The sequence below is a fragment of the Amborella trichopoda genome, chromosome 9 (assembly GCF_054954075.1).
Source record: "Amborella trichopoda isolate Santa Cruz 75 chromosome 9, AtrichopodaSantaCruz75HAP2 v2.0, whole genome shotgun sequence".
Taxonomy (NCBI): Eukaryota; Viridiplantae; Streptophyta; class Magnoliopsida; order Amborellales; family Amborellaceae; genus Amborella; species Amborella trichopoda.
The window spans coordinates 4,041,530-4,113,618 of record NC_142344.1 but is presented as its reverse complement, the minus strand read 5'-3'; the positions used below and the strand labels follow the sequence as shown (position 1 = coordinate 4,113,618).

Here is a 72,089-nt window from a genome sequence, read left to right as displayed (position 1 = left end):
TTATAGAAGTCTTTCAAATGTCTCTCTATATAGAAATAAGAAATAAATTTATGATCCCAAAATCAAAATATTTATGGTACAAATTAAAAAATGGGAAGAAGTTTGATTAGTAAACTAGAAGGTTTGGTAATTGCAATAGAAAATCTTGAATCATTGGAGGAGACTAAAGAGGTATCTTATTTCAATTGAGCTTTTACTAATCTCTTATGAGGATTATGTTGTGTGAAATTTTTTATTATGATTATGCTGTGTAATTTTTCATCGATTGCTAATTATTATTTTTATTATTTTTGTTTTTACACTAGAGCTTATGTCGGGCTACCACCCAAATTGGAGATAGAGGTATATATAATTTTTTTTTATGATGATTACAATAGAAAATTGTCCCTCATCAATTTCTACAACTATTCAAATCAATTTAGATTTCTCCTAACTTTCACTTACCAATTATTAATTTTTTTTTGTTTTTATATGAGAGTGAGATGAGGGCTACAACCCAAATTCGGGATAGAGGGATGTAGAAATTTTTTATTATGATTGCAGTAGAAAATTATTCTCCTACACTTGTTCAAATCAATTTAGATTCCCCTTCTCATATCCCCTACTTTCATTTTCTACTTACCTTAATAATTATACAATACAGCGTATACTTGAGAGAGAGAAATGTTTTTTTAAGCGAGATAGGGAAGAGATACGCACTCGAAATATTTACAAAGATTACCTGTCAACCTCGTAATAGATTTTTCACCCCTCATCGTGCGTAATGGATTTCTTAATTTTTAAGGAAATCTCGCGTAACGTTTTTCCATTTTCTTATTATTAAAGTGTATCCAAACATCTTAAATATCATATTTCCTTGTAATATATTGTCACGTTATGGCTCCAAAGATTACAGTTAGTGCCGCCCAATATCACATCCACTGCGAAGAGTGACGACCTCCTTGCACAAGAGTTTAAGGTCTTACTATATATATTTTTTTATAAAAAATTATCAAGTTATTTAAGACAAATATATTCTTTTATGATCCAATATCCTGAAGAAGTTTTAAAGAGAGAGGAACTCTTTGAGAAAATAATTGTGCCCCACACCAATCTTGTAGTGGTTCTTTCATTGTATGTATAAATGTAATACAATTGTGTAATATACACTTTTCTATCTTGTTTCATGTAATATCCATTTTCCTATCTTGTTACATTCTCTTCTCAAAAGGAAACAGTACGTCACTTTTCTATAATGTTTGAATTTTGTTTCTATTACTCCCCCACAAACTCTGCTGAGGAGGCATTTGAAGCATGAGTTTGAAGCAAAGATCTCCAAAAAACATCTCATGGCAAATGCTTGGTGAAGATATCCGTTACTTGATTGTGAGAGGAAACAAATCGAGTCATAAGTAATCTAAGAGCAACCTTTTTACGTACAAAATAATAGTTTAACTCAATGTGCTTTTTTCGAGCATGAAAAACATGATTAACTGTAGCACTAATAATGTCAAAAAATAGTGTTGGTGGCTGAGGAAGAGGCACCCCAATATCCCGAAAATAAAAGAAAACCATGTCAATTCTGCAACCGTGGATGCCATATATCGGTATTCTGCTTCAGCACTTGAACGAGCCACGTTGGATTCTTTCTTAATACTCCAAGATATGCAGTTGGAACCAATATAAGTGTAGAAACCAGTGGTTGAACGGCGAGTATTTGAACATCCAGACCAGTCTGCATCAGAAAAAACATATAACTCAAGGGAACTATCGTATGGGATTCTTATACCACAGGACTGTATACCACTGAGATAATGAAGAATCCGCTTCACAGCCTGAAATTTGTAAGTGTAGGGACATGCATAATTGACACATTGTATTAACACTATGAGAAAGGTTAGGCCGTGTTACGATAATATATTGGAGTGTACCAACAATGCTCTGATAAATGGATGGATCAAGAAACGAATTAAAATTCTCATGAATATTATTCTTCATTGCCATTGGTGTGGAAATAAGTTTGGCACATAACATTTGAGCACAATCTAGAAGATCCCGATCATATTGGCTTTGCGATAGAAAAATTCCACCTGAAAAATAAGGTACCTTTATGCCAAGAAACTTGTGAAGAGATCTAAGATCTTTCATTACAAATTCCCTTCTAAGTTGGGAAATAAACCATTATATAATATTTGAATTATCCCCAGTAACAATAATATCATCAACATAAAGGAGAAGGATAATAATGTATTGAGCAGTGCGAGAAACAAATAGAGATAAATCAGCTATGCTACACTAAAACCCCAATGATAATAAATAGGCACTAAATCGATCAAATCAGACCCGTTGTGCTTATTTGAGATCATATAAAACCCTTTTTAATTTGCAGACACGATTAGGATATTTTGAGCTCATAAATTCACGAGGTTGTTCCATTAGTACAGGTTCCTTAAGAAAGCTATGAAGGAAATAATTTTTCACATCAAGCTCTTTGATAGGACAATGGTGCATAGTAGCTATGGTGAACATAATGCGAATACTAGCAGGCTTAATAAGAGAACTGAACGTTTCAGATAAATCAAATATAGTAACCGGATTGTATCCTTTAGCAATTAATCTAGCTTTAAGTCTCTCTAGACTACCATCAGACTTTAATTTAGTCTTATAAACCCAACGACAACCAACAATATTCATACCTAGAAGATATGGAACTAGCTCCCAAGTTGAGTTAACATGTAAGGTTTTAATTTCCTCTTTCATTGCACGATGCCAACCCGAATGACCCAAGGCAAACTTAATAGATTTAGGTTCAGAAGGGATTCTTCAAAAGTAGGAGCACTTGAAACAACTGCCATGAATAGGAGAATCCAAGGTCTTCGAGTACCATCTTGAGATCTTGTGACCATGTGATGACAAGAATACCCAGAGTCAGGTAAAAAATTAGATTAATTGGTTTCTTGAATGACAACATTTTAAACACCATGATTATGTGTTGCACCATCCTAGATATCTTGGATTGGTAATACAATGGTGACATATTCTTCTATAAGAGAAGTTGGAGAGCTATCTTGGTGATGGGTAAAGCAAGACCTGGGGAATCAAATACATCACGAGAATCCCATATGAGCAGTTTATGTGAAGGTGATGAATCAGAAGAGGAAGGAGTTTGTGCGTCAGGTTCATAACACTCTGACCATTCTGCATAAGTAAACAACTCATCCTGAATCTGAGCATTATCAAACAAAGAATTGGGGTTAGAATAAGGATATATATTTTCATCAAATACAACATGTCTAGAGATATAGACTCGCATTGTGGGAAGATGCAGACATCTGTAACCCTTATGCTGGATACTGTACCCCAAAAATGCACATAAAAGAGTTCGAGGACCAAATTTATCTACAGCATAGTCTTAAAGGTACGAAAAATACCGACCAAAAACTTGGAGTGAAGAATAATCCGATTGGCAGCCAAACAATAAAGAATATGGTGAATCAATTTATAAATTACCCGAGAAAATCATGTTTATTACAAAGTAAGGAAAGCTTCAACCTAAAATCGTTTAGGAATTCTTGCATGAAACATCATTGTAAAACCCAATTCTACAATATTTTTATGCAAAACGATAAGTGCAAGATGGGTGCAAAAACGATGCATGCAAATAAGATGCAAAAAGAAAATCCGGCCATAGAGAGAGAAAAATTGAGATTGGGATTGATGTTTGGCTCTGATACCATGAAGAAATTTTAGAGAGAGAGAGGAACTCTTTGAGAAAATAATTCTGCCCCACACCATTCTTGTGGTGGTTCTTTCATTGTATAGATAAAGGTAATACAATAATGTAATATATACTCTTATCTTGTTACATGCAATATCTCATTTCCTATCTTGTTACATTCTTTTCTCAAAAGGAATAGTAAGTCACTTTCCTATCTTGTTTGAATTTTGTTTCTATTATATCCCCTTTTTATTTTGGAAGTTTTCAAAATGAAAGTATTTCCAAAGAAAAGCAAGGTTTAAGAAATTGGATTGGTGGATTCAAACCAACGACTCGTCCAATCGAACCGGCCAATAAAAAAATAAAAGAATTTGTGAACAAGGAAATTGAAAAAGCGAAAAGGGGGATTACTTTTGTTAGAGAACCAGCTGGTTCCTGGTGGGAACCAGCCGATTCCTGATATTTTACAGGAATCTGACTAGTTCAGCTGGTTCCCAATCTCGATTTGCCAATTCCGATCCGGATCACCATTTTTCTAAACGTGGGAGAGAAGTTTGAGTTATAAATTTAGAAAAGCATTACAAGCCATTGGAAAATTGTAAGAAACGTAGTAGTTTGTATAGGCTTTAAGCTTTTCGGACCAATGCAATAGATCTTTCACCTTTTCTATTTCTCTTTTTAATATGTTTTAAAAATTATTTTGTCCTCAAATTTATCCACATTTTTAGAAAAGAAAAGTTTATCGTGTGGAGTCCATCGTGATTTTCTCTATCGATTTATAATCTAAAATCCATCCTAAATTACTGGATTATCTAAAACCCATCATAAATTACTGGATTTATGCAGCACTGAAAAACAGACAATATCAGATGATCTGCAAAGAGCTTAAATGATCAGTCCAAAAAAACTTATTAGGGGGGGGGGGGCGGGGGGGGGTGGAATAAAAAGTGCAAATAAACCATATGCAACATGATAATACATTGAATACTCTTTCAGGTTTCCAATACATTATGTATATCATAAATATGGAGAACAATAGATGGTCAACAAATTCTTTGTACCTAGCCATTTTTGAATCCCATTGTATAAAATTTCCTGTGCATTACGAGGAGATGAATCACAAAAGAAGCGATCCACTCAGTGAACCTTCCAAACACAATGATATAGCCACTTGCACAACTAAAAAACACATAAAGAGAACCTTTCCAACGAGTTTAACAAAAGGGGGACAAATTGGTGGCTTTTTAGAGAGATCAATAACATGGTGAATAATATATAGGAAAAGTTTATATAAGGTTGTGACCTTACATTATAGAAGTAAGGCGCATCTCAAAAATCCAATAGCATTGCATTATGAAATTGGAAAACCTTCCACTTGATCATCTCGGGTTGATATCAAGAAAAGAGAATTTCAAGTCTTAAGAATTGTGCATTTTGTAACATGTTATTTAGACTGTTTAATCAAATATTTATAGATATGTTCAATCTGCACCATTTTTAAAGGGATTTTCTAAACTTCACAATCTTTCAAATTACAAAGGTTCAAAATAGAGAGAGTTATGAATGATGGATTTATTAATTTTGTTGTTTATTTATTAAAAAAAGTTACTTTTGTAAATATTAATACATGACAAAGGGTATTTTTGTCATCTTCATAAGAGGTAAAATTGAAATTTTAACTAAAGGACAATGACGCTCTACAAATAAAGTTCCAGAACACTAACTTCTAAAATACCATTATATTTTTGTGAAAATTTCAAATTTGTCATTGCTTAATGGTAAAGTTACCTATTTAAATAATTTTTGAATGAAAAATACTTTTTTAATGAAAAAATAATGATTGTTTTGATAAATACATCCATCACAACTCTTTTTAATTTGAACCTTTGTATTTTGAAGGATTGTTAACTCTAGACAAAACTTTTTTAAAATTTTAAATTTATTGAGCGTGTATTTTCAAGCCGTTTGACACTAAAATTACATCTTCTAATAAATTTAAAAGTATGTCTTACATGTAAAGTATTAAGATAGACATATTTTATAGACCTCACCCTAATTTGTATGTTACATTTTCCTTCATTCACACTAACCAAGATTATCGTTCACACTAACTATCATTAAGAATACAACAGATAGTGTAAAACTACTTAAGCTTTTGCCATTGGATTCGGTGTCATCAATAGAAAATAAATAAACAAACGACTTGTGTCAACTCAAAGGAGAAGATTATTCAATGTCCTTTTATCGCAAAAAAATAAATAATTAGTCAATGAATATTAGTAACCCGGTAAAGACAGTGACGTTAGTCAATAACAATGAATTCGTGATAAAGGTCGCAAGTGAGAATCGGGCGTCAAAGGTTCCTTTCATTTGACTTGACCGGTAAAACACGTGCGAAGAATGGTAACTCTCACAAGGAAATTGAATTATAAAGTTACGTTTCGTTGGTATGTTTGTTTGCTACGCGACAAATACATTTGAGTCAATGGTAAAATATTTTACCATGAATAGGCTGATTCATGTGAAAATATAACCGGATCTCAATGTAAAGTGTTGGCCTCATGCTAATCACACCTATTAAATAAAGGGAGCGGTTTTGGGCGAAAACTTTACCACAATGCGCAAAGGACAACCTCGAAATCGAGCTGGAAAATGTGCCAGAAACTCTTGTAATGACATTCTTTCGTTTATGGAATTTGAGGCCTCAAGCTGACACAAATTGAGCTGATATGTCAACTCTTGAAATTACGTCCAGATAATGTGTTACACGATACACTATTTTTTAAAGCTTAAAAAATCCACTTGACCAGTATATAACACGTGCGAAGCATGGTAGCTCTCACAAGATTGAATTATATAAGAGTACATTCAAGTTTGGTACGCAACAAATACACGATAAAATATCTTACCATCACACCTATAAAATAAAGAGAGTGGTTTTTGCTGTAATGACTTGAAAATCTATTTCTTCTTATTATGAAATTATTTTGAGGCCCCAATTGAATTATATAAGAGTACATTCAAGTTTGGTAGGCAACAAATACACGATAAAATATCTTACCATCACACCTATAAAATAAAGAGAGTGGTTTTTGCTGTAATGACTTGAAAATCTATTTCTTCTGATTATGAAATTATTTTGAGGCCCCAAGTTGGCACAAATTTCGCGGATATGTGAACTCTTGAAAATATATGTCTAGAGAATATGCTACAAGATACACCATTTTCTAAGGCTTAAAGAATCCTTTGACTGGACCAGTACGGAACACATGCGAAGCATAATAGCTCTCGCAAGGAAATTGAATCATATAAGGGTATGTTTGGCAGGTACGTAAGTTTTGTCTGCGACAAATACATGATAAAATATTTTACCATAAATTGGCAGATTCATGTGAAAATATAACTAGATCTCAATGTAAAGTTGTTGATAGTTAATAGTAGCCAAATATTGAGTTTATTTTCAGGATTACTCTTGTAATGAGATTTGTTTACTAAAAGATAAGAGTTGAAACTCTATAAATATCTGGTAAATCAGAGTAATCCTTATGAATGAGATATGGTTTACCCTCCGTAGATATAGGCCCCATTGTCGAACTATGTATATGTTTTGTTGATCTTTCTCTCTCTTTCATCACTATTTCTTTTATTGTAAATTTTACATGGTATTAGATCATGTTGATCTATCAGTAGCGATCCATCGTTCATTAATAGTTGCCTCATCTCTCTTGTTGATCCATGTGTTCGTCCATGTTAACAAGTTGAAGCCATTCTTCGTCTCTCTTGTTTGTCGTATTGCTTGGAAGGACCGCGACTTTGCAAACTCCATGTTCTCTCGAGTTTTGTACTGTTTGCAAGATCTTGACTTTGCAAGCTCTTTAGCAAACCTTTATTTTGCAAGTTCCTGGCTATTTTACAGTCCTTGCATGCTCCATGCCATTCAAGTTTTAACACCTAAAGGTTTGTTTCCTTAGCAAGCATGGCGCTCCTTCAGTTGTAATAGTCACGGCTGTGGAAAGCACGAGGAGAATCATCATCTTTTACACTTGAAAGGATTTGTTACCTTTTTTTCTCATCAAGTTCCCATTACAACCATGGCTTTTCTTATGTTGGACTTATAGCCTCTTGAAGTCGGTGATGCATTGGAGTAATAGCCTCTTGAAGCCGGTGATGCATAGTTGAGGTTGAATCTCGCCTTGATGTGCGCCTACTATTGTCTCACATTTTCAACGGTTTTTATAGCTAGAGGTTTGACAATAGTGGCCATCTTGGTGTAGCTGTTGCATGCAAATTATATACTTGGTTATCCCATAAGATGTCCATCCTTTCTTTTTGAAAGAAAGCTTGTTCTCATTTATTTTCTGGCCCTCTGCTTCAGTAGTATCGTTGGCACCTTTCCTCCAGTATCGGGGATAATTACCTTAGAGAGTTTCTTTTCACACTTCTTGCCACCATTGCTACTGATTAGGTCAGTTTTATTGTTCTTGTTATCTCTTATAATGGCAGATTTAGAAAATAACTCTAGTACGAAACATATTATTGTTCATTTGAATGGGTTTAATTATTTTGCTTGATCGAAAGCTGTTTCTCGTTCTCTTTTTCGAAAATTTAAACTTATACACATAGCTAGGAAGAATATCATGAATCTTAATTTCAGAACCTCTGAAGATAGTGTCGAGATATCTTTTTTGGTTGCTAATAATGAGAAAAATGTAACAAAAGTACTTCAAAATATTAGTAATAGGATAGCAGACAGATCTACCATTCAAACTGCAACCACTCAAACTCATCATTGCAACTGTGATCGTTATCAGCAATCAACCAAATAATAACAATGGTTCTTCCGCCACACATGATCCTTCTTCTATATTCTCAAACACAGGTAACTCATATACTCTCATGTCTTCCCATGACATTTTTCCTTAGATAATAGATTCAGGGGCCACATATCATATGATTGATAACTTGCATTGTCTATCTAACCTCAAAAACGATAAAAAAATGAACCATGTATCCATTGCAAATGGTTGATTCATTTCCATAGTGTTGGTAAGACCAATTTCTTCTCCAAGTCCCAAAACTCTGAATTTCTTTTTATGCCATCATTTTCCTCTACCTTGATGTCAGTTAATAAAATTATTCATAGCATGAATTGCAATGTTATTTTTTCCCTTAACTTTGTGACTTTCCAAGACCGGGCCATGGGGAGGAAGATTGGTGAAAGAAGGCTGTCTCAATGGTTATATTTATTCAATCAAGATAATAAGGCCTTGGTTGTCAGTCAAGATAATTCTGATATTAACATCTGTCGCATTGGATATTTACACACCCTTTAGACAAAGTTTTGTAAATCGTGCCATCTCTATCTTTAAATTCTCATTCTTGTGAAGTTTGCAAAATTTCAAAGCAGACAAGACTTCCTTTTCAGTCTTCTATGTATGTTTCAAAAGAACCATTTATTTGATACATTTTGATGTGTGGGAACCAGCCTCAGTTGATTCTTATGCTGGCTTTAAATATTTTGTTACTTTTATTGGTGATTGCTCTCGGCTATTTGAGTATATTTATTGAAATAAAAAACAGAGTTTTTTCTGTGTTTAAAGAGTTCGCCAAACTGATTTCCACTAAATATAATAGCAATATTAGAATTTTGCAAACGAATAATGGCACAGAGTATGTAAACAAAGTTTTTTCTGAAAATTTATTGAATCTTGGTATTATACACCAAACATCGTGTGTTGGAACACCTCAGCAGAATAGAGTTACTGAAAGAAAAAATATACACCTTTTGGAAGCTACAAGGTTTTTGATATTTCAGATACATGTTCCAAAAATTTATTGGTCTGAAGTTATTTTAACTGCTTGCTATTTGATTAACAGATTTTCAAATAAAATTCTTAAGGATAAATCCCCTCTTGAAATTTTGAAAAACAAAAAATTTTATTTGTCCCGTTTGCAAGTATTTGAATGCGTGTCTTATGTTCATGTTGTAGGGCACAACCGGGATAAACTTTATAAACGTTCCAATATATGTATCCTTCTTGGATACTCCTCTACTCAAAATGGATATAAATATTATGGTCCCACAACTAGAAAAATGCATATTTCCAGAGATGTTCAATTTATTGAAAAATAATCATATTTCCATAACACATTGGAGAGTTGTTTGGAAAATAAGACTCAGGGGGAGTGTTCAAGAGGTCATTTGCCTGTGCCTAATATCAGTACCAGTGATGTGTCCAACACACCCTGAACAAGTCAATGTGATTAAGACGAAGCCGAAAATACTTCTGAAACTCACCAAACTAGTTTAGAAGAAGAAGACTATGTGGTTGCCATTGCCCCTCCTGATCCGCCCTTGCTGAGGTCTTCTCGTATCTCTTAACATCCCTCTCGACTTTAATATTTTTATACTTACCATGTTGTTTCTAATCCTGTTCAAAATCATATTTCCTATGAAAATATCTCTCTTGACTATTTTATTTTTTTTAGCTCTATTTCTAATAATTATAGGCCAACCAATTTTCAAAATGCTATTTCTCAACCTGTGTGGATGAAGGCCTTGAAAGAGGAACTTCAAGCGCTTGATAAGAAACATACTTGGAATATTGTCAAACTACCTAGAGGAAACAAATTAATTGGATGTATATTGGTTTATAAAATCAAATACAATAGTGATGGGTCTATTGAAAGAAATAATGTCATGTTGGTGGCTAAAAGATTTACCTAAATTTATGGAGTCAACTATAATGAGACTTTTGCACCAGTTGCCAAGATGAATAATATTCGTGTTTTTTTATCTATCGTAGTTAATTGTAGTTGGTTTTTGTATCAGATGGACGCTAAAAATGCCTTCTTACATGGTGAACTTGAAGAAGAAGTTTATATGAGTCTACCTTCGGGTCATTCTAAAGAAAAGGAAAAAGGTCTTGTATGTAAATTAAAAAAGGCTTTGTATAGATATAAACAATCACCTCGCGCATGGTATGCCAAACTCAGGTCAACATTGATGAGTGTCAGGCTTTTAGAAATTCAGCCGATTTTTCAATGTTCATAAAAATGGGAGCTTCAAGTACAATAGTTGTACTCATTTATATTGATGATATTATCGTTACATGATAAAGAATGAATCATGAAGCTTAAAAATTATCTTCACAAGAAATTCGACATCAAGGACATTGTTCACCTAAAGTATTTTCTCGGTATTGAAGTAGCATATTAAAAAAAGGGACTCTTGATTCCTCAAAGGAAATATGTATTAGATATGTTTAAAAAAACTGGGAAACTGGGAGTCAAACCCATTGACACTCCTATTGATATTAATTGCAAGCTTAATTCAACAAATGGAAAACCTCTTGAAGATATGGACCGCTTTTAGAGACTTGTGGGAATATTGATTTATTTGACTATGACACGACCAGATATAATATATGCAGTTAGTCTAGCGAGCCAATTTATGTATGCTTCTAGATCATGTCATATGTAGATCGTGGATAAGATTATCATACATCTTAAATCGTCACCCGACAGAGGTATTTGGATGAAACCGAATGGTCACACCAATATTTTTGGTTATTTTAATGCTGATTGTGCATGTAGTCCAATTGACTAGAGGTCCACTGCTGACTATTGTACATTGGTCGAAGGAAACTTAGTTACTTGGAATATCAAAAAGCAAAATGTAGTTGCTTGATCTAGTGTAGAGGTTGAATATAGAGCTATGACTTCAACTACAAGTGAATTAATGTGGCTGAAATACCTATTTCGAGATATGGAGTTCCCAATGGTCAATCTAATAGATATGTTCTGTGATAATCAAGCAGCTATGCATATATCCTCCAATCTCGTTTTTCATGAAAAAACCAAGCACATAGAAGAAAAAAGGTTCAGTAAAAAATTATTAGCACTCCTTATGTTCGAAGTGAAGACCAACTTGTAGACATGTTTATCAAAGTTATTACAAAAACAAATTTCCATCAGATACTCTCCAAGTTAGGCTGCATTGATATCTATGCACCAACTTGAGGGGGGAGTGTTGATGTCGTAGCAGCCAAATATTGAGTTTCTTATTTTCTTTTATTTGGTGGGATTACTATTGTTTTCTAAAAAGTAAGAGTTGTAACTCTATAAATTTATGATAAACTAGAGTAATCCCTATGAATGAGATAATGGTTTACCCTCCGTGGACGTAAGCACCATTGTCGAACCACGTATATGTCTTATTGATCATTCTCTCTCTCCCAACACTATTTCTTTTATTGTAAATTCTACAAAAGCCTAGGCCTTATGCTAATCGTACCCTATTAAATAAAGGGAGTGGTTTTGGTGGGCTGCAACTTTACCATATTTGGCAAAGGAGAACCTCGAAACCGAGTTGAAAAATGTGCCAGAAACTCTTATAATGACTTGAAAATCTCTTTATTCGATTATAAAATTTGAGGCCCAAAGCTGGCACAAATTTAGTGGATATGTGAACTCTTGAAATACATGTCCAGATAATGTGTTACAAGATACACCATTTTCTAAGACTTAAAAATAACTTTTTTTTTCTCTCTTTTTGAAGTACTTATTTGTCCAGCTTGAGATTAGCAATTTAAATATTGTCCAGCACGAAGACTGCCGAGATTTAAAGTGAAAATTTGTAAAACCCCTGGCCTGCAAAATTTTTCCCTTCAATAAAGGTTTGCATATAAAAGGTGGTAATAAGCGATGTTATTAGTATTCTTGTTGTTGGTATTCCACTGTGCTGTTGTTGTTTATTTAGTCCCAGTGATATTTCTTTCCCCAGGGGCATTAAGGGTCAATGGTCGTTTTAGTCTAGGTTTATTTACCATTTCAACTCCACCAATGTAGTCACTAATTCTCTTCTGGGTATAGTTTGTACAAGACTGAGGCCCTAAACAATTAAAGTAAGGTGCACCTTCAAATAGTGTTGAAAGATTTTGCTTTAGTATTGAAAAACTTTGTTATGTCTTGTGAGTTTGTTTTCATCTTTAATTATATAGTAAAACTTTAAGAATAGTGTAGATTGAGCAAATCTATGAAAACTTCAAAATCTTGAAATTTGATGGTCTAAAAAATCAATTACAAGATGTTGCAATACAAGATGCACTATTTCCCGTACGTAAAATCCATTTTTTTCATGTTAATACATCTTGGGTTTGAGATGGGTGATTTGAGAATTTTTTAGCATCAAAACAATCTCTTCTAGAGAATTTTTGAGATATGCCTTAATTTGATTGTGTAGGGCCTCACCTTTATATAAATTTTTTCCTTCTTTCTTTTTAATAGGTCTAAGAAAAGGAGAAGTTGATATGACCTCAAAAATCTATAAAGTTCATATTACTTCATAATGACCTTATTACGTATATGAAGTTATAGATGATCAAGCTTCATCATCATCAGAACCCTTTCCCAACTAATTGGAATCGGCTATACGAAACCTGGTCCGTCATTCTGTTCTATTAAAAGGAAAGTTTATATAGAGTTGAGGCTCTAAACAGTCAAATTAGAGCCTGCCTAAAACATTTCACTAGAAGAGGTTGTTTTGATACCCAAATATCTTCAAATTGATCATCTCGACATAAAGATATATGGACATGAGAAAATAAAGATGCATGAACATGAGAAAAAAATGGATTTCAAGTTTTGGAAATAATACATCTTGTAACACATTTTTGGATTGTCAATTTTCAAAATTTTCAAGTTTTGATAGATCTGCTCGTCTACACTTTTTTTGAAGATTTAAATTAATGGGTGTGGTTTGTATAGAGCTGAGGCTCTAAACAATCAGAATAGAGCGCACATTTAAATAGTATTGAGAAATGTGGTTTCAATACCGGAAATTTTAGTGATAACCTTAAAATATATTTTAATCTCTAATTATAAAATTTAAAGATTAAAAAAAAAGTGTAGATGAGTAATTCTATCAAAACTTGAAAATTAATGGTTAAAAAATGCTTTATAAGATGCACTATTTCCAAAACTTGAAATCCATTTTTTTCTTATGTCCATTCATCTTGATGTCGAGATGATCAATTTGAGGATATTTGGGCATCAAAACAACATCTTCTAGTGAAAATTTTGAGGTGAGCTCTAATTTGATTATTTAGAGTGGCTCCATATAAACTTTTTCCTAATTAAATTAGTCAATTTTGTAACAAATATTTATAATTAAAACATGAAAATAAGACTTAAAGTATGACTTCATCTTATATCTTTCATATCATTTCAATCTCTTATGGTATATTGACATTAATTATTTTTTAAAATTTTTAATTTAATTTAAAACTTTATCATGAATTAGATGTTATATATATGACATTCTCTAGTAATTTTGGAAAAATATAAGTATTTATAATAGAATAAATCAGTTCAAAAATAGAGAAATTTACAGAAAAATCATGTTTTAGTTTTGAGATTTCAAATAGTTCCATAAATTTCATATTTTACAGTCAAATCTCACTTTTTGAGAGCATAAAGTGTATCTAAATTTTATATTTTATCTATATATTGGATTGGACTTAAATTTGGTATGTCCCTACTTCTCTCATTACACTCATAAAAAGTATTTTAAAAATAATTTAAAATAGATAAAATTACTAAAATACCCCTATATTTTGGTTATTTATTATTTTAATTGTTTTTAACTTTTCTTATACGTCTGTGGTGGTGAAAAGTATAAACATACTAAATTTGTGCTCAATCGTGAAAACATATGAGAGAGCGATAGAGACATATAAGAGAGAGACGTAAGAGAGAGATAGATAGACAGCTCTATACAAACCACACCCATTAATTTAAATCTTCATGTTTGCAACACATGATCGTGAATATTCCTTGACAAAATGAGATCTCCAACATTGCATGTTCCAAAACTCGTCTCCATCTTATTTTAGTACACGAAAACTATTCTTTAATTCTTGGATGAGCAAAATTATACTCTAAAAATAAAAATAAAATACTAAAATTTGGATGAATTTTCATAAGTTGAAGCATCATGCAACACATGATCGTGAATATTCCTTGACAAAATGAGATCTCCAACATTGCAATCTTCCAAAACTTGTCTCCATCTTATTTTCGTACACGAAAACTATTCTTTAATTCTTGGATGAGCAAAATTAGACTCTAGCGGTGGCAATGACTTTGGTGGCACGGACGTAGAAACGAGGGCCTGGGCCACATGGCCTGAGGACTGAGTCAAGGCCAGGGCCAAACCATCATGGCCAGAGGGTAGGACCAGGGCAGCCTATGCTAGGTCCATGATAGGGCTAGCCTCATTAGTCCGGCCTAGCCATTTTCTCTTTTGTGTTTTTCGTTTATTTTTTTTCAATTTTATTTTACTCGATGTAGACACCCCATTTTAAATCTGGCAAATTTTATGGTTTTCTAAACCATTAGGACCACATTATCCTAGTGGACCAAATTTAGTTAAACCAAAACTACCCAAATCCTATCCCAATTTGAAGTAGAGCCCAAGAGCTTTCTAATGGTCCAAGAATCGTTTGAATCAGACCTAAGGATAAAACGATATAACAAATAATAATTTAGTCCCTGTGAGACCCAACTGTCGGGCCGCGGGCTGGGCGGTAATGGGCCTGACATGCCCAAATGCTGGCTGATGATGCAATCAATACATCTGATGATGCAGTAAACTCTTTTTTTTTAATTAGATAAGGTTAAAACTTCAAAGATAAATCCAAAAAATTTCGAAAAAACTCCAAAATAATTTAGAAAAAATTATCAATTGAATCTTATAAATCCCCCCTCTCCCTAACCCAAAAGGAGAGAGAAAAAGAGACCAAAAAAAAAAAAAAAAACTTAGAAATTCTAGGAATTACGAAAATTACCCAAAATACCAAAATAAGAAAAACCTTCAGAAAATTCTTAAAAATTTAGAAAAATTTCTAAAAAATCCCAAAAAATTAGAAAAAATCTCAAAATTCATATTCAACCTCTGGAGATCATAAAACCATTAGAAAACTAAGGAAATTCTCCTCTAGACCCCGAGAAAAAAATCTCAAAAAATCTCAGAAAGACCGACAGCTTTAGAAAAATCTCTAGATTAAAAACCCTATAAAAGATAGAAACCCTAGCCTCCTTAAGTCTTAACCCCCACAAAAACCCTAGATCAAACTTAGAATTAGGGCACAACAACTCTGGATCTAACCCTTTACACCAAAGATCTGCTGGTCAACATCCGAATCAGAGAGGCAAAGATAATTGGTTCTGATACGGGCGAGCCTTTGAAGGTTCGGGAATCCCGGGCCATCTGGCTCGGTTTGATATTATTTCTTCCTTTCTCTTTCTGATTCTTTTTACTGTTTTTCTTCTTTTATTTATTTATGATCTGTTAACGTGTCATTAAAAATTGTACTTTAATGCTTTGGATCATGCTGGCTCTGTCACATATCTGAGAGTGGATCAGCTCGTTTCTGGGCAAATCTGGCCTCAAATCTGAATTCGATGTGCCCCACTTTCTCTACCACTTTATTTACATCTTTTTAATTAGTTTAAGGTGTTAAAATTTGAGAGATCTTCATCAAAAGATCTATCAGATTTTCATCGTAAACAGTTTGGAGCCCACCGTGGGGCTATTTCGAGCTTGATCCAAGCTTCAAAATACAATTTTTATTCACTGTTTTTCACTTTTTTTAGTCACAAAAGGTCCTAAAAGTTGGCACTAACCAAAATCTAGGGTTTCGGTGCTCCGAAACCTTGCTCTTTCTGGGCGACACTCCCAGTGTCGCCCAAATTTAAAAGTCTCAGAAACATTTAGAACTTTGTGGATCTATTCTAGGGACTCTTTTGTGAGCACACAAAAAAATTCAGATCAAAATAAAAATTTTAAAATGATAAAAAAAATGGTTTTTAGTTCAATCTAGGCTTTTTTGTTATACTTTATTTTAATTTATTTCATCATAAATATTTTTATTTATTGCTTCTTTCAAGTTTAAAGTAGTCTTATTTTATTAAGATTAACAAGATAAAAATATAAAAAAATAAAAAATAATACTTTTTTGGGCAACACCAGCCGTGTCGCTTGCCCTGCAAGGGCAACACCACTAGTGCTACCTAGGTGATACCACCCGTGTCGCCCAACTACAAGTGTCCTTGAAAATTTTGGGACCCCACAGGACCATTCCAGGGACTTTTGGCTCTCTGTTGACCAACTTTTGACCTAAAATAAAAAATAAAAAATATATATATATATAAAATTGCTTCAGATAGATCTGTTATGTTTCTGTCCTTTTGATTTTATTTTAGTTTGTTACTTTTGACTGAAATCATATTTTCCCTGCTTTCACCATGCTTAGTTTAGCTGTGTTTCATCAAAATTAAAAAGATAAAAAAAAATAATAAAAAAAATACATTAGAGTTGCTTACCCCTCCAACCCTAGACCCACTCTTGGTCCGAACCGAGACTTGTGCACCATCTAGTCTAGATCTTAGTCTAGGTTCTAGCATAGGTCTAAGCTTAAGAGTTGCCTTTAGAGCTAGACTAGGCATACCTTAGTTTAGGGTTTTAACCAAAATCCATTGAGTCTAGTAAGTCTAGGTTCTAGTCTAGTCTTAGCTAGAAGGGGTCATAATATTTCTTGGAATATTCCTTTGGCCTATAGATGATTGAATAGTTTACTACTTTCTCAATGGTGTGCACTTATGGAATTGCTGGATAAGATCTATGTTTCACAAAATGCGGCGGACGACATGGTTTGGGAGATTGAGAGTGATGGGGTGTTTACTGTTAAATATGCTACAATCTACCTTTTTATGATCGTTGGAGATGGTCATGTCCGAAAGTTGCTCAAGTTTGAAAATGACCGATACCCCACAAAGTTCAAGTTTTTGTCTGGCTGACTGCTATGAACAAGGTTTTAATCATTGATAACTTGATAAAAAGGGGAAAAGTTCTGCCGAATATGTGTTTATTATGTAAAGATGGTGGTGAAACTGGTGAGCATCTGTTTATTGATTGACCTTTTATTGTGAGATTGTGGTATTGTCTGTTTGATGTTTTTGGTATTAATTTGGTCATTCCCCAATATGTAGAGGGAATAGTCTATTAATTTACACTTCCTCGCCTGCCCAAGGTGGGTAAGATTATTTGGAGGATAGCTAAAGGTGTCATACTTTGGGAGGTATGGAAAGGAAGAAATAGAAGGATATTTGACGGGATTTCCATTCCCTTTAACATGTTACTTCATTCTATTAAGCTGTCAATCTGGTCGTGCCTATCAGTGCTAAAAGAGAGATGTGGTATCTCTAAGGTAGATGTTATGGCTAACCTATAGAATCTTTGTCGTCTTGGCTGAGTTAGAAGTAGACCGAAACATATATAGCATGCTCCTCCTACTGGTAACATGAAACTCAACTTTGATGGTAACTCCTTTAATAACCCTGGTTTAGTTGGAGTAAGTGGAGTCTTGCGTGACTATTTTGGAAACATCCTTTTCTTTTATGCAGGTCTGATAGGTTGTGCAACTGCTAACTGTGCTGAACTTAGTGCACTACTTAATGGGTTAAAGATTTTCATTGATAGGAATTATGGTAACAGCTGTTGGATTGAAGGGGACTCTCTGAATGCAATTAGGTGGTGTAACAAGGAACAATGTGTCCCATGGGAATTGCGGCCTTTATGGTTGCAGATTATGGATTTGATGTCTTCTATGTCTGTTTCTTTTTCTCATGTCAAAATCTGTGGTTGATGCTTTGACTAAGGGTGATGCTTCTTTACCTTCTTTTATTATCTCTAGTGATGTAATTTTTTTTTCTTAGTACTCAACCGAAATAGTAACCTTTTGAAAAAAAAAAAAAAGATTTTCTGTTTTCTTGGCCTTCTTTGGTGGCTATAGTGGTCCAGGGAGACCATACTATGAACACGAGGCCCATAGCTCCATCTGATATTTTCAAACATAATGTTTTCCACATTGAATGATCATAAATTATAACTTCTTACCATGGTCTACATGTCTTTTTCATCTGTTCACATCACTTGAGTGACAGTCCAGAGGACTTAGTGGACCCTCACCATTTGTCCAAAGAAATGGTGCTTTCCTGTTTTCCTCTTAACGACTTTATTGCACCACAGTTGCTTTGCACTATTGTGTTACACGAGTTGTTCCCTTGCTCAAAATCAATCATACATTCGTGGGCCACGGGGGGATCGTGTTACATGTGTATAGTAATGCCAATTTGCCATTCATTTTCATACACACCACTTAATCTGGGTAAATTCGAGGGAGTGCAGAGCGTTGATTTATGCATATAATGCTTATGACAGTTCCCAAGGGTCGTTCTTGTGGAAGTTCAGCATTTAAATGCTTGGGGTCCAAAATAAACTTTGAAATTCAAAAGTATTTGTATTTTAGGATATTTTATGCTGAGGTCTAAAATTTTTGTGTCTTTTTCAATTTATTTGTCCTTTGATTCGAAAATCTAACTTTTGAACGCCTAAAGTACAAAAAAAACTATTTGAAAATCCAACTTTCAAATTACCTAAAATACAAAAATACCAAGTGTTCGGGTTGTAAAAAGTCCAACTCTTGAACCGCCCTTCACCTTTGTTGAGGCTTGGATCATTTGAAGATTAGACTTTCCAACTGAGTATAAAATGAGAACCAAAAACTTGAAAATTTTTTGACCTCATGGTACAATGTCCCAAAACATAAATTGTTTCTAAAAAGTACCATGTTTAGTAGTAAAAATGGTCCATGACACCATAAATTGGTGTGGCAGGATAGCCTGCCTCCACAAAAGTTTGGTCCGTTTTGTAGGAAGTGGGGTCAGGGGTGTTTTAAGGATTGGAAATATTACCCATCAATCAGATGGTTATCCAATAAAGAAGTGGTTGTTATTCGTTGCTTCTTTTGGGTTGGATAAATGGTCATAAAAAAGAAAAATATCGAAACATACTTTTTGTTGGCAATCTTGTGGTTTTAAAAAGTCATAGATGTATGGATGGCGTTTTTATGAGTCAGCCCATCCATATGTTCACGTGCGGCCTCCTCCAAAATTCACCATAAAGATGGATTTTTTATCCAACCTTTCAGGGATTCATCTAAGCCAATCTTTTTTATCCAACCTTTTAGGGATTCATCATATAAGCCAATCTCCTCATAGAGATGAAAAAAAAAAAAAAAAAACTGAAACTTTATGATTTACTTTTTTTGGGGATGTTTTTTGGCACCATCCATATCTAATTTTTATCTCGAGCGCTTTACACAACGTCCATCTTTAAAATGGACGTTGAAGACTCAACGAGCTCTTGCACATGTTGATTCATAAAACACTTTTCCTAGATATATTCTTGACTGTCATAGTCACATGAAATGAAGCATGGGTGCGGTTTCTATAAGGTGTCCTAGTCATTGTAAGGTACACCCTTAAATCTTGTTGGAAGATACAGTTTTTGTATTAAAAACCCTTACAATTATGAAATCCTATTTCCACATGATTGTGAAATTTAATACCTTACAACTAGTGTAGACCAAGTAGATCTATAAACACTTGAAAATCTTGAAAATGAATGTTCAGTGCTATAAAGTAAACTATTTTCAAGACTTGAACTACCTTTTTGGCAATTTTTTAGGCCCACCTTACTCTTGTAGTATAACATTGATACCCTACACAAACTAAGTCTCCTTCCATTGATAATAGAGGACATATTTTTTCTTAGTCTCCATGGATTACTGGTGGCATTTTGAAAATAAGTAGTTAATAAAAATAGGATCCCTTGCAATGGAGATCAAGCAAGGATACCTATCACTCATACATGGGTGCAAGAAAAAAAAAAAAGATCATCATCATCGTCATAGGCTTTTTCTAACTAATTGATGTCGCCTACAGAAATTTTGGTATGCCATTATGCTCGATTAAGGGTTATACCTTCAATTAGACCATAAGACCCCATATCTTTTCTCACAAGAAAAAAAAATATAAAGAAAAAAGATCCTATTAGTAAAATTTAGTCCAAAGCAGAGGGACTATTTATATTTAAATATCAATTTTGATGAAATTTTAAATAAATTGCTAGTATAGGAAGAAGATAACCAAAAGGAGCAGCTCTTGTGTAGGATGTAGCAACTCAGGTTTGTAATTCGGGCGGGCAAAGCAAGAAAGAATCAAGGAAGCCCAATAGCATACTGAGGATGTGCTCCATGATAAGGAGATCCCTTCCATTGAAGATATTGACATTGCTTCCATGTGCCATTTAAAATAAACTTTAAGGTGGAAAAGAGGCCTTAGAGAAGTGTAAATAGAAGAAATTCTCCAAATAATCACAGGGAGGGGCGCATGGTTGGAGAGGCCTTTTCACATTGATGAAATTAAGGCAGCTGTGTTTGAGATGGGAAGGGATAAGGCGCCTGACTAAGATGGTTTTCTGATACTGATGACACTCAAAGTTATTAGTCTGGTGGGAAGCCTAGACAAAATCCTAGCTTCATTACTAAGAAGGGTCATGGAACATGTTATTTCACCCCCATGGTATGCCTTTAGAGATAACGATATGGTCACAATGGTATGTTAGTGCCATACAAACGCTTGCATTATTGACACAAGAAAGGTAGATCAGGAATTATTTATAAATTAGACTTCGAAAAAGCATATGACCGGTCATTTTTGGATAATATTATGGGCCTCACAGGGCATGGTAGTTGGTCAATATTGTGGGTCACCAGAAACTTTACTACAAATTGTTCAATACTTGTCAATGACACTCCTAGAGGTTTCTTTTGGGCCGTTAGAGGGATGAGGCAAGATGACCCTCTTCCACCTTTCCTTTGTGGTTGTTCAACTCCTTAACCAAATGATCAAGGCAGTTGGTAGTAAGGAATAAATGGATGGTTTTAGCATATGGCCCTAGGTCTACTACATCCCGTCTTCAATATACCGACGATACCCTACAAAAGATCAAATGAAGGCTTCATGGCTCTTCCTCAACTATTTTGAGATGGTTTAAGGGCTTCATATTAAAAAGCAGGTCTAGAAGAGAGAGTAAAACAGATTGGAGACCGTGTTGTCGGAGAGAGGTGTGTCCCCATGTGAATTCCTGGGCCAACCTCTCTCCCATGGAAAGCTCGGTAGACCACTGTGGATCTCAGTGCTCAAGAGGTTCCAAAGAAAACTAATGCATGGAAAGCTATGTACCTCTCAATTGGGGGAAATAAACCCTGATCAAATCCACATGGGCCAACCTCCCTGTCTATTTCATATCTATATTTCCAATCCCTTAGTTTGTAAACTGTCGGATTGAATCCTTAATGCAAACATTTCTATTGCAAGTTTCAAAGGACAAAAGAAATTGCATTTTGTCAGATAAGAAAGAGTGTGTATGTACGAGAGATGGGGGATTGGGATTCAACATGATTAAGAATATGAACAAGGGAAATGGTCAGTGAGATATGGTGTAAAAAAGAGCTAGGGTCCAATGACCTAGACCTGACTTGACCCAAGCCGGCAGGTAAGATCAGTCTAGTGACCTGGACCAACTCGAAACTAGGTCTGATGTAGGATCAAATAGGATTCAATTGGTTCAGGACCAGTTTGTACTCAAATGAACGCAACCCAACCTGTTTACACCCCTATTCCCATCGGGTTCGGGCACAAAGACCTCTCCAATGAGAATATATATATATATATATAGGTAAAGGTTTCTATGTTTCCCATACAACATAGAAGTTTTATCTTCCCCCTACCATCCAGCCATCCAATTTTGAGCAAGAGAGCCACTCACTCTTTGATCTTAGATCCGACGTCTCATAGTATTTTTTGTTTTGTTTTTTTGTTTTATACAAATTGTATGAATATAAAATTTGGTAAGTGCCATCTTCTCATTGGGGTGCACCTATAAAAAATATTAAAAGTAATTTTTCAATATAATATAATGACCAAAAATACCATTTGAAACATTCAAGGGTATTTTGGTCATTTTATTTTATTGAAAATATTTTTTTATATATTTTTTGCTAGTGTAAGTTTAATAGAGGAATAGATGTCCAAAATTTGGGGCCAAAATAGTTTATAGAAAATAAATTAAAAATAAAATAGTGTAGAGATGTGGCATCGTGATTGGGGCAATCTTAGCCCTCCATTCAAAATGGACGGTTGGATAAAGAGCAGAAAATAGAACTTCTATGCGGTAGGGGAAGCACATAAACCTTTCTTTTTTTTTGGTTGGTATTAGTTTGGTCTTTTTAGGAAGGTTCCTTTCACGTAATTTACTATTATTGTCATTATTAAATAGAAAGGGACTTATCTTTAGGGTACTTATCTTTTAGGGTATGCACATAGGAAAGAGTTGTAGTCTTATGTATTTTATTTAGGAAAGTTTTAGTGTATCTTGTGGGTAGGCACATGACTTGAATTCATCTCAAGGAAAGGTAAGGTTGAGTTAGGAAAGATTTAGTGGATGGGGAAAAGAAATAATAATCTTTTTATGGAAAAATGAGTTATCTATTGTTAAGAAGAGAAGATAACTCTTTTATAAAAAGGATCACGCTATTGTAAACGGGGATTAAATTTTATCGAATAAATAAATTTTTGGTAGACATAGAGGCCCTTTTGTGGGTGTTGTTTCTTATTTTGTGTTTATTAGCCGCCTTTGTGGGTATTGTTTCTTATCTTGTGTTTATTAGCCGGTGCTGAAATACTCGTATTCGTGCATTTGTTATTTATTCTTGTGATTTCATTCACGATTTTTATTTCTTTATCTTAAATAAGATTATTTTTGCTAGTGTTGTTTGTTGGTAAATTTTATATTGTGTTAAAAATGGTTCTTTTAGTTGGCTCTTCACGGTCGGCTACCCACTATAACTCTATTGCAGAAGCGTAGGATAACCATGGCTCCTCTTGTTTGTCTTTTTTGTAAAAATAATGATGTTACTCCCTCTAATCTTTTGTTCCTTTGTGATTTCTCGCAAGCTATATGGAGGTCCCTTGCATGGCGGTGTGGTAAGCGCTTTATTTATGGTTCTTCTATTCCTGTGATGTTGAGAAGTTAGTTATCTTTCAGATTCAAATCTAATGGATTATTAAATATTTGGTCTTCTTTGTTTTTCACAACTATTTGGTTTTTACGGGCGAAGTGTAATCGGAGAATCTTCCAATCTAGACCAATCAAGAGGGAAAAATTGCTTCGAAAAATAATTTCTCATGTTCGGGACTTAGCTAATGCTAAATCCTGGATATTTCATGTGTCAGATAAAGCAACTATTGACAATTTAAAGATTAATTGGCATCAACAGAAAGATCAGTGTAATATCCCGGTGGCATGGTCACTTCCTAGCCATAATCATTTCACGCTTAACAATTATGGGGCTTCCTTGCATACTCTAGGACGAGCAGGTGGGGGTAGCGTTATCTGTAATAAAACTCTAGTAGTTTTATTACAGCTTTTTCCAAACCTTTTGAGATCGCAATTAATAATTACGCAGACTTCTCTGCTCTTCAAGAAGGATTAATTCTAGCTTTTTCAGTTGAAGTGTTTCCTCTTCAAATTGGAATTGACTCTCATTGATCGTTAATGTTATTCATAAATGTTGTTGGTCTCCATGGAAAATATTTACAATTGTAGCAAATCGTAGACAACAGCTTTTAAATCATGGGTGGTCCATTATCCATATTTTTTGCAACGCCAACATGGTGGTTGATATTCTTGCAAAAAGCTACTGTTTGGCGTTCTCTTCATGATTTGTCACATGTGCCTTATTCTAGGGTTGTTAAACAATGAGCTATATATTTTTATTTTATAATATTAATAAAAAATGGGTAGGGGGCCTTCTCTCTTCCCCCAGACTTAAAAAAAAAAAAAAAAAAAAAATCTAAATCTTTTTCAAAATAGAAACTAGGCTCGGACTTCAAGTGCCAAGCTTAGATGCATTTCGGAAACAATATCAAGGCAAAAAAGGACTAAAAACGGACTTGAGAGTAAAATAAAAATAAAAGAATATTTTTAATTCAAAATATATAATATTTTTGTGTAAATTTTCCTCTATGTCATGAATAGAATACATAATATTTGTAAATTCTAATAACTTTATCATTACATTAATTAGTTGAAAATTTAATTCTTTTCTATGAGAATATTTTTATTTAAAAATATATAATATTTTTATGTAAATTTGCCTAATAGAATACTATTTAAGAATATTTATATATTCTAATAATTTTATCATGACATTAATTAGTTGAAATTTTAATTCATGTAAATTTCCCTCTATGTCATGAATAAAATACTTTTTAAGAATATTTATAAATTCTAATAAATTTATCATGGCATTAATTAGTTTAAGTAAAATAAAAATTATCATATTAATTATGATGGCCTCAAAATCTAAGACACATTTACAAACTCGGCCGAAAGAAGCGGTTTTTGTGCCACAAACTCTTATGAAAATCCGTTTTCACCCTTAATCATGAAATTTAAAACTCAAAATGATGTGGGTCATATATATAGATTTAAAAGCACAAATATTTAAAATAGATGATCCAGATACAAGATGTACTATTTTAAAAGTCCAAACCTCCTTTTCGTATGTCCATACATCTTGAGGTTTGGGATGAGCCATTAGAGGGTTTTTCAATGTCAAAACCACATTTTTGATGGATTCTTGAGATGCACCTCAAAGGTTGATACTTTATATAAACTTTTATTTTTAAATATTCTTATAATATTTTTTTGAAAGATATCTCTTATGTTAATTTGAATCTTTTGACGTCATAATAATTATACAATAGAACCTTTTAATGGCATATTTTATTATTAAATATAGGGAAATTCACACTAATAACCCCTATATCTTTTTAGAATTCAGAATCATTCTCGTATGTTGTAATTTACGCGCATAACTCTATTTTTATTTTTTCAAAATACTGTTATTTCAGACTTTCAAAATCATAATCGAAGCTATTAACAGATTCACTCGAAAATCGAAATTCCAAACCGGTTTTTCATGAGCCACCCAGCATATATATATTGAAATTCCCAACTGTATTATTTGAGTTTTGGGAGAAGGGATTGAGTTAGGTGACCAAGGAGGGTTCAATTTTTGAAATTCTGAACTCATAACTCAACTAAGCCTGCTTGGAATTTCAAAATATGAACCATTTTGATAGTAGTTTCGGTTCGGATTTTGAAAAGTTTCAACTAATGATATTTTGGAAAAAACAAAAAACCATAAACTGTGACATTAATGTAACTAGAACATATGAGGCATAAACAATTTTAATTCCAAGATAAATTGGGGGCATTAACGTAAATTTTTTTTATGTATATTTAAAGGAAAAGTTGCTTGTGAGTCGAGGGATGTGTGCGGCCTTACCCACTGAAAGTCCGTCTTAAGATAATAGTTGAGGTTTTTATTTATATATTTATTTATTTAGTTTAAGGCATCCAAATTAGTGTGTAAAAAAAAAAAAATATATATATATTTTGTTTATATAATCAAGATCATCATGTCTAGATCATGAATCCATCAAAAAATTGGATCTAATAATCAGACTTTAGAGGGGGAAGCACATGTACACGTGAGTTCAGGGAGTCATAGAAACCCCGTTTTGCCTAATATCCTCTTGATGTGTAAACAAGAGAAAGAGACTCGACGTCGCATTTTCTTACACTGCCTTTTTGCTGCAAATATTTGAAATTGGGCCTTTCGATACCTGGATTTTTTTCTTATTCTCCCTGAACAGTTAATCGGCATTGCTAACCATTTCAATTTTGTTTGTTTGCCTTTTAAAGGAATTTTTATCTGGAGGACATGCAGTGCAATTCTTTAACAAAAATGGCTCGAGCGTAATAGAATGACCTTTGAAAGAGTATTTTTGGATCTGGAATGCATGAAGGATAGAATTCTACAAACCCTATGGGATTGGTTCTCTTCTACCAGTGAAGGCAAAGAAGTCTCATTGGTAGACATCTTTGTTAATTTGAAGAGTATTGCCTTCTCCTTTTCCCACAGTTGTCGCCCGCACTCTACCTGGATCCAGATGGCTCTCTCAAACTTAATTTTGATGGAAGTTTTTTTGAGAATCCAGATCCAGTTGAAATTGGAACTTAATTTTGATGGAAGCTTCTTTAGGAATCTAGGTCCAGTTGGGATTTGAGGCCTATCTTTAATAATTTGAAGAGTCTTGCCTTCTCCTTTTTTCCCATATGCCGCTCTCACTCTACCTGTAAGGCTCCTCCAAATATCTCTTTCAAACTTAATTTTAATGAGAGCTCTTTTAGGAATCTTAATCCAGTTGGAATTGGAGCTTAATTTCGATGGAGCTCCTTTAGGAATCCAGGTCCAACTGGAATTGGAGGTCTATTAAGAGATCATGAAAGGTTTGTTATTTTCTTTTATGTTGGGCTGCTGGATTGGAAATTATTGTTAGCAAATGAATTATGGGAGTCATTATGATTGAAGATGATTCTCTCAATGTTATAAAATTGTATAAGTAGGATCAAAGAGTTTTTTGGTCTCTTCATGTTTTCTGACTGAAAATCTATGATATTTATTATTCTTATGAGCTTCGGATATCCTTTTTCCATGTATATCAAGAGGCCAATGATGCAACTAATCGATTAGCCAAACATGAAATGTCCTTATCTAATTTGCATGTATCTAATGTCTTGATTCCAATCCAACTGTGTAATCTCATGTTTTTTCAGTATTCTATCGATAAAAGTTTTTAGCTTTGTTAAAAAAAAAAAAAAAAGAAAAAAGAAAAAAAAGTCATAGAAACCCCTCTATAGTTAAATGAGGAGAAATGATCCTATAGGACCCTCCCCCACCTATGTGGGTAGGATCTCAAATGATCACAATTAAATTTGGCATTGATTTATAGAAAAGTCAAGCCCCACATCCATGTGATAACTTTGTTAGAGAAACGTGCTAATTTTAATGGTGATCTTTTGAGGTTCTACACACATAGATAGAAGATGGTCCTACAGGATCATTACTCTTAAATGAGGTTAGAGAATTAACTATGGAAATGTGTTCGGTGAGTAAGCTCTCGCCAAAACTGGGTCCCTAATCAGAGAGTAGTGTTTTATAAATTGGATTGATAATGAGATCATTGATCCACATATTCTTGCTGGATTGTTGGATGAGTGATTCATATCCAATAAAATCAACTATCCAAAAAATATTATAAATAAATAAAATATAAATATTAATTACAAGGGACCTAAACCAATATTAAATAAGCTTTTAAAAAAACCATTTTAAAAACCGTACTGGGAGAAATTTAAGGGGTACTGGGTCACCGTCCATAACCGGTTCGGTCGAACCAATTCTTATGTGAATCGGCTGCCGCTCGAGATCGATCGAGAGAGAGAGAGAGAGAAGAAGCTGTGAGCAGCAAAGGCAGAGACGCAAGTTGATATAGCGAGAGATCAGATTGGCGTATGGAAAGATTCGAAGGGGAGTAGAGAGAGAGAGAGACAAAGGGAGTCGGTTGAGGCGATCGGTGCCACAGACGCAACGATACAGCACAATTGATAGAGAGAGAGACGCCGGTTTCGACCATGTCTACACCATACGAGAGAGCCAAAGCAGGCAGGCTCACTTTCAAAGGAGACCTGGGTCCTGCGAAAACCCTAGACAAGAAGAAGGCCAAGAAGAAGAAGAAGAAGAAGAAGAACCAGGATCTTGATCAAAAAGTTGCAGAGCTCAATGGCTCTGACGCCGAGCTTCTAGACGAAAATGGAGAGAAAAATGGCAAAGAAATGGCGGGAGAAATCTACACCATTGATGCGGCGAAGAAGATGAAATATGATCAGTTGTTTCCAGTTGAGGCGAAGAAGTTCGGATATGATGCTCCTGCAAATTATAGGTCGGTTGAAGATGCGCTCGATGATAGAGCAAAGAAGAAGGCTGATAGATACTGTAAATGAGGTCAGTTTGGCCTGTCTCTATTGATTTTCAATGAGGGTTTAGATGAAACTGGTGCTTCCGTTTTTTATTTTTGGCTAATTTTTGTTACGGGAGTTGTTTTGTATGCTTGGGTGTATATTCTATGAGTAAATGAAGCAGAAATTAAATGTTAAATGGATTAGGGTCGAGTTTATCCTTTATTTATTTATTATTATTATTATTATCTTCTTTTTCCTTTATTTGTTAACCATCCTTTAAGATCCTCGTTCTTTGGGGTTTGCGCTTCTTGTTTATTAAATTATAATTCTTTTGGCTCCCTTAGTAGCGGATGTAGAATGTATAATGTGGGGATAATAAAATAACCGAGTCAAGTAGGCTTTTATTTTTTTATAAATCTTGTTGTTAAACTCTTATTGTAGATTGCGTGGGAAGAGAAAACCAGAATTTGCTCAATTCACTGAGTTAGTTATGATTTATGAGGATGAGGCAACCATTAATTTCTTTTCGGAGGACATGCTTCCAGAGTTACCATCAAACCTACCTCCTGGCCTGTTATTGTGGTCTAATTGGCTTTTAAACCAATTAGGCTACACATTTGATAGCTCATTGTGGTTTAATTGGCTTGCGAACCAATTAGGCTATTCATGAATTCATCAATATCATGTATCAACTGTTCCTAGAGAGCCAAAACCTCCTGGAGCTATACTGACTGAAGTCAGTATATAGTACACAATAACATGTTAAATGAGGTAGGCTTGATGTAGTTTCAGGGAAAAGAATAAAGACTGGTGGCTTATTTTCTTTTCAAATTTATTTGGGAAATTTTGTTTCTAGACTGTTGGGATTTCACATGGTGTCTAATGTGTTGAAGAAGGTTGTTGTGGAGGAAAATATTTAGGTTTAGGATTTTGTGATTTTCGAATTTTTGCTGCATGTAGAGTGATTAAAGCATGCATGCATTGAAAATTAAACTGCTTATTTTTTTTTTAATTTTTCAAATTTTGTTGATTTATTGGTAGATTCTGCAGCCATGGGGACCATGAGAAAAATGTACAATTTTTTCTTTTTCTGATTAGGTCCTTTGATAAGGCTTTTAAATTGTGGTTCTAATATTTCTCTATATGGCAGATGTAGCAATCTAACTGAAAGATAATCAACTTGTTAAATAGAAAAGATCTATTTTTCCTTTCATGTAGTTCCAATTGTAACGTTTTATTTGTTTGAGGAAAGAAGTATACAACAAGCTGTATTCAAAAGTACATATAGAAATGATTTCTCAAAATAAATAAATATAGAAATGTAAACACTGGGGAATGGAAAAGGAGATGACTAGAGAAGAGAGAAGAGGATTATCAAATGGGAGGAAGAAGACGAAGAATGAGAGAGGAAAGGGGGAATGGAAAAAGGAGTGAAACCCAAATCATGCATATGAGTTACGTGTCCCCCATGGGAAGGGAGGTCTATCCTATCCTTCCTCAGCTTATCCATCATGATATATTTGCCTTTCAAAGTACACGAAAAGGTGATCTCTGACAAGAGTATAAAGAGGAGTATCTCTTCATGAGGTTTGCTAGTATCCCCCACTTAGAAGCTTGTTGAGCATATTTGATGACGTTCAATGAGTGACCCTCTACTATGTGCTTTAGAATGAATGATCAATTGAAGGCTCTTAAGTCGGTTAAGAAAGCGTTAGTTTCAACAATAATGGAATCGCAGACCAGCACATGCAGTGAGAAGCCCTAGTGGATCATCCCTGAACATTCTTTAAAACCTTCTCTAACCCCAGCTCTTACAAGCTTTCTGAACAAGGTATTATTAATATGAACTTATTAAGATTCTTGAATCTGCTTGAAGGACACTCAAGCATTGAATTTGTGGACATCTGGCATTCCTTACTAATCACCAAACTCTTCTCTCTCGAAGAATGCCTTGAGATTGTGATTTCTCCATTATTCTCTTTCTAGCCCTAGATTCCTTTTACGTGATTTCCAAAAGGATTAGGAGGAATCCATGCGCTTGAAGCGGAACAGAATGATTCCAACAGATCCCCCAAAGATTCCCTCCGGGAAGGTAGAGTAGAAATTAACATAATAAAATCATGGAAAAAATATAAATAAAAAAATTCAATTAAAATGAAATTAATAAATAAAAAAATTAAGTAGTAGGAATGACGAATACATTTCAATATCAGTAAAGAAAGAAGACATCTTTCTTTCTCCTTTTTTTTTTTTCTTTTTCCTCTTCCAACTTAACAATCAAACGTGGATAAACCACTGCTTTTTCTAATAGAACATCCATTTGAATTCTGATTTGAGTTCCAATTCAATAGGTAACATTACTCACCTGAACAAAACATCCAATTGAATTCTTATTTTAGTTCCAATTCAATAGGTAACATTACTCACCTGTACTTATTAGAAAAACATGATCATTCTTCTCCTTCCTTAGACTCCATGATGTAGTTGGGAAGCAAAATTTCTCATGTAGATGGCTTCTTCTTTATGAGAAGGAGCATGTCCAGCAACAGATGGGGCAGTTTGGTGGGTAATAGGAAGTCACCACCCAATTAACCTCCATTAGGTTAGGACATTCTACATCTCCTTAGAGAAACTTATGTGAGTCGGATGGTCCATGGTCTCCTCCATGTTTAGGCATAAGAAGAACATGTCGAGGAATTGGATCTATAGATGAATGAGGTAATCACCTCGAAGAACCTTGTCTAGAGTTGGCCAAGAACCTGTAATTTAAGAGCCCTTGGGGTAGTCTAAATACTCAAGATGAATCAAATTGGAAATCTCATGGGTCCCCGTAAAGAAACATCTACAACTAAAAGACCACACAGGGAAAGTTCCATTAGTCTTGCTAGACCAAACAATTGTGTCCATAGTTACGGGGAGCTACAGCGAGAACAGCTCTGGGGTTGGGAACGGGAGCGTCGGATCAATGGCTGCCCAAAGCTTCGGCTCTCGGGGAGCGAGTTCCGGTGAGGGTAAAAGTAGCAGAATGAGATCCCATTTGAAGTTGCATCTTGTTATGAAAGGAGCGAGTTCCTATTTTGAAAGGATAGAACTCCATTCAAGGACGGATCATGTTCCATATGCAGTGGGATATTGTTCCCATATGCAATAGGACCGCTCACATCCGGAATAGGAACTAGATCCCATTTGAACTTGCATCGTGTTCCTATTTTGAAAGGATTGAACTCCATTCAAGGATAGATCGCATTCGTTGCATGATTGGTTCGTGCTCCCATCACAGAACTCCACTTGTATCAAGAACCCAACGCCATTACACATGGATTCATGTTCCCACGAAGCACTGCAAGCCGTTCCCACCTAAACGAGATCTCGTTCTGGATAAGGATGGAGTTCTATGTACACAGGGATTGCGCTTCCAAATTTATGGGTTCGAGGAACTTATTTATTGGGGAATGGGATCTACAATCTTGACGGATGTGCACCGTGGTATGTGGGGGTCGAGATCCTTTTGTTCATTGGAGCGAGTACCCTATAATATGGGAGGGAGATTCTAAAATAAAAAAATCGTGTTCCAGGTGAGATCCCAGTTATGGAACGCCGGAGTTGGATTGCAGAGCCAGAGCGCCACCTTGTTGGGGCGCTCTTGGTAACTATGATCCTGTCCACTCTAGCATTCAGGATAAGTTATCTCTTTTTCTTTCTTCGGTTGATGGTTTTCTTGGCTAGGCTATCACAGTCCTCATCCTTGAACTTTCTCCTAAAGTGAGGGCTCCACACTACCCTATCTGTCCTCCTTTAAAAGCTCATGCTTGACTAGAAATCCATGTTGGTGCCTGTTGCCTAAATATTCAGGGAACAGTTACACATTGGGGCCCTTCCAAGAGGTGGATTGCAGCCTACCTCTTACCACCATTGCATAACCTAAAACTCACTCCCATTTTGGACTTCCTTAGCATAATAAGCCCCCAAAGCCTTGATATTGGAGACAGTTGCACAATGGGCCCTCCCAAAAGATGGATTAAAGCCTAACTCTACCGCCATTGGTTACCTAAGAACTCACTCCAATTTCTAGATTGGACTTCGTTACAATAATCACTCCTGCCCCTCTTTTTCTCTTTCCTCCTCCTCCTTTCATTCCTCATTCTTACTAGTTTACCCTCGAAGATCCTCAACCATGGGAAATAGCTCTCTCTTGCAAATTACCTGTACCATTGTCTCCGAGTCTTGAGGAACCACGTAACATCGTTCACTCTCCAAATGCCCAATCCATTGCCATCTTTTCTTAGCCGAACTAAGGAGGTATTTATCCACCAAACTATTGTTTTGCCATAAAAACTTGGATCCTCTCTAATATTAGGTGGCTTCAAACGGAATTTTGTATAGGGATCAGGAAATATGTAGAAGGTATGCTGATGTGTTTGACCCTACTGCAACTGAGAAGAAATGACTTTTCCATGAGCTAGTTTCCATTTTTATCTTTTCAACCTTAGTTCACAAGAATATCTCATGTGCTTTAAAAAGCATAGGGAGAGGCAAGGTAGTCTCTGCACAGTTTTTTGGCTCATCATGGAAGCCCAACAATGAGATAATCATTTTAAGATTATCCGTTCAATTGGGTTGGTGTTGGTGCCCTGCATTATTACTTGGGATGGGTTGGTGGGTGGCCCATCAAAGGCCTCTAGAGCCACTAAAGAAGCTATTGGAGCTTGTGTTTACTAAGATAAGAAAGCTACCAATAATATGCACTCTCTAATCCTTGGAGCTTGTGTTTACTAAGATAAGAAAGCTACCTCTAATATGCACTCTCTAATCCTTCTTCTCCATTTCCTGTCAAAACCCTTCCAGCTAATCAGATAGTTGAGGAAGTCTAAAGTTTGTCTCTACGTTAGAAAGGTTAGAAAACCCGTCTGGCTGACCATGTTGGACAGGGCCTTAACTGATATACAAAAGCAACAGTTTCTATAATGGACAATGATTAAAAATGGTTGCTATAATGGATGGGAAACAAGAAATTGGAGTAATCAAAGGCATTTTTATTAAATGACGGTCTTGAAGCCAATATGAAATAATAATGGGTATAATGGCATAATCAGTGTGGTATCTTGTATATATGAAATATTTATTACATTAATAAAAAAATCAATGGATATAGCCAGAATAATTTTTAACAATCAATGCAGGCTAGTAATATGAAAAAATATTTTTTTTGAAAACATTAACCTTAAATTAAGAACGAAGATGAGTACAAAAGGCCTAGGCAAACCACAAAGTCGGATGCTCTAGGGAAAAGAAAATGAGAAAAAGGAAACCAAAAGCCTTCTTTTAGAAGGTTATAGTGAAGACAACAACCAAGAAAAATAAGGGGATCCAAAAAATCCAGAGACTGAAACGCATTAGCTTTTAAAATTCCTCCATTAAAGCCGCTTCTTTAGCTAGGGCGTCTGCTTCCTGGTTGCCCTCCCTCCAGGTATGCATCCATGAGACGTCCATATCCTTGCACAGCTAATGAATTTGATCAAAGGTGTGTGCTAGGGACAGGGGTGGGGGTGAAGAGGGGATTATTTGGGCCCACAAAATGGTATTCTGTGAATCTCCCTCAATCAAGATGAAGTTCAGGCTAAGTGTTTGAGGGAGCTTTAGTCCTTCAAGGAGTGCATAATGCCTCGGCTTCCACTGAATTGGTGTGGTTGATGTAGATGGAGGAGGAAGCCAGCGTAGTGCCAAGATGGTCCCTTATAATGGCCCCCCCTCTGGATGGTCCTAGATTACCGAGGGAACATCCATCAAAATTCAGTTTAATGCGGTCCTGTGGTGGGGGGTTCCAAAGGGTAGCCTGGGCTGGGCGTTTATGATTATGCCTCAGCACCGAGCTCCAATCCTGAAAGAAAGCTGAGGTGGAAACTCCTTTGAAGTGGTGATGATTGGTTGCCCAGAAGACAACCATGGATTTGAGCTTGGTGAGAATTTTAATCCAGGGTGAGTATTCGCCCCTGAAAATTCTATTATTTCTCTCAATCCATAAAGCCCAAATAGTGGCCGCCACCATAGATTTCCAAAGTAAAATCCATGTTTTAGGCCAAGGAAAAAGGGCTGGATGGATGAGAGGATGGACGGAACATACTCGGGTGTGACCCATTGGATCTTAACAAGATTAAGAATTCCCCCCCATAGGTTGTGGGCAAAGGGGCAGTGCAAGAAAAGGTGGTCATTTGTTTCCTCTGCTGCTAAACACATGACACATCGGTTTGGGAGTGGGACACCTGTGCGTTGAATTTGATTGACTGTTAGCACTCTTTGGGAAAGTGCTAGCCACATAAAAATCTGAATTTTTGGAGGGGCAAAGGAGACCCAGGCCTGAGAAGCCAAAGATGAAGGAGCTACTGGAACAGTTGTGACCTGAGAAAGGCTTTGATAGAACGAGGAGACTGTGCAAATTCCGGAACCAGTTGGGGACTAAATGATGTTATCTGGACCACTGTGTGCAAAAAAGAATAATATGAAAAAATATTAGGCAAAGCTGGTTTTATAATGGATAAATTTGTGGTATTTTCCAGATTTTGAAACTCAATATACCGCCGTTTATACCATTTAAAATGGCTTTAAAAACATGAGTCAGTTTTGGCTTGATTCTTGTTACCAGCACATTCTGATAGTTAGAGGCCATTCCTGATATATTGGGGCTAAGTCCGATATAGTGGATTTGTCCACAGCTTTTTGAACGATGGTTGCAGGCACTCTCCATGTTAATCTGCAACACTATACCCGGTCTTCCCCGTTCTCACATGGGCCACCAATGTTCTATTTGGGGTCTTCCTCCTAACATATTCTCCCTGGGATGGATGGCCATGCACTCGGAATTTGAGGACCAATCTGATGCACTATGCAAAAACGTCTGCCAAGACTTTGTGGAGTATTGCACCAAGCTCATTGATCTAAAATCCTTGATGTTGGTTGTCCCCTGTTTTAGAGACCAAATCTATGAATGTGGCATTTAGTCCCCTATGTATGGTTTTCCTCTCGCTTAGAATTACAATGACATAGCCATAATAGTATACTTTAAGATATTCTGTAACTTACCATATAGAAGCCATCTGGCTGCCCTGGAGCTCCATCTCTTCCCAGGGAGAGCACTGCTTTTTAATTTCGTTATTCATGGTGTCTCTCTCCAATCCTACAGCCACATCCATATCGATACATTTGAGGTCCACTTGTACCACGTTCAGCTCCCATCTCATTTGAATCGAATAATCATCACAATTGCCTTGCAGTTCCCTTCTTAATTAGGTCGTTTTGGTTTGATGGTTAATTACCCCTCGACATTTCCCTCTTGCAAACTTTGTTATAATATTCTGCTCTCAAAGTATGATCTTTGTTCACTGTCTAGAACTGATGCTTGCCTGTCAAGATTTCTGACGTTGTTGTTCCCTTGTGGAGGAATATAGATCTCATCTGAGGGTGTTACTTTTCCAATATAAGAGTTGATTTTAGCAAAGGCATGGGCATTGTTAATCAACAATTAAGTTTTTTTGGTTGAGGTTAAGGGGGATGCCTGAATTCTGGCCAGTACTGAGCTGGCATTGCGTAGTTAGAGATAAAATACAAAGAAAAAAAGAGAGGGAAAGATGCGAAGGAAAAGATAAGCATGTTTTGGGGCAACGCAGTGATGAGAAGTTCTTCATGTATTTCAGAGCGATGGTATTTGAGTCTAACATGATGAGGGATGCAGGGAGGCACCATCTATGGTAGAAGGGCAGTGTATCACCGTTTTCGAAGCCACAAAGATGCTGGGTGTTAGTATTAAGATGACTGATGTTTGGATATACCATGGAGGACTAGGAGCTTCGGAGCCCATGCCCCAATTCCTGGTTTGAGTCTGTGATGCAGCAGGAAACTATGTTCTTCTTCTAACTTGTATGCTCAAACTAGGAATTGGGAGGGGTGGCAAAGGTGAGATTGTTCATGAGAGAGAAACGTTGAATAAGAGCATTGCTTGTAGTTGAATGGAGATTAAGAGCAAGGTCCTTGCTTGTCTTGCTGGCGATAAATCTCACCCTGAGCCTTGTGAGATTTATTTGGAGCTTGAAACACTGGGGATGAAACGCATGGGTTATGTGATGGATATTAGTGCAGTGTCATGAAACGCATGTGTTATGTGATGGATATTAGTGCAGTGTTTCATGATGTGGAGGACGATGAGATAAGTAGCATGGTTTGTAGTCATAGTGAGAGATTGGCAATTGGATTCAGATTGATCAGCACGACCCTACATTGGAGCTTTTTGGTGAGCAAGAACCTTAATGTGTCCAATGACTGTCACACTTAGGTAGTCCCTATGCTTATCTTGGGGAAGAGGTGCCCATGCATAAGACCTATTTGAGGAGATTCACATTCTCATATGGTTGTGACCCTGGTTTTAGAGAGGAGGAGAGATTGGACATAGTTGTGGCCCTGGTTTTAGTGAGGTGAGATTGGAGATGGTAGTGGCTCTGGTTTTATAAAGAGGAGGGATTCATGATATTGGATAGAGCCTCTGTTTTAGAGAGAGAGAGAGAGAGAGAGAGAGAATCAAGGAGTTCAAAAGTGTTTGTTTTAGGGAGAGGAGAGGCAAGGGTTTTAACTTCGATGGAATGTCCGTGCGACGTACTTGCCAATAGGTTATGCGGTGAAGTCCCCATTCCACTTTGAGATTTGGTTTAAATCCAATGGTATAGACTGGGGGTCCCATGCCATAACTTGTATGAGCGAATTCCTATAGTGTTCACTCAAAAGTTCATCATTATCCAAATTCTATTAGATGCATAAGCAAGTCATTTGTTGGGTCAAAGCTGAGCTTTCTCATCAAGGGGCTTGCAAACAGGCCCAAGAACAGTCTTTACTTAATTAAACAAATTCTATTTCACTTAATTAAACAAATTCTACCCATAGAATGAGTGTAGCGGAGATGAGGATGTTGAGATGGATGAGTGGCATTACAAGAAGGGATAGAATTTGTAATGAATCTATTCGAGAGAATTTAGATGTGGTACCAATAGGCGATAAAATTAGAGAGAGTAGACTTAGGTGGGTTGGCCATGTATGGCACCGACCACGTACAGCACCTGTTAGGAGGTGTGAATTAATTCAAGTGGAAGGACTGAAAAGAACAAGGGGTGGGCACAATAGGACGTGGTTAGAAGTAGTCCGAAAAGATATGGGGACTTATGGTGTCATTGAGGATATGGCCTTTAATAGAGCGGATCTAAAGCCAAGATTCTTGTAGCCGACTGCAATTAATTGGGAAAAGGTTAAAATGATGATGACCTTTTTTTTAGTACATAATCTATGTTATTTTCAAAGTAGTGCATGGCTCCCTTGGGTCTAATGATTGCAATGAAATACAACTGCCAACAATAGAGGATGCCCCTTTGCCCCATTGGAATAAGAGAATATGTATTTGAGGTACAGTAGGTGAAACCTGTCCATAGATCTCGGTCTTCAATTCCAGTTGTCATAGTTGTTGGAAAGCAATGTGAAGCTTTGCACTCGAAAGTAATGCTAAGCAAGCTTTCTTGTATTGCAAAGATTGAAATGTACTCATTATTTAGTAGGATTCTTGCTATGAAGCAATGCACTCGAGAAAAAGTCCTACAGAGAGCAATGTGGAGAGCAAAGCACTCTAAAGATCAACAATCCCTATTCCTGAAGTGAATCACCGCTTTATTGGAATTAATAGGGTGTTTAACCACTACATTCTTGGTTCTTAAACATAAGTAGATCCTGTGAGTGGAGTGCTTTAAGCACGGTGTGTGCCCTCAGTGACTGCTTTCAGTTCAAGTTTATCGTCCAATAGTGTTTGAATTTTTTTCTTCTGATCCAATTGACTTGAAATTTTGTGTGTATGTGCATCTCACATGGGCACACCCACAAGAAATACTAAAAAATAATTCTTAAAATACCTAAATTTCGCTATAACATCATGGTGTATTTTGGTTATTTTCATTGTTTGAATTATTGTTCTTTCTATATTTTTCACCATCCACCTGTTAATTTCTTTTGGTTCGGCCCAAAAGTTGTAGGTCATAAAATTTACCAAATGAACCTAGCCATATTCTGCAGGGTTAAGATTGCGTATCTGCAATTTTTTTTTTTTATTTTTTTTTTTATTTTTTTTTAAGGGGTGGTGAAGGATGTCAAACATTAATCATGGGGAGCGTGCATGTATTCCCTGTACGAGTGCAAGCCAATATTTATATCGTGTAGCAAGCCATTATGAAAAGTAGAGGTCCTTTACCCCAGATTTTGCATACAAGTACATCTCATCTAGGCGACTCAAGATGATGTTGTAAATAGGGGAAGGAGTGAGTCATTGAGATCTGAATGTGCAGTATTCGTTTACCATTATTTTCTATGATGATAGGGAAAGGTCGTTAACAAGGTTTTGCTATAGGGGTACTAACTGGTGTGTTGCCCCTGCTGGGTTCGGCCCGAACTAGGTCCGGGTCCAACAGACCTGGATTTAATCAGGTCTGGGTATGGGTAAGGGTCAGGGTCTTGGTTAATGCTGGATCCTTCTGGGTCGGGTTCGCGCTGTTTGGGTTCTTGTCCAGGTCTAGGTCTTGGTCCTGCCGACCTGGATGGGATCCTTTTATGCTATGCAATTTAATCATCGTAGTAAAATTCTTAGAAGGATCCTCTTCTGTAAACGACCAGCACAGGGACCTACTAAGATCGCATTATTGGTGATTTCTCTAATATTAAATTACTGATGCTTAGGTTCAGCTCCTCATTGGGAAATCATGGGCAACTGCTGATTTCATGAACGTGGTTCAGGAGTGCCAAAGGAATTTGACTACTAGTTGTTAATTAAAGGGGAAGAACCTAGCTCAGATGCTAGTGTGTTTTGTACCAGGGCAGATCCATGAGAGACACATATTGCTTACTTGGTATACTTGTATGAACGTTCTTTTGAGGCCCTTATGGATTTTAACTATATATACAATTAAAAGCATAAATCTGCCGGATTATTGGATGGTGAAGACTTGATATTGTGAACTTATTTTATGGTTTTTTGAGGCGCATTATGTTGTCATCAGTGTTTGAGAAAATGCATTGGTGGAGTGAATTGCCCAGCCACCAATCCTGATCCGGATGACAAAATACTTCCATATATTTTACATTTATATAGCTAAAACCCCTTCATAAAAATTTATAAAAAACAGCTCCAAGGAGGGTCCGAACAATTCCAGCTTCCAATATTGAGAATAAGAACCACAAACTCAAGCCAATAGAGCAACTTTGACTTTTGTGATATAAAATACACAAATCGAATATTCAAAGTAATGAAACAGCCAATACAGTCCAAGAACCGGGATGGTTTTAGATGATTCCCGATCCGGATTGACATCACTAGTCATCAATGATAATTGATGACTAAAGGATACGACCAATTCATGGTACTCGAGTTGGAAGGACGTTTTGGGTGATCTAGTCTAGGTTGGCCACATAAATACGTGATCTAATCCCCCTCCCTTTCGTCACCTTTGAGATCAATTTAACAAGAAAATATTTTTAGTTAAAATAAATGTTCTAGATTATTGCAAGGGTGAATTGATTGTATCAAATATTGAAATGTAGGAAAAGCGTTCAGTTAAGAAAAAACAAGGGAAAGGATCTTGTCCTATCCACGTATTTTTGTGGGCCTAGCAATAGCAATAGGTGGCCAAGCCCTTATTTTTTAGAGCCAGGCTAGCCCGCCCATTGCCAGCCCTTGTCCGGAGTTGCCTTGGCAACGTGAGGAATTTTGGAGGCACCACAATATGCGGTTAAAGTTAAACGTTCTTAACGGAAGAAATTTGGTAACTATCTCGAGGTGCATCGAGAAACTCATCTCTCTCTCCCAATGTTAAAAAAAAAAGTAAAAAGTTCGATCTCTCTTCCTCTCTAGTTGTGTCAACCAAAATCGTTCCTTGGATTCTCATTGAGTATGTTATTCCATATTATGAATTGTAGGTGTAGTAAGGGATGATATATATATATATATATATATATATATATATATATATATATATATATATATGGAAAATGCTGAGATTAGTTCAGGTGTAGTAAGGGATGATATATATATATATATATATATATATATATATATATATATATATATATATGGAAAATGCTGAGATTAGTTCACTAGCTCATATGAACATATGAGCTCAACGGTTCAGATTGAATCTGGGCCGATCTGGCAGTCTCAACTTCATTTAGTGTTTGAATTTTAACTGTTTTCTACGAATTCAAATAATTTGAAATTTTAGACTTGTGTTCTTCAAAAATAGGAAAATTTAATAAAAATATCAAAAAAATAATTTACAAGAAATAAATTGATCAAATTACATTTAAAATGCTTCAGGGGCATTTTGGTCAATTTAGTTTTTATGAATTATTTTTTAAATATTTTTATTAGGTGCGCCTTGATGAGAAGAATGGACGCCTAAAATTTTAAATTATTTGAATTTGTAGAAAAAAAAATTAAAATTCAAACACGACATGAGGTCGTGATCGTCAGATCGGTCTAGATTTTGGGCTCATATGTTCATATGAGCTAGTAGGCTAATTTCATAATTTTTCATATATATATATATATATATATGGAAAAGATGCTGTGCGTCCAGGTGCATACTGTTACAGTAAATGCCCACGGCCTAGATTGAATTTGGGCCGATCTGACGATCACGAATGTCTGATAGTGCTTGAATTTGATTTTTTTTTTCTACAAATTCAAATCACTTGAAATTTTAGGCGTATGTTCTTCAAAAATAGTTGAGTCTACCAAAAATATCAAAAACATTTTTTACAGGAAATAAATTGATCAAAATACCCTCGAAAAGTTTTGGGGGGTATTTTGGTCAAATTATTTTATGAATTATTAATTTTTATATTTTTATTAGGTACGCCTTGATGAGAAGAACAGATGCCTAAAATTTCAAGTGATTTAGATTTGTAGAAAAAAAATTAAAATTAAAATACTATCGGACATCTGTGAACGTCGGATCGGCCACAAGATGGCCCAGATTCAATATGGGTCATTCGCGTATGGGCGTACAACAATGACTTATATATATATATATATATATATATGCAACTGTTGTATAGTAATATGATGTAACAACCTTAAAAACCATCTTGTGGCCATTTGTTTGATCCAAAATTTGAAATATACACTCTTTTCATTCTAATGAACAATCACAAAAAAAGAAAAATGGAAAACAGAACCTAGAAAATATTTTTTCGCCCATTTAACATAGACCGTTCATTTTGGTGAGATGCTTAAATCTACGCATTAGAAGGATTTTTCGTTTCCAATTTTTTTGGATGGCTTTATTGTTATTAGATGAACAATGTTAAAAAAAAAAAAAATGATTTCGAGTTTATAAAGGCTAAAATCTTGAAATTCAAAAATTGAATGGTATAAATTCGTTTTTGGAGGGGACTCATTTTGACCATACCTAGGGTTCAAATTGAACTTTTTTTTTTGGGAATTACTTATTGAGATGAAGAGAGTGTGTGTGCAAAATTTGGGGTCATACAAATACCACAAACATGGTTTTTTAGAAGTGTCGTTGCATTATACTATGATACAACCACACACACACATAAATATATATATATATATATATATATATATATATATATATATATATATATATATATATATATATATATATATATATATATATATATATATATATATATATATATATATATATATATATATATATATATATATATATATATATATATATATATATATATATATATATATAAGAAAACACTACGCAGCGTTTATAGGCGAAAATGAACAGTGATTTCACCTACCTCCATCACCGTTCAAAGTTCATCGTGCGGTCACGATTGTCCAGTAGTGTTTTATTTTTTATTTTTTTAATATAAATCGGAATGACCTAAAATTTAGAGCGTGTATTCATAAAAAATAAGGGAATCTTGAAAAATTATAAAAAAAATATTTTACATGAAAAAATTGATCAAAATACCCCAAAAAATTTCAGGGGTATTTTGATCAATTTATTTTTCACGGATATTTTTTTTTGTATTTTTATTAGATGCGCCTCAGTGAGATGTACATACCCTTCAAGTTTCAGGTCATTTTGATTTGTAGAAGAAAAATGAAAAATAAAACACCACCAAACAATCGTGACAGCGTGATGAAATTTGGACGGTGATGAGGGTAGGCAAAATCACTATTTATTTTCGCCTATAGGCATTGGAAAGATTTTTCCATATATATATATATATATATATATATATATATATATATATGTATATATATATATATATATATATGTATATATATATATGTATAAGCTAAAAAATGCCTATAGGGGAAATGAACAGTGTTTACCGCTGTCACGAACTTGCTATGTCCATAGTGATTTATTGAACAAAGCTACAACGGATGGCACGTGGTCTGTGTCGGTTTCCATGAATTTTTTGATCGCTACGGACATAGCATGTTCATGGCGGTACTGTCACAGACATGCTATGTTCATGGCGATCGAAAAATCCTTACCGCAAAAAAAAAACGGATGGGCGATGGCGCTATGGGCGAGATCATTGTAGCATCTCACCCATAGGCGTTGCGTAGATGCTTCCACACACACACACACACACACACACACACACATACACACACATATATATATATATATATATAACGCGGGTTGGGCCGCATTTCTATAAATGCTATCCAAAAAGTGTAAAGCATCCATCTTAAAGATGGATGCAAGTTGATGTTCCATATAAAAACAATGAAAACTAACGGTCCAAATATTTTGTTATTAGAATTATTATTTCTATTTTTTAAAATATATTTATTTATTTTATATTCATGATCTCTTTGTTAGAGATTACATGTCCTTAAAAATTAAGTCTTAAAATCCATCTCAAAAATAGATCTATTAAGAGGTTCGCATTTCTTCATATGCGGGCTTGGCCACATACAAACTGGGTACATCTCGAGGTCAAGATGATCAATAAGAGGGTTTTCTAATATCGAAAGTACCTTTTTAGGTGTAGTGAGGTACACCTCACTTTTACCGTCCAAGGTTGGCACATAATATAAACTTTATTGGGAAATTATAAAAACCCCCTTTGACCCAGCTTTCTTTACAACCTACCCCCACCAATTTTTTTTATCATAACATTTACCTCAAAACAAACTTTTCTAGCAAATACCCCCTCAGTAAAACAATTATAGTTTTTAAGACCAAAATGCCCTCTCTCTTCTAACACCGACTACTTAATTTTTCCCATAACACATAAAAAGGCGGTCCGACAGTATAAACAAGCGGTCTGACAATATCTAAAAGCGGTCCAACAGTATAAACAAGCGGTCCGACAATATCCAAAGCGGTCCGGCACTAACAAATAACAGTTTGGCAACAAGCCCATGTGGTCCGGCACTACCGAAGAGCGGTCCCGCAATGGGCCCCTGCAGTCCAGCAATAGGCCCATGTGGTCTGGTAACATGCCCATGCGGTCCGACAACAGATCCAACCGGTGGTTCAGCAATGTCAAAGAGCGGTCCAACACTTTTTTGAGTTTAAAGGGGTCCAACAATTGGTACATGGCAGTCTGGCAGCCCATTTGTCTGGCCAAAATTAAATATTTATGTACTAAAAAGGTATTTTCATAAAAAAATGTATTTTTTTTACTTGGAGGGTATTTGCTAGGAAAGTATATTTTTCGGTAAAAAGTGAAAAAAAAAGTATTGTTTTTTCGGGGTTATTTGTAATTTTCGCAACTTTATTTTTTCTTTTTTTTTGGACAACGTTCCAACTTTATTTATAACAAGCTCACAATTACATCGAAGAAACAACATAATCAACAACCACCACAGAGTCTAAAAGTACTCCTCTCTTGGCCAATGAATCAGCCACTGAATTTGCCTCCCTATACACATGTTCAAAGGATAAAGATAGCTCCGCTATCAAAACAAAACTCTGCAGGCCTATCAATTGAAGTTGCCAAGGGAACATTGTTCTTTCTTGAGCCACATGAACCTGCATAAGCAAGTAACACATTACCTTGCCTATCACGAATCGCACCCCCAAAACCCGCAGACCTCGGATTCCCCAAAGAATTGCCATCAAAATTCAACTTTAAGACTCCCTGATTAGTAGGCTTCCATCTAACACAATGTCTATTTCTAGGCACATCCAGCTGAAATAGATACAAAAGATTAAACATAATATCAGTTTTAGAAATACCCTCCCCTTCTTTAGTACTAGAGATCCAAGACCAGAGAGATAACTTGATGTTACTAATCACTTTATCAAAACTGTTCACCTTCCCTTCAAAAGTTCTCTGATTCCTCTCCAACCATACTTCCCATAGAATAGCTCCCCATAAAACTTTCCAAATATATCCCCTAAGCTTGGGCAGAGGCACATCCATTTGAACAATCAAATCCACAACATTTTGTGGCAATATTAAATTGATCCCCATCATCTAAAAACACCACCACCAAATTTTAGAAACAAACGAAAAATGTATAAAAAGATGCGTGTCCGTTTCTCCATCCGCCATACACATTAAGCATATGTTCGTAATTATCTTCTCCCTCTTAATGAGATTATCCACCGTAAGGATTTTATCCTGCGCCACTAACCATAAAAACACTTGCACGTTATGAGGGACCATCCATTTCCAAATCTGCGAAATCTTTGGTAACCTCCATCTCACTATATCGAAAAAGAGAAGTCTGTAAACAGATTTAATAGAAAACTGGCCATCATTATCTAACTCCCAAACTAATTCATCCTTAAGATGAGGATGGATTACCACCAGATTGAGATCCTCTAACAAATTGATAAATGGTTGATAAAGATAGCTAAGGATTCTATCATAAGGGAAATAGATATTCCAACTAACCTTATCTCCTCTCACTTCCGCTAGTTCTGCTACAGAAACATTAGGAGTACCAACCTTCTCATAAAGAAGAGGATAAACATATTTTAACGGCATATCCCTCAACCACTTATGGTTTCAGAACGAAATCGAAGCCCCAGACCCAGGCAACCATCTGACATTGCGATCAATCACTTGTTTTAACGCATAAATATCTCTCCATAGAGATGAAATATTTTCTCTTCCACTTCCCCTATTGATCCACATCCCAATATTATTGACTCCATATGTAGACACCAGCACTTTACACCAGAGCTGCTCTTTAGAATAAATACTTCGCCACCACCATTTGCATAACAACGCCTCATTCATAAGTGGCAAATGTCGTAATCCAAGACCCCTTCACCCTTTGGTGTGCATATCTTATCCTACCTGATAAGATGATACTTCCTTTCTTTACTAAAAGAGCCCCACAAAAAGTTGTATGTCATAAGTGCAATCCGTCTAATCACACCCCCAAGCATATTCATCAACGACATCTGATATATCGGAAGGTTTGCTAAACAGGAATACAACAGAGTTACCCTTCTCCTAGGAGAAAAATACTTAGGCTTCCAGAGGTCCAACTTAAATTGAATTAGTTGGATCACATTATCCCAGACCGCAACAGGCAGATTCCCAATTGAAATAGGCAAACCCAAATATTTGAAGGGGAAAACATTCACCCTACAACCATAACTTTGTCGCAAGAACTTGAACCAATTCATCAGCATAGTTCACCCCAATCAATATTGTTTTTCCAAAATTAACTTTCAAACCCATGAGCACCTCACAATAAATCAGAAATAACTTAATATTATTAACCTGAGCACTATTCACGTCACAAAAAAGTAGAGTATCATCAGCATATTGAAGATGGGTAGTTCGAATGCCATTTTGAGCAACCTCAAAGCCAGTAAAGTAACCCTTATCTACAATATTGCCAATCATCTTGCTAAAACATTCTGCATACAGAGTGAAAAAAAAAGGGAAAAGAGGGTCACCTTGTTTAATACCCCTAAAAGCCTTAAAAAAACCTTTTGAGCTTCCATTAATTAGAATTGAAAAATGAGCCATCGAGAGGCAGCCAAAAATCAAACTCCTCCAATTAGAACCAAAACCCATATTTTTTAGAACCTTCAACAAAATACTCCACTGTACCCTATCATAGGCTTTCTCCAAATCCAACTTAATTACAACTCCCGGTTCCCTACTTAGAGACCTCGAATGAATACATTCCTGAGCAGTTAGCACACTATCTTGGATCATCCTATTTTGAATAAAAGCCGATTGAGTATCAGAGACTAAAAAAGGAAGAACAGTTTTAAGTCTTTCTGCTAAAATTTTGTCAATAATCTTGTATAGACTGGTAAGGAGGCTATGAGCCTAATGTCTGAAAGAGAGGAAATGACAAATCTCTTTGGGATCAAAGCTATAAAAGTAGCATTGACCCCTTTAAAGAGATCCCTTATCACCATGAACTCCCTAACCATCTCCAACAAATTCGTTCTTACCACGGACCAAACCTCTGAAAGAAGAATAACGGGAAACCATCCGGTCCAGGGGATTTATCTCCCGGTAGTTTAAACACATTTTGTTGTAATTCTTCCATTGACACTTCTACTTCAAGACTATCTGTAACCTCTGAGGAAATAGAAGCAAAAAGAATGCCCTCCATTGTGAGTTTAAAAGGTATTTCAGAAGAGAATGCCTCTTGAAAGTGAGAAATAATACTAGTTTTCAAAGCATTATTGTCATCACCATCAACCCTAGGAATCTCTAGGCCCGAAATATTATTTTGTCTCCATCGGGCAGTAGCAATTGCATAGAAAACTTGGTATTACGATCCCCTTATTTAAGCAATTTAACTCTAGACCTTTGCTTCCAATAGATTTTTTCCAGACGATAAAATTCATCCAGATATGACAACAGCTTACTACGAATAGCCAAATCACTCTCAGTCATAAGACCTGATAGTTGAACCTCCTGCTCCCAACTCTGGATATCACTAAGAGTTTGATCGATTTTGGATTTAAGAGACATCCAGTTCTCAGCTTTCTAAGCTAACAGTCTATGCTCAACCAAAATGAGTTTTTTATGAATCCGAAAATCCACTGAACTAACAGTGATTGAATTTAACCAAGTAAACTTAATTAATTCAACCACACCAGGTTCAGCCAACCACCCCAAATCCATCCTAAAATGCTTCTTCCCACCATTGACTACCTTCGAATTAAGCAGTAAAGGAATGTGATCAGATGAAAGCCTAGGCAAGGATTTTATTGAAGCCAATGGAAAGGCATCCATCTACCCCTGAGAGACTAAAAATTAATCCAATTTAAACATAACCAAGTTAGATACACTATTTTTGGACCATGTATAATTAGACCCCGCCATAGACAAATCCAATAATTGGAACCTCTTAATAAAAGAATTAAAAAGTCTCATCATAGGATTGAAATTAAAATCTCCACCCAACGAATGAAGTTAAAATCTCCACCCATGCAAAAAGGCAGATTATGAGAAAGTAAAACATTACCCACAACATTTAAGAAGTCTTCTTTGAAAGCAGATAAAACAGGATCATAGACATTCATAAGTCCCCAAGAACACCCAGAAGCAGACCCCTGAAAAATAAGAGCAAAAAATCTATCTCCCCTAACAACCTCCACACAAACAAGATCGAGAGGATCCCACAAGACCCAATACCCCCGAAAGCCCCTATAGCATCAACACCCTCAAAACTGACTGCCCCATGACCACAAATCTCCTTAACTACAACATAATTAGGACAAACATATTTAGTTTCTTGTAAAATAACTACTTATGGTTTATACTTATCAATTAAAAGCTTTAAAGCATTCCTATGTCTAGTCACACCCAGACTTCTAACATTCCATGAGAGAAAAAGCATTAAGGGTGAGAAGAAGAACCTAGCCCCTCGAAGAAGGAACCAACATCACCACCATCTTCAAAAATTGCTCCATGGTTGTTACTCGTGCCCGTAGAATCACTACTGATCTCCTCCACAACATCATCATTGAAACTGATCCCCCCAATTGGCTTCGGCTTGGGCCCCATTGCTGCCAACCGAGCAGATCACCTAACAGGATGATTCTCCTTCACGGACTCTCTCTGCACTTTGGTCTTTTTCCCATGCTTAACATGCGGCATTTTCACAGGAGTATTGTAGGCCACTTTAGCTAATTTCATCTGATCCTTAATAGTTTTCACAACCACCGCTAACGGGACATCATAAGAGAAACCAATATCCTCCGCCATCGCAGCAATCACCTCATCATCATTGATACACCCATCTCCACCTTCCACTGCATCCTCACAGGAACCATGAGACAGTCCGTCAGAATCATACGCCTGATCAACCATCGCAGGTGAATTAGAAGCTACATTCCCTTCCATCATCGTAGCATTTTCCATCATTACATCATTTTCCCCATCTGCAAATAGGGGAATCGCATTAAGCGGCTGCTCCTCATCAACCTCCACCATAGCCAAGTTATTCACCTCCAACATAACAGGAGCATCAGCTTGAACACCAGGAACTCTTCCTCAATAAGAATATCACCCATTTGTTCGTCCTGCACCGCGTCAAGCAAAATCAGAGCCAAGGGATCAATGGGCTCCCTAGCCACAGTCCGCAAACTCTTCATCGTTCTAGCAACTCGGCAAAAGGGAAGGAACCTCATCTTAGAAACAACACACCACCATAAAAAACTGTTTAACCGACACTAGGAGATAACTCCGACTAAAACCAGGCTTGAGAGAAGATGAAGGCGAAAAAATAAAATGGGAAAGTTTACTCAAAAGGAAATCAGAAGAATCCCCTAGAGTCACCTCAACGTCACTATCACTCCTCGGTAAACAGAGATCTTCCTCTCCCAACGCCACCGGAACGACACATGGCAAAGAAACGCCGACCTTACCAATAAAAAGATGATCTGCCGACGTCAAATGGATTTTTGAAGGGGCCTGCTTGGGTGTACCTGCGGGAGTACCAACAGCAATAACAAGCCTCTTATCCCTACTAACAAAAGATTTAGCATGTAAGAGATAGTCAAACGTATCACTAGGAAAACGGCCCACCTGAACCCAACTCTTTTTGAAATTCAAACAATTGGACTCCGAAAAATTGCCACCTGCGGTCTTCAACCCTAAAAAGTGAGATCTGAAATTCCCTTTAAGCCTCTGAAACGGCAACCCCACACCATGGAAATGCTTCTTATTTTTCTTTCGGCTAACCACAATCCAATCAACATCATCTAAAGACCTATTATCCTTAGGGGACTTTGCTGACTTAACATCTGAAAATTCACTCCCCTCAATAGCAACATCAATTAAAAACTCTCCAGACCCTCTTGCAAATGAATCTTGGACGGAAAGGCATCCTTAATCAAACGCCACAGATTGACACGCACAGAATCAATAGGGCCCACCTTCAAAAGTTTCCAATCAATATCATAATACGAACTACACCCATTTGCCAATTTTTGGAAAACAGCCAACTTATGAGCATGTAATGGAATGCCCCGAAAAAAACCTAAACCCTTTCCCTTTCAGCTATAGATCCATGAACAGAAGGACTCCAAAGATCCAAAGACAGTAATTTATCACGCACTCTGACAAATCTAGAAAGAGAAAACACCAATTTAACCTCTTCATCAGATTTAAGGACAAAAACCACCTTATTAGAGGACAAAGGATGTACTGCAGGCAGGTAAGACAAATCCCCTCCCCGCTTAGCCCACTCTTCCAAACCAAAAACATCATTAGAAGGAGGTGAAAAGGAGCCCACAATCACTGAACTTGTTCTAAAACTTGAATCTTCCAAAAAATTGTTATTGACTACCACATGTGGCAAAGCCGCCATTAGATATTCGCGACCTCTTTATTGCTTCATGTCCATACCTCGTGCCCTTTTATCTTAAACATGGCCTCAAAAATATATATAGATACAATCGTCAAAAGATGTAAGAATCTCCGATGGCACGGACAATTTCAGCATCAATTACATTTGCCAACATTCATACGTTACTTTTTGAAAACATTTTCTTTTTTTGTTCTATGTACACAAAGTTTAAAATCAACACTAATTTATGAAGGAAATTGACATTTTGTTTATCATTTTCCTGTATCTTATGTGAATCAAAGTAGGACGCGCGCTTTATACCGCTCCATGTTAAATTTGGGTGATATTTTTTCAGCAATCGCTCTTTATATATATTGATATTCGCAATATTCTTGTAAACCTTGATATCTCTTCTCGAGATGAGCAACTTCAAGGAATCGCTATGAAAAGTTTGTCATTTGAATTCCTCTGTCCATTTTGAACTAGTGGTTTAAAATTCATGTTTTGGATTGGGAAACGCCTGATCTGAATTAAAAAGCAGTATAACCGATTAGGTTCTAATCAAATTGAACAGTCTAAACCACCCTTATTTTATATATTTATTTATTTTTTTTTTCGTTCACTGTATTTTTGGTATAGTCTAATATTTAAAAGTCCTCCATGATTTTTTTTTTTTTTTAAATAGTTTTTTAGGATCACCGATCTGGATTGATGATTCGATTATTCGATACAAAATTAGTTAGTAGACAATCCAACCCATAAATCATCTTTTTTTAACATTTGGTAGGAATTCCAAGAAAAAAAAGGTAGGAGAACTTTACCTCACTTTTATATATGCGTAATTTCTACACGATCTCAATTAATGCTAGTTCATGTATGAAAAGGAACTCTATGTAGTATGAGATCCTTTAATTTTGATACAAGAGGATCACAATAGCCTATAAAGAAATGAAACTACTAATGCTCAACAATATTTTGTCGTGGACTTTGGGAGTAGTAGATGGCATGAACCGTTGCCATCCACTCTCATATCTAATGGCCAGGGGTGATTCTGATCTTCTTCTGACAAAGATAAAGTACCGTATTGTATATTTCCCCGAAAGAAAATAACAAACAAGGGTTGTAAAGGGTGAGATGTTGAAAACAACTAAACCTAATGTAAAAAAAAAAATGATCGGTGGGACGGATTTTCCACACCCCCCCCCCCCCCCCCCCCCCCCCCCCTCCACATCTTGATTCGTATCAGCTAGATCGGCAATCTGTATTATTTTTGAATTTTCAGGATTGGTGATCTAAAAAAAAAAAAATAGTGTTTGTTTTTCAAAGCTGATTCGGTCCCGACCAATTCCGCATCTGGATCAGCGATCCAAATCGAAAATCAGCGGGCTTTAAAACGGTGACTAAACCTAATTTAATAGGCCTTCAGTTCCCATGTCAGGCTTGGAAGCTATACTTAATCCTAACAACAAAACCCCGTTTTTTAGTCACGCTAGGTCCCATCATCTCTCGGGCTTGGGGAGGCCCTTATGGGCTAACATACGAAACTTTGCCCAAACCACCCAAGCGACAAAAATTGTTATAGATTGTTTCTCTAGAAAGTTTCTAACACTAAGCTTGAGAACATGCTCTAGGCAGTCGTAGTTAAGGTAGGCCCCACAATGTGACATCTAGAGTTTCATTTTTTACTATGTCTCAAATTAACATTAAAAAAGAAAAAATATTATAAAATGAAAAAAAAGAAAAAGAAAAAGAAAACAAAAGACTCTCAAATCCTCATCGCAATCATCCATTTAAATATAAGAAAATGAAATATCATGATGCAAAACAATGCAACAAATGAAAATATCTTGGTTTAAAAATTGGGTCAGATCTGGGCTTCTTGAGCCCAATCATCCAGGGTAGGCTATAGTTTCAGAACCTAAAGAGTTGGGCCTGGGTCCAAACAACTTGGGCTCAACCTTACCTACCCCACTGCCACCCCTAATTACAAATGGCATTTCTCTTTAGGGGTTTATAGAGCTATGACCCTTTTGGGCATCCCAAATAAGGACATGGCAAGACCCAAAAGTGGGTGGTGTGAGTACTTATTACTCCGCCATTCAAGGCGCCACCTTAGGATTGGAACCCTGATATTGTGTGAAAAACCCTAACCCTAGATGGCCGGTTATAATGTGAAAAATAAGAGTAGACAACAATAAACAATGATCACACATAGAAAACAGAACAAGAAGATAATAGCACAAAACAACACAGAAATTGATGTGGTTCATTACCAATTTAATCACGTCTAGAAGAAGCAAATAGGATCAACACATTCGTTATGCTTCTCCAAAAGTACAAGAAAGCTCACATACACGAGATCCTAATCATAGAACCAGAAACACATAGAGAATTTATATAATGTCTCAAACACTAATTAAACACACACACAAAAAAACCATATACTAATAAATACATGAATTCAGACCCAGTAGTTAGAATTGAAGAGCATGAGGCTTTCGAATCAATACAAAATTGAGAACTACACAAAAAGATCATTTACTTTTAGTATGAGGAGGTCACAAACATTATTGTCCGTCAAATTTCAAATCAGGTGATCGTAAGAGTATAATTAACTAGACTCAAAGTCCCCCTCCCAAAAAAAAAAAATCTCAAACTTCGTGACACACACAAGCCATCTAATTCGACATCTAAAGGCTAAGATTAATTGTGATCTTCATATAACAAAGATACATAGTCTTATAGTATATAATCCCATATAAAATACATAAAAAATATACCTAAGATACACATTTACAGAACAATAGGATATCTACATCCAAATGAGGCGTCATACTTGCTACCTACTATTTTATGAAATTAAAAGATTTCATACTCTTGCAAGAGCAGTTCACATATACTCTTGTTCAATAGATTTCAAATTAGGTAGTTGTAAGAATGTAATTGACAAGACTCAAAGTTTTTTTAAAAAAAATCAAACTTCATGACACACCCCGAGCCATCTAATTCGACATCTAAAGGCTATGATTGATTGTGACTTCTTTGTAAAAAAGATACAGCCTTATAGTATACAATCTCATAAAAAATACATACAATACACCAAAGAATTCAAGGTACACAGTATGGAACAATATGACATCAACATCCAAATGAGGCCTCATACCTGCCACCAACTATTTTACTAACCTCCGAAAAACTTTTATGCTCCTGCAGGAGAATATTGTCCATTTACTCTATGGGGTAAAGCCCAATCAAGGAATAATTTTAGGATACCAAATTTTAGAGATGCGAATTGTGAACTCATATACAAACTTCAAAAAAGAAAATTTTCAAATAGTCTGTTTTACAGTTGGAAAGAAAAATATTTCATGATTGAACTGGGAGCATCCAATTTTTTGAGGGTGAGATCTAATTGTTACAAAACTTTGAAATTCCAATTTTTACTTTTGAAAATAATAATAAGTGATTCCAGTTCCCAAAATTTTAGATTCAAAAAAGAGTAATGATCTTATAGGATCCTTCCCCACCCATATGTGTAGGATCCCAAATGATCACCATTAAAGTTGGCATAGATCTCTAAAAAAATTATCACATGAGTGTAGAACTTGATTTTTTTAAAGATCCGTACCAATTTTAATGGTGATTTTTTAGGGGTCTTATACTTATGGGTGGAAAAAGGTCCTATAGAATCATTTCTTTTTTTCCCGAAGGACTGGATAGACAGTATATGGTCCAACAAGAGCACATTATAAGTGCGCACTAACTAATCTCACTCTTATGTGGTCTGTAGTATGAAAGATGTTTTGGGTCATTAATGATTAATCACGACCTCTAAACATCAAAGTTACTTAGACCGAGGTTTAATCGGTTGACCCCTCTCTCTCTCTACTGTTGAGTATTGACTCGATTAGTCTATGTAAAAATTGGAGTGTATCTTAGGTGTGAAATGACCCTTTGACACTTTGACCTACGCGTCACTCTTCAAACAAGTAAACGATCCCATGAATGAAAGCATACACCAGGACAGACAAAGCATGACCCCTCTCTCCCTCTCTCTAAACTCTGCGTCACCTCTTCTGAGAAGTAAACGGATGCATGAATGAAAGCAACGACACACAAAGCATGCCATCTCTCTCTCTCTAGCATGCCATCTCTCTCCCTCTCTCTCTAGAATACCATCTCTATCTCTCTCTCTCCTCTGCGTCACCTCTTCTAAGAAGTAAACGGACACTTGAATGAATGCACGCCTCACAAAGGACAAAGCATGTCATGTTACACACTCCCTCTCTCTCTCTCTCTCTCTCTCTCTTTCGAAAGTCTTATACGCTCTCATGAATATCACTACCCCCAACAAGTGCTCCTGTATGTATTTTCTCTCTCTACCTTCATTGTTCTCAAATTTCTTGGCCGCCTCTCGAGTGGCCACCGCATGAAACCATTAGTTTTCCTTTTTTTTTTTTGCTTAACACCCCCTTTCTCTATTATCATTTGTAGATCATTCGATGTGGAGCCCAAATATTCTTACTTATAAGAATGGGCCTAGAGCCTCCTCTTTCTAACCATGGAAACTGATTTTCTTTATTTTTTATTTAGTCCTCAAGTTCCAAACTTGGAGAACACTTTTTTGTGGCCATTATATAGTGATCACTAAAGGGGAAATGATGTACAATGTGAGAACTAGTGAGCTTGAAATGGGAGAGACCATCTTAAAGTCTTCATCCCAAATAAGTAAATTACGAAAGCTTACCTTGAGTGAGAACTCTCACTCTCTCTCTCTCTCTCTCTCTTTATGTATTTATGAATTTTTAAATTTATTGTCACTAGGTAGCAAATTGGATGTCTCGGGGTGTATCACGAAGTTTGAGATACTTTTTTTTAGGCTTTAAGTTTAATCAATGATATTTTTACAGCCACCCGATTTGAAATCAGATGGACAAAAATATTTGTCTGCATCAAAAGTACATAATATCTTTGTATACTTTTCCATATAAAAAACATAAAAGAAAACATGCCTTTCACTGTGCTTGCCATTTTTCTCCTTTTTTCTGAGTAAGCTAATCAGTAATGGCTCAACGATTTCTATTCACCTCGATTTATTACAGGATCATTCCCATTTGATAATGTTTGTGTTTGGCCTAGGGCATAGGTTATCTTTTTTTTACTTTTTTTATTATTAAAAGCAAAGATGCACCTCAAAATCCCACTAAAAAAATATTTACAATTTCGAAGCTAAAACCATGAAGATAACCTAAAAATCTATTCCCTTGTCAACCTTTTCTCAAATTATTTAATTTGATGCTTCAAAAGCAGTTCAGATATGACATAATTGTGAATATTTAGAAATGAATCCGGTTTTTATGCAGCCAAGCCCGCATAGTAGAAATACATGCATATTAATAGATCTATTTTTGAGATGGATTTTTGGATTTAATTTTTAAGGACATGTAATCTCTAACATGGAGAACATGAATATGAAAAAATAAATAAATTTTAAAAATAAAAATAATAATTCTAGTAGCAAAACATTTGGACCGTTAGTTTTCGTTGTTTTTAGATGAAACACCTACTTGTTTCCATCTTTAAAATAGATGCTTTACACTTTTTGGACTGCATATATAGTCATGCGGTCCAGCCAGCATAAAACAATTTCTTTTAAAAATAAATGTGCCATATCATGCATTACATGGTGCAATATTTTGGGGGCATAATACATTTTTTTAAATCCATAATTATCAGAAATTGAAATAATCTAGTTCATAGCGCCAAAATAAATTTTTTCGGCAAGTTCCGAGCAACGGCATTCTAAAGCTGCAGCCCTATACAAACCATTGTGTATGCCGAACTAGAGAGAGAGTGCAAGTTTCAATTATGAGTTTGAGAGAGTCAGTTTTGAAGGCTTTTCCAACACCAAAACAACAACAGGTTTTTGAGGTGCAGCTCTATTTTTCTCATAAGGCAGCGGCTTCCTATAAGCTTTTCGAAGTATATATGGCAGTGGTTTTCTATAAGCTTTTGTAGACCTACACATGTGTCATCCGTATATTGCATATGTTATCCATGTTAAAAGAAAGTATATATTGTCTATCAAGTTAATATAGAAGGTGTATATTGCAAACAATATATATGAGAAGGATAGGTACACTATGTTGTATTTTATGGTTAGTCTAGGTAGAGTATAGGTGTTGTCTTTCATTTTTATTAATGTCATGTATATTTGTCTATTTAAAATAAATTTGTATATTCAAATTGATTAATAGACACTGAATCTCTTATTAGAAACGACTCTTCACCCTCCGCACCCATTTCACAAACCAGACCCAACTCACTTCAGGGGACACACTTTTGCAAGAGATTATGCTTTTTGCTTTAATCCTTTGTCGTGTATGGCCCCTTCCCATATTGTATCTTAGTTGGTTCTCAAAATAAAGCTTTTATTAGCAATCAGTGAGAGAGAGAAAGAGAGAGAGAGAGAGGAGAATAACTTTGCAACACACGCTGGAGAGAGAGAGAGTGCAACACACACTTTTCTGCTAAGTTGAGAGAGGCTTTATATCCACACAACACTTTATCAAGAGAGAGAGAGAGTAAAACTAGCAACACAGACTTATTCTGCTTGCTAAAGAGAGAGGCTTTACACCAACTCAACACTATCAACAAGAACCCATTTGGGTCCTGCTCCAATATTGTTCAGTTATTAAGCCAAACAACATAAGAACTTGTACATTCTTTGCACTTTCTCTCTCATCTCTCTTTCTCTCTCATCTTTCATCTATACAAGCATCCTCTGTAGGTTGGGGTCCAGTAATCTGATCCCGAGTTGTCGCGATAGACTTGGGGTGTACAAGCAACAGGAACAAGGCAAAGCCCTCTGCTCTTTAAGTCCACCTTTGCATCACATTTATCCTTCTTTTCCAAACCACCCCATGATTTGTGATCCTGAAAATTTTTGAAGATGTCCATTATACCTCCTGCCCTTTTTGAGGTACTGATATACTTGTAATTCTCTTAAACGCAAGAGTGATTTACGTACGGACCTTAAATTTTTTTTTAAAATATGAAATACTTCACAAATTACAAAAAAAAGTTGGTCAACTTGCATTTTTTTTTTTTTTTTTTTTAAATTACCCTTTAGATTAAAATTTTAACTTTTTTTTAAGTTTTTCCATTAGTAGGGCAGTGCTCCAAGCTTTAGGGTAATGCCCTACTAACGAAGAACTATATAAAAATAAAAAAATTAAACTTTAGTTTGAAGATATTCTTGGACCGAGAGGTAATTTTGGGGAAAAGTAAAAGAAGGTGGATAAACCGATTTCACATACAAATGATGCCTTTTGTATTTTAGAAAAATTTTTAGGGTCTTTACATAAATCACTCTAAATGAAATTAGGGAAAATATCCCCTTATCCCATATTTTTAACTTCTATATCTCATGCGATCTAAGAATTGAAAATATTACTTGTAAGCAAAAAGGTCTTCATCTTTTGTATCTTACAACCCCCTAAACCCATTTGACCATGTATTATTGACCTCAACAACTTATGAAATGATTTTCTTTCCTCAGAACCTAACTTCCATCTAACCCGTTAACCTACACCCTCTCTCTCTCTCTCTCTCTCTCTCTCTCTCTCTCTTTCTCTAAACCCATTAACCTACGCCCTCCATTTATCTCTCTATCAGATAACCAATTTAATGACTCAATCCCAAAAGAAATCGGCAAACTAAAACAAATTTCTGGGACTTTAAACCTCTCATACATTAGATTTTCAGGTAGAATCCTTGAAACTTTAGGAAATCTCCCCATTTTTGTTAGCCTAGATATGACCCACAATGACCTGAGTGGCCAGATTTCGGCCACTGGAAACACGGTAAACCAAGGACCAACTGTTTTTTTTGGGAACAGTAACCTATGCGGCTTCCCTTTAAATAAGCCATGTGAAGTTTCAGAGGTCGTGATTTTGGTTGGAAATTTGGTGTTGATTTTGGCTGGAAATTTGGTGCTGATTTTGGCCGGAAATTTCAAAGGTCCCTTTAAATAAGCCTGAAAGGTGACACCAAAGCGAAGGCAAGGCCCAATGCTGCTGATTTTTGCGGAAATTTGGCCGGAGCCGCTGCTCTCATCATCTTGGAATTATTTTTTTGCCGTAAAAGTAGAAGGTGTTGCCGGAAAAGTGAGAAGGGGGAGAAAGCGGGGGTTTAAGGGTTATGGATGAAGGTGTTGTGTATGGTTTGGAGAGGGAAAACAAGGGTTTGTGTATAAAGTGGTGGTGGTGGATGGGGTGGCGCTCACGGTTTAGAGAGTGGCGGATGGTGGTGGTGAAGTTTAGAGAGAGAGAGAGGGAGAGAATGAGTATAGAGAGAGAGGGTGTAGGTTAGAGGTTAGGTTTTGAGGGAAGGGAGTCATTTCACAAGTTGTTGAGGTCAATAATTTATGGTCAAATGGGTTTAAAGGGTTGTAAGATAGAAAAAATTGAAACATTTTGCTTACAAGTAATATTTTCAATTCGTAAATCTCATGAGATACATAAATTAAAAATAAAAATAAAAAGATATTTTCCCGTAAAATTATACCTCCCTCCCTCTCTCTCTCTCTTGTAACTTCTGTTAAATGCAATTATACCTCCCTCCCTCTCTCTCTCTTTCTCTCTCTCTTCCACAACAATTTAAAACATCTAGGGAGTCTCCAGACATCCAAGCTACACAATAAATTATCCTGAAGAGTAGTAAAATATTTTTCCCAATCTCCCATTTCTCTCTATCTAAAAACATTTGACGCTTCATCTTTTGGATTCTCTCCCCTACCAACCTTCTTGTGTACGCGTGTTGCATAATAGGGTTTCCATGGAGAAAAGTGGTTGTCATTTTCGCACTTTTTCTGGTTTCGTTCCCCTTAGAAACCGGATGGTTGTTTGGAAATATTTTAATTCTAAAGTAATGACCTAGGGGTACTTCGGGAATTTCTTAAAATCACCAGCACTAATTGCAACACTTTTTAGGGTTTTGCACTTACCCCTTGCTTGCTTGCAACTGACTTCATGTACGGATTGCTTAGCAACTGCACCAAGAGTATTGATATAATTTGTAACGTTAGAATTACTTGCTGTTAGACTGAAAAAAAAAAGAAAAAAAAAAAAAGGAAATAAGAAGGGAAATTATTGGTGGGCTTTAGATTTTACCTGGACTTGCTCTTGTAAAAATTTTATGTAACCTATTGCTTCCATGAGAACTGATGCAGTGTCAGTCTGCAATTTATAAACACATGCAAGTCTTAGAAATATTCCTGCAAAACAATACAATATTGATATGGTGGTGGTGGTGGTTGTGGCAGAAGTAATAATAGTGGCAGTATTCTCACTCTGTGCTTAAAAATGGGGACTTTTTATGGTTTTAGGCCCAAGTCGGTCCGACTGACTCAACTGAGTTTGCCGACGAAGTCCAAACAAAAAAATAATAAAACAGTGGGAGCATGTTTGATTCTGAACTCAGTAGCCTACTGAGTCCAAGTCATACGGGTGAGACCGAGTTGAACTTGTCACACAATGCTTGAAGATAAGGACTCTCTGGGGTCTCAAGCCTGACTCGGGTTCAACGGACTCGGCCGACTTAGTCAGAGCTTCAGTTAATTCATACAGAAAATGATAAAACAGTGGGAGTGTGTTTGGTTCCGAACTTATTAGCCTTCCGAGCCTGCGTAACAACAGGGCTTAGACCAAGTGGAACTTGTCTGGTTTTTTAGCACTGTTATGATAAATATAATATGATAATTTTTTTTTTTTTCTCTTGGTGCACTGACCATGTCCATTATAGAAGTAATCATGATAATATTGATCCTAGTAGCAATAATAAGTAATTGTTTTACTATTAATACTGATGATGATAATAATAATAATAATAATAATAATAATAATAATAATAATAATAATAATAATAATAATAATAATAATAATAATAATAATAATAATAATAATAATAATAATAATATTATTATTATTATTATTATTATTATTATTATTATTATTATTATTATTAATAATAATAATAATATTATTATTATTATTATTATTATTATTATTATTATTATTATTATTATGTTTTGTGGTACCATACCTTTCCAAAAGGTGATACAATCTGCTGCAAGGCAGTGATTCTATCTCCTACCTTAACCTTTGGGGCCTGCACCTGCAAATTTCAAGGAAACCCAATAGTGTTGGATAGAAACTAAACAACCACTAAGCTGAAGGTTCCACTGTTTTTTTCCCCTTATTTTAATGTTGGCAACTATTTGAATACATCCATGACCTTTTAAAAGTAATTATGTCAATATGTGAAGATCTATAAAAACCTTTTGTAACCCTCTTTGGTTTACTCTTTATTTTACCTTGAGGGAACCCACTGTAGAGTTCTCATTCCTTGGCTTCTTAAAGACTGCATCAGAGTGGCTTTCTGGCCTCCTTTTCTTTCCCTCATTCAAGATCCCACATTCCCCACCATTTCCTCTTGCCTGAAAACAATTAGTTTTCATTTCACTTTGAATCCACACTTGAAAGAAACTCTTGATATAATATCTATTCAGATATTATAGTTCCTATGAATGTTTAAAAATAATAATACTACAGCTCCTATGTATTTCATATGTTCTCTCTCTCTCTCTCTCTCTCTCTCTTTCTCTCTCTCTCTCTCTCATACACACACATACATACAAACAAACACACACACACACAATAAATGACATTTATCGATATATTATGGCTTTTATGTAATTGATATGTTATAGTTAGAAATAAACTCTCTTTCTGTCTCTTAATCTACTATCTATCTAGGTTTATGTGGGTCTTAAAATCCATAAGATATGCAGAATAAACCTACACTAAGGATTCACCAAAAAGAACCTACCACAAAGGATGTCTCATTCCTTTGTTTCTTAAGGTCCAGTGAACTGGTTCCCTTAATAGAACACTTGGACGCCTGAAAATCTTGCAGTGGCTTGTTCAAGCACCCACTGAAAGGAATCACGTCTGAGAAATTCCTTGTATTTGACCATGATGCATCAGAGAACCCACTGTAAAACTTATTATCCTCCATGACTAGATCATTGAGACATGGCAAAAGACCAGAGTTCCTATTACTTGAAAGAGCTGGCAAATCAGGAACCTCTTGCTTCATTTTTGATCCAGTTGAGAGCTGAAATTGAGAGATTGCAGACTCTGAATACTGATTTGAAGAGGATTTTAGAGAAATATCACAGATATCAATGCTGTGGGTTGGAAATTGCTGATGTTTTTGTTGCTCTGGTGGTGCAATGGACCAGTTACGAACCATATCAGTTGTGCTATTTAGTCGTTCTTGCTCCATTAAGGTGCCATTATAGTTGCCCACATGCTTCTCTAATGGGTTAAAAGAAGTTGGGTTTGGGAATTCCCAGCAATTTTCAAGCTTTTTTGCATAATCAGAGCCTTGTTCGAATATTTGGGTCGTCAAATTCTGTGATGATAAAGCATCGAGGAGATTTTCGCAGTCATCATGGCCATTTTGCATCTCTCCATTAGCTCCAACTCCTCTGCAAATTTTGACAAGAACCAAGATTAATTTAGGTTCCTTATCATTCAAAAATGCACAAAAAAAATAAAAAGGCTAGAATAGATTTGAAGGAAGAAAAATAAAGGCTTAGAATCATTTTTTTTCTAAGGAAGTTGGTTTTAAACTCTAGATTCAGCATGTTAAATTGAAGCTAAGAATTTGCTTTCTATGAGGCTGATATTTCTTTTCCGAGTGACGAAAAATTTCACAGGTAGAAGAATTTGATCCAAGAAGCATAAAAAAGGAATGAAGTACAAAAATAAAATCCATCAACTGCAGGAAACATAGATTGAGGGAGAGAGATACACACAATAAAACTTGGTTCCATAAGTGATTTTCCGATGTGGGCTCAGCAGACAAAGCTATTGGTGACTCAACAAGCTCCTGTGAGTCAATCGTGAGCCCCGAATGGTTTGAAGCATTTGTAAACGAAGTCGAGATCTCATCTTCACAAGAAGAGTTTGCACCATCTATCTTATCAGAGCTCGGGTTTGATGACCTCCATGGATTCAAGCTTGGAGATTCACTAGCCCAGTTGCAAAGAGGATTATTGTTGTGGGCCTCAGTGACCATGCTCCACCAATTTCCTGTGTATGAAGAAGTGGCAACAGATCCTTCTGAACCATCCTCAGCCATTGCAGCAAGAGAGAGAGAGAGAGAGAGAGAGAAAGAGAGAGAGAGAAGAGAAAGAGAAAAGGAGAGAGAGAGAAGCAAATGCTGCTTTGCTTCTCTATACTGCATATTTATGCAGAGTTATCCGTTGGCGATGACATCACTACGGAGATTTAAAAAATGAGGGGGGAGACAATAGAAAATGCTGGCCCAAGGTATTCTCCACTAGTGTCATGGGCAATGATTGTATGAAGAGGATGACCGCCTGTGATTAAGGGCTTTGGAGAGTTCAAGGGGGTGGCCGCACGTGAGCACTCATGGCAGGTGCCAGTATTGTTTTCTCCCTTTGGAGGTTCTTATAGTCCAATGGACCATGGGATAGAGGATCTTATAATCCATAGTACATTTTAGTCCAATGGATCATGGGATAGCCATATTGTACGAAGGCGTATAGCAGTGGCTTAAAAATCAATGATCCACTCCGGAATTGGGCGATCCGAATCGGGAATAGCCACGACTGTCTTGGATCCGATAAAAAAATGGGATTCGGTCGATTCAGAATAGTAGACTTGCCAATTTTTTCGCCGAATTGCCGATTCCGATGATTCTTCATCTAGTCCGACCGGTTCTTCACCGATTTTGACCAATTCTTCACTAAATCAAACGAAAAATAAAAAATAAAAAAAATGATGAATAGTTTTTTCTTTAATTATTTCTAAAAATATTTTGGGACAAAAATTACCGATTCTTTCCATCCGATCCAACGATTCCCTCGATTCGACACGAGTATGGATGTGACCGATTAGAGTTACCGATCTTTTTTTTTAAACCTTGACGTATTGCTCCGTCAGGTAAAAGATCTATTTAGGAGGATTTTCTCTGACCGAATTTTTGATACCCACTTTATATGGTCGGATGAGTGATTTAAAAGGCATATTAACAAGATGAATTACAATTCCTAAATTCCTGGGATGTTTCACTAACCGAGTTTGAAGTTCAACAAAAAAAGGTTCTTGAACTTTATAATACACCTCTAACCTTCTGATCTCAGATTAAATAGCCAAGGGCAATTGTTAAAAATTCAAATTTTTTATGCATACTTGGCCTAGTTAGAAGAAAAAACAAAGACACGTTAATTGGACCATCATTTCCATCCATTGAATTAATGGATGGGTATGGAAGAAAGCGGGACCACGACGGCTCGTGTCTTGCTCTGGAGGGTCCACTCTTTATCTAGAAGCTGGACTATAATCCAGTCAATTATGAGAAATATGGTCAATTCAGTAATCATTGTTTGTTGAAACAATGGACGGTGATGGAAAAGAAGTAAGACTCACAATTGATCGTGTCTTCTTGGTATCATTCTCTCCATCCCCATGTAGCGTTTATCATTACGGTGGATGATGGATGACCCAGTGGTCTATAATTTTAAATAGTCCGTTTTTAATTATAATGTACTTTTCCCATGAGGGGCATCTCTCAATTACGTCGGACCTAGTCGCTCGTTGGCAACACCCGTGTGCACAGCGTCATGCATGGTTATGAATCACCAGTTTTGTATTTACATTTGAGAGAAAGAGTGAGAGTATATTGATGGCAGTATATATTGGTCAAAGATATAGACATAGAGAGAGTATATTGGTGGTAAAGAGAGGAACAGTGAGTATATATATATTTGATAATATTCGAAACTTTTATTAATCAATCAAGAAAATGTAAAATTCAGATTATAACAACCCAATTACATCATCAACAATCACCAGATCCGTGAGAGATGCTTTTTTTTTTTTTTCGTTAACGCATCCGTCAAATCATTTGTTTTACTATAGACATTAAAGAATGAAACCCTCAACAAGGCAGCTAAGTTCAAAATCTGAGGCTAACTTTACCTCTATTGCCATGGTACCTCCTGCTCCTTGCACCTGGTATTTAAACAATCCCCTTCTACCATTCGTAATGAACCCGTTAGTAGACAGAGTGTATTGGTGGTAGAAAGAGGGTGGGAGGGAAGTAAATGAGTTTTTTTACCAGCGTTGTTTGGTAAATTGGTAGCAGAGAGAGTATATGGGGAAAGGGATGGGGTCGTTGCGGTAGCACCCCCACACTCTAGTTGTCATATTTTGGTTTTCAACCACCATTAATACGACTCCAAAATAAAATAAAAAATAAAAAATAAAAAAAAGAAGAAGAAGAAGAGCTAACTCCAAATCTACTACTTCAAAAAATAGGAGCCTGTTTTCCCCATTGAATTATCTCAAAAAAAAAGTATATTGGTTGTAGACAGTGCCGGCAATGGGTGAGTTGCCCAGCCCTTAAAAATAAGGGCTTGGACTACAAAAAATGTGGTCCAAGGGCCGGGTGACCAATGCGTGAGGAAGGGCTAGGAGTGGACCAGGTAGCCCGGCCCCTTTTTTCTTATTGTTTTTTGTTTGCTTTTATTATATTGGGCCCTTTTCAGCCCTGATAAGGCTAGAGCCAGGCTTGGGTTGGGCTTGGGCCTTTTTAGCCCTATTAAGGCTAGATCGGGCTAGGGCTAGCCCCGTAAGGACTAGAGCCAGCTAAGGCAAGAACAGCCCGACCCAGGCCTGCCCTTTGCCACCCAAGACTTGTAGAGAGAGAGAGAATACGTTGATAATGTAGAGAGAGGAGGTAAATACGTTAACTTTGGCACTCGTGTTGCATGGGTAGGAGAGAGACTGGGCGGCGGCCGTATATATTGTTATGCGAGAGAGAGAGAGAGAGAGAGAGAGAGCAAGTTGCGTGGTCGGCGCTATAAAATTTAGAATGGGCATGGATACGGGTCATCTCATTCGTTGAACGGTGAAAGTAACGACCAATCAGAATACGAAAAGTATTGAAGACCATTACCCCCACAGACGGCAAGCAAAAAAGGGAAGCTTTTACCAGTAGAAAACGAATTAAGACGTTACACTTGAATAATATTTGACCTTAGGAATTTCAGTCCTACGGAAAACAATTACAAAACCCATTGGTCCATAAACTTCACTTTAAGGACCAAAATGACCCTTCGCCTTTATAATGACTTGACAAATCTTCCACTAAAGCCGCAGGGCAACGCAATGATATCCTGGGAATCTTCATTTTGTATTCCTCCCAAATTAGGTAGGTGGGAACCTATAGATACATATGGAGAGAGGGTTCTTGAGAGACCCATGGAGAGTAAAGGGTTGTTTAGAGAGAGAGAGAGAGAGTTTTTCTTTTAGAGGTGCTTTCCATAGGGGGCCTCTAGGGCACCAATTGTCCCTGTTGTCGAGAAAGGGTCAGCATCGATAAAGGACATTCTCATCTAATCCTCGTCCACACATTACAATGCTTTGTCGGCTATTATTGGGAGAAACTTTAGTAGAAAGCTCAAGAGGGGTGGTAACTGGGGTCCGGGTTTGGACCTGGCGGCTCTAGTTGGGTCCCCTTGACCTGAACCCGATCATGACATGGTCCAGCCTCGACTTAACAAGGTTGGGTTAGATTTAATTTAAGGTCGACCTGATGCAAACCGTATGTGTTCAGAGGCCGAAACCACTGCTAAAAGGGAAAGAACGTTTATAAGGTACCTAGAACTTCTTTTAACATTTGATTTCAAAAAAAAAACTTCTTTAACATTTCAGCATTTTATCAAAACATGGACATCCAGTACTTCTTTCGAGATCTTGTTACTCCCCAACAAAGAAGAGCTTCTAATTTCTAGGGAATATATGCCTTCTAGCTACCAAACAGGCCCTTAAGGTTAGGAATAAAGAAACAAAGTCCAACTGCTTTGAAGCTTCAAGATCCAAAGTAACTGAATCTTCAATCTTGAAATGCCAAAGTGCATGGACTTCAGAGATTTACAATCCGAAGTAAAGGCATTTTGGAGAAAACGAAATAAAGTAATACGCATGTAAGAAAACACAAAATTAATTGATTTTTTGAGGGATATGAGCAAAAATTTAAAATGAGGTTTAGAAAGATAACCATTATGTAAAGTAACATATGTTTCTGTCGCTGACAGACCCAACGCATTATAGTGTATAAAGGTGCAAGGGAGTAGGGCTGGCAACATGCCGGGCCATCCTAGCCCTACACCGGCCATAGCCAAAGTGGCCCTGGCCCCATACTAAAATTAAAGAAAAAAAAGTAAAAATAAAATAAAATAAAAAAATAAGAGTCTGACCAGGCTAAATCAAGTTAGTCTTGTCTTGGCCCTTGCTCGGACCGGCCCATGGGCCATGGTGGCCCAGACCCTATTTTTTTTCAGCTTGGCTGGCCGGGTTGTGCCTTCCAGCGTATTGGCCCCCAAATGGATGGAAATTTCCCTTTTAGCTTATGGTCCTGATTACTATGCTGATGCGTATTTGGATAAACTCCCCTTTATACTTTTTGTCTGGTTTTTACCCTTTTTTCCGAGGTATTCGTGAAATGACGTTGCCCAGCTGCAGAATGCGTTCCTATTATAAACGGAATCCCGGACCAGTCCGTTATATCCTCTTTTGAACCTCTTTTATGGGACATGACAGACCGTGAGAAAGTATGATAGCAAGATAACCAGCAGAAAATTTATATAATGCCCAGGCTCTAAACAATCAAATTAGAGCCTACTTCAAAATTTTCATTAGCAGATGTTTGTTTTGATGTCAAATATCTTCAAATTGATCATCTCAATATCAAGATACATGGACATGAGAAAAAAATGGATTTCAAATTTTGAAAATAGTTCATTTTGTAACGCATTCTTGGACCGTCAATTTTCAAGATTTTCAAGTTTTCATAGAAATATCGATCTACACTAATTTTACAGTTTTAACCTTTATAAATAAAAATAACAATATATTTTAGGGCTTTGACGAAGATTTCTAGTATTGAAACCACATTTCTCGACACTAGTTGAAAGTAGGCTCTAATTTGATTGTTTAGAGCCTAAGCTCACACCCAAACCTAAAAGACAGGCCAATTGGACAAAGCCAAAAAAGAGAGAGCAAGAGAGAAAGGGAGTGTGTGTGTTGGTTACTCCCTAGGTACCTTTTTCGGCATTTTGGCTAAAGATCATGTGTCATCTTATTCTCCCTGGTTTTGTTTCACCGAAGTCATCTACGTTATACATTAATTGCTAAAGAGAGAGTCTACATGGAAGCATTGTTATTTGTTCGGTCCGGTGGCCAAACCGGATCCGTCGGTCTGATCGCTTGCACCGCCTCCAAATGCTTTGGCCATCCTGCCTTAAATAATGATTTGAGTTTGATTTAAAAATGGCTATAACCAATGTTAAGCTAATTTTGACCGGTAGGATTAGTCAATTTTAACTTATTTGCTAGCAAAACAAAATTTGACAACTTTTTTTGGATATTTGATATTTTAAATGAGTCTTGCTATTTTTTATTTCTCTAAATTGCCATCCAAGTGAAGCAACCAGCCATGAGATTAATTTTGACTCGTCGAAATCCGGCTTTGGATATGGCTATCGATGCCCAAATCCAAAAGAAATAGATGATCAGTACACTTGGTTTCATATTATTTGTGAATAGTTGTATGTTGGATAATGGGTGGACTTTGGTGTATCACTACCAACTTTCCTAGGAGAAGTAACGGTATCGAGAAGACGTACCCTACCTATCACAATTCGGGTTTGGTGGTCTATGCGTCACGCTTAGCAACTCTACTCTACACTTCATTCCTGCCACAAATTTAAGCTCACTTTGTTGGTAACAGGCATGCGTGTGCCTTTCCCTTTCCCTTCTTTTTCTCGGTCTTCTCTCTCTTAGCATTCATTCCTTCCCTCTCTAAATTTTCTTTTTTGTTTGCTCATCTCACCTCTAAGCTTCGCTTTCATCTTCTTAATGTCCCCCCCTCCCCAACTTCCCTTCGACTTAATCCCCCCCCCCCCCTCTCTCTCACTACTTCCTTTCTACTCAATCCCCTCCTCTCTCTCTCTACTTCCTTTCTACTCAATCCCCTCCTCTCTCTCTCTCCTACTTAATCCCCCCCCTCTTTCTTGACACCGGGTGCCGACCCAGGACCCAACAGCCGAACCTGACCTCAGTCCAAGTATGGGTCCAAATATTAGACTTGGCGGGTTGGGTCTGGGTCCAAATATTGGATTCGGATACTATTAAGGTCCGGGTCGATGTGGACCCGACCTGAATAGTGTTATTATTTAAACAATATATAATCATTTAATAATATTTAAATATATATATAATCATTTAATAATATTTAAATATATATAATTATATATTTTTAGTTATAGTATTTAAATAAACGATTGTATGCAATGGGATCATTTACCTTTGATACAAAGTGGTCACAATTTCTTACAACCATTTGATATGAAATTTGATAGCTTGGATGTGTGATAAAGTTCGAGAAACTTTCTTTTGAAGTTTGAGCTTGATTAATGAAATAATTGTAGCTACCCAATTCACATCCAATGGTCAAGATTAATGTGACCATCTTGTATCAAAGATAAATGGTCTCATTTTATAATTTCCCTTTGACTAATGCATGCACATACTTAACATAATACATATACATATTTAACATAATACTTGAATATATTTAAATATATAAATACTTAAATATTTAAATTTATTTTTTGGTCAGATCCAAGTCCAACCGTATCCGGTCAAGTCTGGGTCCGGTCGAGTCCAAGTCCGATAACTTCAGGGCCAGTTCAGGTCCTTCATAATTTTTTTTGGTCCTGATCTAGGTTCAATCGGACCAAGCCCGTTGCCACCCCTAATTAAGGTTGAGTCCCCCCTCTCTCTCTCTCTCATCAAGATTGAGATCATCTCTTTCTCTCTCTGCCATATGATCCACACTACCTAGTAGCAATGGAAATCGCTATCGTTGTTAGGTACAAAAGTACTTATATCCTACGTGTTATGAGCCTCTTTGTGTTAACTGAATGCTAGCCTCATGTTGCTCTATAAATATTCATATATGGAAAAGAACTCATTCAATATATAGATTCAAAAAAGGGCAACTGATCGTGCCCAATCGTACATTTAGTTTGGTAAATTAATATGACTAAGTTTTGGAATCATTTGGTGTTAGTATAGATGCACCGCCCTCAGTTCGATGCTATGGGTAAGATTTTTTACTAACAAAAGCTCGCAACACGGATGTAACATTATTCGTCCACTATCTCAACCGAATTAAAAGTAATGTTTATTTAGTACTACTACTTATCTTGTGGAGAAGATTAATGGTCTTTTTGGATGCACTTATTGTACTTGTTAAGTGATAATTTACGATTTTAATAAAATCATTCTCTATCATGAATTTAATTGAGATAAATTTATATATGCTGCAATTTCTATAAGGTTGCAACTTTAAACAATTCAATTAGGGCACACCTTTAAATTTTATCATAACATGTAAATTTGATGTAAATAATTTTTAGGATTATTCTGTTCGATCTCTTCCCCATGGGTCTTCTATATGAATGTGAGAGCAGAGCACGGCATCAAAAATCTTTCTATTCCAATAGACCGTTGAAAATCTATTTTCATACTCAATTATAAAATTTTAAACTTCAAAAATTGTTAAAATCAAGTAGATCTATAAACATAAGAAATTATTGAAATTGGATGGTCTAGATAAGGTGTTGCAACATGTATTATTTCTGAGACTAAAAATGATAATTTTAGACCATCCAATTTCAAGAATTTATGAAATTGTTTCCAATTTTATCTTTTATTTATTTATTTATTATAATTTTAATTAGGAGATCATGAATATATAATAAATAAATAAATTTTTAAAACTAAAAATGATAATTTTATGAAAAAAAATATGTGGACCATTTGGTTTTAACTTTTTTTAGAGAGACTAGAATATGCATCCATCTTTAAGATTGATGTTTTATGCCTCACATGCGAATGTCAACATGTATCCCCCCTAGGCATACAATACTTTTCCAAAGTAAATGGTCTTAGTTGCATCTCATAGTGTTCAAGATCGAACCAACCACGAACCAGCGAGGATTCTAATCCAATCAAAACCGATTTGCCCACATATTAAATCAATTGAACGAGATTAAAAAAAGGGTGTGGTTTGTATAGAGCCGAGGCTCTAAACAATCAAAGTAAAGCTCACCTTCAAATATTATCGAGAAATATCATTTCAATACTAGGAATATTTGTGATAGTTTTAAAATATATTTTCATCTTTAATTATAAAATTTAAAGCTTCAAAAACAGTGTAGATTGAGTAGATTTATGAAAACTTCGAGATCTTGAAAATTGATGGTCCAAAAATGCATTACAGGAAACACTATTTCCAAATCTTGAAATCCATTTTTTTCACAATCATGCACCTTGATGTTGAGATGATCAAGTTGAAGATATTTCGGCATCAAAACAACCTCTTCTAGTAAAAATTTTTAGGTAATCTCTAATTTGATTGTTTAGAGCCTCGACTCTATATATATATATATTTTTTTTTAAAAAAATATATATATATATATATAAATAAAAATAAAAATAAAAATTAAAAAACATGAAACATAATAGGAAAAAAAATTGAACTTTATGTAGAATGTCGAACTTATCATAAGTGGCCGTTCCAATTGCCAAAACTTACAAAACACCTATTTTGACAAATTTTGAAATAAACCATGTCTTTTCTTTGGACTGAACCAACCAAAGTATCGGTCGGCCGATTAGTCGAACTAGGTGGCCTATCTGGTTTTGAGAATTATGTTATATACTTTTCAAAGTTTAAATGTGGATTCCAATAATTTTAGAGATGGATTTAAGTATCAAAACCTATTCAACACTAGTTAGCATTGATGCATTTCTATTACATCTACAATTTTGAAGCTAAAAAAATGCATATATTTGATGATATGTAATGGCTTCAACTGAACAGAAGAATGGTTCAGAAATAAATTTTGAAGTAAGCTACTTTTAAAGTTAAAATTATTTTATTTCCATTTTTGTGGTTGAGGTTAAAAGACGTGTAAATTTTAGATCCAAAATCCATCTTGAAAATAAATTCTTGAAAGAGACATGCATTTGAACAAGTGCTCTCCACAGTCAATCCCCGAAGAAAGTAACAAAAAGCTCTTCTTCGTTGGATTTGCTCCGCTCATACCATGAGTCACTCCTAGAAACTGCTAAAGGCCTAAACCTATTTTGACTTAAAGAGTGGTGTATAGCGTGCTCCCGCTGGAGCATACTATAAAAGTATTCCCTCTTTTAAAGTGCTACTTGGGAGGATCTTATTAATCTACAAGTTTTGTATGGTCTCAAAAATCATTAGATGGGTACTTCGAAGAGAAAAAAAAAAATGGCCGAGTCCCTAAACACTTATGACTAGATTATCGTAAATCAGATGGTCGAAGTTCACTGCTAGAAAATTGTTTATCAAAGCACATATAGATTGGGGTGGCAACGAGTCGAGTTCGGCTGGATCCAGCCCGGAATAGTATTTCGTTCCAAATTTTGGACCCAGACCCGACCTTGGGTCTGGTCAGGTCCATTGTCACCCGATGACTATGAGCTTCTTTGTTTTTTTTTTGTCTTTTTTTTACCATCATATACCAATTTTATTGGTAATAA

At 36.0% G+C, this 72,089-nt stretch overlaps 2 protein-coding genes across 4 annotated transcripts; one reads left to right on the top strand and one right to left on the bottom strand.

Moving 5' to 3' along the window:
• The first annotated feature begins 27,967 nt into the window (after window positions 1-27,967).
• LOC18445369 (uncharacterized) lies at window positions 27,968-39,475 on the top strand. Of its 3 annotated transcripts, none has more exons than XM_011629183.3 (2): window positions 27,968-28,581; window positions 39,297-39,475. In XM_011629183.3, the coding sequence occupies exon 1, from the start codon at window positions 28,212-28,214 to the stop codon at window positions 28,578-28,580; it is 369 nt and encodes a 122-aa protein (XP_011627485.1). In that variant the 5' UTR covers window positions 27,968-28,211; the 3' UTR covers window position 28,581; window positions 39,297-39,475. The 3 variants fall into 3 exon arrangements, with proteins under 3 accessions (XP_011627485.1, XP_006855571.1, XP_088703300.1); XM_006855509.4 differs by having other exon boundaries at window positions 39,291-39,475; XM_088847174.1 differs by lacking the exon at window positions 39,297-39,475 and adding an exon at window positions 28,980-28,997.
• A 17,394-nt stretch (window positions 39,476-56,869) lies between these two features.
• LOC148780312 (transcription factor bHLH111-like) lies at window positions 56,870-62,864 on the bottom strand. The gene is made up of 7 exons (XM_088847172.1): window positions 62,231-62,864; window positions 61,237-61,900; window positions 60,722-60,844; window positions 60,451-60,522; window positions 59,520-59,585; window positions 59,354-59,398; window positions 56,870-57,282 (listed from the first exon to the last, which is right to left on the bottom strand). Exons 1-7 carry the CDS (start codon window positions 62,659-62,661, stop codon window positions 57,112-57,114), a joined length of 1,572 nt encoding a protein of 523 aa, XP_088703298.1. The 5' UTR covers window positions 62,662-62,864; the 3' UTR covers window positions 56,870-57,111.
• Window positions 62,865-72,089: the final 9,225 nt, after the last annotated feature.

Coding starts and splice junctions, on each gene's coding strand:
- LOC148780312 (XM_088847172.1), bottom strand. CDS start 62,661: ATGCAGTATAGAGAAGCAAAGCAGCATTTGCTTCTCTCTCTCTCCTTT. Junction 61,901..62,230: donor TTATGGAACCAAGTTTTATT/GTGTGTATCTCT, acceptor CAAAATTTGCAG/AGGAGTTGGAGCTAATGGAG. Junction 59,399..59,519: donor TTTTACAAGAGCAAGTCCAG/GTAAAATCTAAA, acceptor CTCTTGGTGCAG/TTGCTAAGCAATCCGTACAT.
- LOC18445369 (XM_011629183.3), top strand. CDS start 28,212: ATGTCTACACCATACGAGAGAGCCAAAGCAGGCAGGCTCACTTTCAAA.